General features: G+C 41.1%; 1 protein-coding gene across 1 annotated transcript; it reads right to left on the bottom strand.

Annotated features, from left to right (window-relative positions):
• Positions 1-46,662: 46,662 nt before the first annotated feature.
• On the bottom strand, positions 46,663-65,980 carry LOC126108306 (protein roadkill-like). The gene is made up of 4 exons (XM_049913527.1): positions 65,962-65,980; positions 60,206-60,471; positions 59,365-59,521; positions 46,663-47,225 (listed from the first exon to the last, which is right to left on the bottom strand). Exons 1-4 carry the CDS (start codon positions 65,978-65,980, stop codon positions 46,663-46,665), a joined length of 1,005 nt encoding a protein of 334 aa, XP_049769484.1.
• Positions 65,981-72,089: the final 6,109 nt, after the last annotated feature.

The raw sequence follows: 72,089 nt of genomic DNA, 5'->3' as shown, positions 1-72,089 counted from the left end.
TAATTTTGATAATCCTGACAAAACAATAGGAAGGGTTGCAGAATCCGATATTATTATTGAAGAAGGAGAGTGTTGGGAGAAGTGTTTCGATTTGTCAGTAGTGGACAGTTTAATTAAAGCTGGAACAGTTAATGAGGAAGAAGACTCCGTGAATATGTGCGTAATTTCCACAGAAGGTGTAGGATTGAATAGGCGTGATGTAGTGCCAGATTTGTTAGCCGAACCTGATTCTGAAGTCAGAGAGGAAACTTCAGGACAGTCTATGGTAGATGTTACTATTTTTAATGATAAGGTTCGTTGTTTATTGGATAGTAGTTCCGACTTATGTGCAGTGTCACAGGGTTTTGTGAATGCTCTCTCTGCTAGTAATGATATAGTTATAATGACAGTTAATGGCCTAAATATTATTGTAGCCCCGGGGAAAAGTAAGAAAGCAGTTATACATGACGTAATGCTGCCTGTCAGGATTTGTGATGTACAGTTGCACCAGAGTTTTCTGATAATAAATGGCTTAAACGTGGATATACTGGTGGGAGCAGATTTCTTACAAAAGTAGAAAGGAAAAGTGGGTTTTGGACGTAATGAATTGGTCATTGTGGCGCGGGGAAGACCTGTAGCTATCCCTCTTATTGATAAAAAGCGATATGAATCCGACGAGCAAAGTGACATGACTATATGTTACTGCAGATAGAAAGAGGATATTGTGGGGAATAATGAGTATGGCGAAAGGAAGAAAGCAGATCCTTCTGAGGCAGAAAACATTCGAATAAGAATTAACGAAAAAGTACAGGGATTATCAGATTTGACAGAAACACCAAAGGATGAGCTAAAACAAATTTTGAGCAGACATCAGGAAGTGTTTTCTGACCATCCAGGACTAGTTCAAGATTACGAATATCAGCTAACTGTAAAAGAAGACGCACATTTCTTCCGAAAGCCATTCGCTGTTGGGGAAGTACGTAAAGAAGATGCGAGAAATATGATTCAAAAAATGCTTAAATTTGATATTATAGAAAGGGGAATTAGTGTGTATAACAACTCGTTGATTGTGGTGCCTAAGAAAGATAGTCCAATTAGGCTCGTTTTGGACGCTAGAGCTTTGAACAAAATAATATTGCAAGAGAGTGAGAGGCCTGAATATATTCAAAAATTATTGCAAAGAGTTAAAGGTGGAAAATTCTTCACATCTATGGATGTAACTTGTGGTTATTGGAACCTAACCTTAGCGAAAGAATCTAGGAAATACACAGCTTTCCTGTTCGAGGGAAGGTGCCATTAGTACAAGGTTGTGACCTTTGGGTTAAACGTCAGCGTTTGTGTATTTGCTAGAGCAATGTTCCGAGTGCTAGGTGACCAGTTATTAAGAAGAATTACAGTTTATGTGGACGGTATGTTGATTTTAACTCCCAATTGGGAAGAACACTATATGTTGTTGGATAAGGCTTAAAAGTAATCGAAAGGGATGAAATGAAATTCAAATTAGACGAGACGGAGGTTAGTGGAAAGAAATACAATTCTTAGTGGAAAAGGAATTATACTTGATCCTGAAAAAATTAAAGCCATTAGGGATTATTTACTACTCGAAAGAAATTAAAAGGTATGTTTCGCATTTTTTTATTCTATCGAAAATTTGTGCCTCGACAATTATTCAGTTCCCTTTTTCCGAGAAAAGAATATTTTGAATAGGTGATTAACCACCTGAAACATTCTCAAAAATGTTCAAATGTGTGTGAAATCTTATGGCACTTAACTGCTAAGGTCATCAGTCCCTAAGCTTACACACTACTTAACCTAAATTATCCTAAAGACAAACACACACACCCATGCCCGAGGAAGGACAGGAACCTCCGCCGGGACCAGCCGCACAGTCCATGACTACAGCACCTTAGACCGCTCGGCTAAACCCTCGCGGCACCTGAAACATGAAGCAACTTGTTTAGCACCTGTAGAGTTAATGTGTGGAATCAGACCAAATAACTTATTATTTGACTTAGTTGAATATCCTACTGTTACTGAAATGGCCATGGAGTGGAAAAAGAGGATAGTACGGCAAATATTAAAAACAAGGTTCTGTAAAGAAAACGAAGACACGATGCACGAGAGTGTTTTACAAGTCTTCAAGTAGGCGGTTTAGTGCTGGTGAAAACCAAGGAAACATCCAAAAAGCTCACTGCAGAAACCGAAGACTTTACAGATGAGTATGTGGTCCTTTCAATTCGATGAACATTTGCATCATCAGATGTCTTCATCATGCCATTCCTTACACTTTTTCTCACTGTTATGTCGCACTATGCCGTTGTGCACTTATTTATATTTTTTATGTGTCATAAACACGTCCATTTCACATGGTTTCAAATAAAACAAACACAACACCTATACATTCCATAAATACGTGGACAAGGGAGATCTCTATATTCACGTGTTTTACCACAACATACACACGCAATCAACAACAGCCACCCATATTTATGATTTGTTGTTCATGATGTGGTGCTGCATTGGGAAATTCCAGAGATGCACAACTGAAGTTGAGTTCAACAACTGTCAGTCCATTCTCCCATCACGAATGTCAGCATACAGCTCCAGTACAGTTCCCTGTAAAAATACGAAATGTCTTAAATTAGTTTCCAAGTAAGTTTAAGCAAATTTTAAATAAACATGTTTTCATAAGCTCCTACAATATAAGTACAAATTATGTAACGTTTTGTTTTAATTTTGACTATTTATAACAATGCCTCTGTTTATACCGTACCAAAAGAGTGTTTTATCATTATTTTAGTTTTGATCAAAGCTGTACCCACTGTTTACACGCAGAAGGGTCATTGCCCTTCGCATTCTTAAGAGCTTGGTGCTTGCCACACCTTCTGTTATCACTGACCCTCTTTGGATCCCACTCACACCACTACCAGCGTCTCTTGTATGCTTTTCAAATCATGGAGATTTACATTTGGGATTCACAGAAACATTGAGATAACCTTTAAAATCTTTTAATTAAGTTTTAATAACTGGGATTCACAGTCATGTGAAATTTTTTGAAAGGCATGATGTTTACGCCAGTGACTGTTAAACTTTTTATTTCCACTTTTGCAATTTCGGTCTAAGGCCATTATCAAGTGCAGATGATTTGGCTTTAAGCCTGCATAAAGTTGGCATGGCATAAAGCCAAAACATCTGCACTTGATAATGGCCTCAGGCCGAAATTGCAATAGTGGAAATAAAAAGTTTAACAGTAACTCGCGTAAACAGGATGTCTTCAAAATCTTGCTTCAAGCATAGTGCACAGACACTCATTAACTTAATCGTTGCTTCATTCCACGATATGCTGTATCATTCTTTCTACACTCCTGGAAATTGAAATAAGAACACCGTGAATTCATTGTCCCAGGAAGGGGAAACTTTATTGACACATTCCTGGGGTCAGATACATCACATGATCACACTGACAGAACCACAGGCACATAGACACAGGTAACAGAGCATGCACAATGTCGGCACTAGTACAGTGTATATCCACCTTTCGCAGCAATGCAGGCTGCTATTCTCCCATGGAGACGATCGTAGAGATGCTGGATGTAGTCCTGTGGAACGGCTTGCCATGCCATTTCCACCTGGCGCCTCAGTTGGACCAGCGTTCGTGCTGGACGTGCAGACCGCGTGAGACGACGCTTCATCCAGTCCCAAACATGCTCAATGGGGGACAGATTCGGAGATCTTGCTGGCCAGGGTAGTGGACTTACACCTTCTAGAGCACGTTGGGTGGCACGGGATACATGCGGACGTGCATTGTCCTGTTGGAACAGCAAGTTCCCTTGCCGGTCTAGGAATGGTAGAACGATGGGTTCGATGACGGTTTGGATGTACCGTGCACTATTCAGTGTCCCCTCGACGATCACCAGTGGTGTACGGCCAGTGTAGGAGATCGCTCCCCACACCATGATGCCGGGTGTTGGCCCTGTGTGCCTCGGTCGCATGCAGTCCTGATTGTGGCGCTCACCTGCACGGCGCCAAACACGCATACGACCATCATTGGCACCAAGGCAGAAGCGACTCTCATCGCTGAAGACGACACGTCTCCATTCGTCCCTCCATTCACGCCTGTTGCGACACCACTGCAGGCGGGCTGCACGATGTTGGGGCGTGAGCGGAAGACGGCCTAACGGTGTGCGGGACCGTAGCCCAGCTTCATGGAGACGGTTGCGAATGGTCCTCGCCGATACCCCAGGAGCAACAGTGTCCCTAATTTGCTGGGAAGTGGCGGTGCGGTCCCCTACGGCACAGCGTAGGATCCTACGGTCTTGGCGTGCATCCGTGCGTCGCTGCGGTCCGGTCCCAGGTCGACGGGCACGTGCACCTTCCGCCGACCACTGGCGACAACATCGATGTACTGTGGAGACCTCACGCCCCACGTGTTGAGCAATTCGGCGGTACGTCCACCCGGCCTCCCGCATGTCCACTATACGCCCTCGCTCAAGGTCCGTCAACTGCACATACGGTTCACGTCCACGCTGTCGCGGCATGCTACCAGTGTTAAAGACTGAGATGGAGCTCCGTATGCCACGGCAAACTGGCTGACACTGACGGTGGCGGTGCACAAATGCTGCGCAGCTAGCGCCATTCGACGGCCAACACCGCGGTTCCTGGTGTGTCCGCTGTGCCGTGCGTGTGATCATTGCTTGTACAGCCCTCTCGCAGTGTCCGGAGCAAGTATGGTGGGTCTGACACACCGGTGTCAATGTGTTCTTTTTTCCATTTCCAGGAGTGTATATTTGAGTGTCATTGTTGCTGCAAACCGTACTAGTGGAACTGTATTCATATAATGACCGTATATTTTCTACTGATTCTCATATAGAAGCAGTATGTAATTTTGTAATGTCTAAGGTTAGTTATCTTTTTATTAGCTCTACCTTTATCCCATATTCCTTTCGTATTCAAAACCAGTGTGTCACTACTGTCCATGCTTCATACTGCATGGCCTTCTACACTGAAGAGCCGAAGAAACTGGTACTCGTGCCTAGTATCGTGTGCCCCCTCCGCCCCCCCCCCCCCTTCCTCCGAGCGCGGAGTAGTGCTGGACGGAATTGACATCATGAATCCTGCAGGGCTGTCCATAAATATATAAGAGTGCGAGGGGGTGGAGATCTCTTCTGAACAGCACGTTGCAAGGCATCCCAGATACGCTCAATAATGTTCATGTCTGGGGAGACTGGTGGCCAGGGGATGTGTTTAGACTCAGAAGAGTGTTCCTGGAGCTGATCTGTAGCAATTCTGGACGTGTGGGGTGTCGCATTGTCCTGCTGGAATTAGCCAAGTGCATCGCAGTGCACAATAGATACCATTCGATGCAGGTGATCAGACCGGATGCTTACGCATGTGCCACCTGTCAGAGTCGTATCTAGATGTATCAGATGGCTCTGAGCACTATGGGACGTAACATCTAAGGTCATCAGTCCCCTAGAACTTAGAACTACTTAAACATAACTAACCTAAGGACACCACACACATCCATGCCCGAGGCAGGATTCGAACCTGCGACCGTAGCGGTCGCGCGGTTCCAGACTGTAACGCCTAGAACCACTCAGCCACCCCGGCCGGCTCTAGATGTGTCAGGAGTGCCATATCACTCCAACTGCACAATTCCCATACCACTACATAGCCTCCACCAACTTCAACAGTCCCCTGCCGACATGCAGGATCCACGGACTCAAGATGTTGTCTCCATACACTCACGCCCATCCGCTCGATACAATAAGTTACAAACTATTTAAATATCTTGAAGCGTAAATCAGAGCGCCCAAAATTACCCAGTCAGTATTCGAAAATGAGTGCTCTTAGTGACTTCCGATAAAAATTACAGACATTTTCAAACCTGTGCGAAATTTCACCACTGGGCAACACCTTCAATCCGCACACGCGTGAGCGCGCACTCATGCACACTGACGCACACACACACACACACACGCACACACACACACACACATACACGTACAAAAATGAAAGGACAAGAATTTAATGCTGAGCCTACTAAGTTTTCCTTGTTCCCACCGCAAAGCTTCAACAGCGTGGATGACATATTAGCTTCTTACTGCTTTGGTACTGAAACGATTCGCAGCGTATAATGCGGGCAGTATCGGCATTCAGAACCGAAAGTACCTGCAGAAATAAATCATCGCAGGAGGTACAGTTCGGGAGACATGACTTCATACACACTCTTCCGCTTGGAAAGCTAGCTATTTTTAAAATGGAGGGCAAATTACCCAGACAGTTCCGGTCCTGTGGCTGAAGCTGTTTTAGACACATGGGAGTGTGAGTCTCTAAAGAATCAGGCTGACAGTATTTATAGGCTAGAACAGAATTCTTTGACATAACCGAGATATCAGTTCAGAAATTATTTAGCTCAATTACGATACTAGTTTCTCTTCCTCACAAGGCTCACACATGTACAGCGGTTACTCCATGGCAGATAGGGTAACGCTTACAGACATCGCGTACAAATCAGTTACATGTTCCTGGTCATGAAAAAGAGACAGAAACGACAAAATTAGAGACCGGTGCCGTTCATTGGGCCGTGGGCAACAAAATTACCTAGTTGTAGTGCAACGAAAATTTTTAGTGAACCACAGATGCGGATTTCGTATTAGAATGTTTTGGAAAATAGATTAGGCAGATTGTGACGACAGACTTCTCGGCTTCACAGCATCCTCCACAGGTTATTCACAGTTTAATGGTGTTTTCAGCTGATCGTAAGCGCGAATGAATTGTGGCGAACAGTGTCCAGACGTCTTTACTTGCAACTTCCGGGCTGATAGGCCGTGGTCGGTGTATAAAACTCACCCCTCACGTTTCGGCGTCGTCTGCGGGAGACATCCTCCGAGGTAAACACGCGAAATGGAAAGTGAACTCGAGGAAGCGCAGATTATATAGGCAGTGAAGAAGGCACCACTGTCCATCAACCTCCTCCGGCGATAAGAAGCTGCTTTGTATAACAGAAGCGTACCCACCGAGACTCTATGGCTCACCCAAAGTGCATAAAGCTCAGGTTCTTTTGAGGCCACTTGTCAGCGCTGTAGGCGGTCCCACCGACGGGCTAGCTAGACGGCTTGCCTCTTTGCTGCAACTTTATGTTGGTAGGAATGACTCTCATATTAAAATTCAACTCATTTAATTGACAAGTTAAACAAATGACCGTAGGCCCACATGATATGATCGTTAGATTTGATATTGTGTCATTATGTAGGTCTTACTGTGATTCCGGTAAACGAAGCTATCTCATTCGTACCAGATATTTTTCCTATCGATATTGTGACATTATTCCGACACTGCCTCACCACAACCAGCTTTGAATACAATGGTGACTTCTATGAACAGATTGACGGGGTGGTTATGGGCAGTCCTCTTAGTCCTCCTGTTGCTAACTTGTTTATGAAGACTTTTGAACAACGGGCGTTGCAGACTGCCGATAAGAGACCAGTCAGATGCTATCCCTATGTAGATAACACTTTCTTAGTGTGGACACATGGAGCAGAGGAGTTGGATACCTTCCTGACACATCTAAACAGCATTAATCCGAAAGTCCCATTTACTACGGAGATGAAGAGTAATGGGCAACTGAATTTTCTGGATGTGTCTGCGATTAAACGACGGGCCGGAACGTTGGGTCCTAAGGAGTATAGAAAGGCCACCTGTACGGATCGTTATCGTCATAGAGATTCTAACCACCACCATAGACAAAAAAGAAGTGCAATAAAAAGCTTGGTAGACAGGGCATACAAAATTTGTGAACCTGTTTATTTAGAAGATGAGATTGGACATGTACTCAAGACATTGGTAAAGAATGGCTATTCTAGCAACGAGATAGATCGAGCACTTCGCTCTAGGTAGAGAATCAGGAGCAACGACGAACAACAGCCGTCCAACGGCAAAGTTTGGCAAAAGATGCACGACACCCTTCGGCTACACTGGGGCTATATAAAATTCCTTGTAGTTGTGGACAGGTTTATATCGGTACCACAGAAGTGTTAACACCCGTCTTGTTGAATATAAGACGAATTGCCACCTTGGTCACATGGATAAATCGGCCATAGCAGAACATGTTTACCAGGAAGGTAATCATGAAAGAACAATTCAGCGAGACGAGCGTCATATCTAACACCTCGCATTAGTATGTGCGCATGTATAGGGAGGCTATCGAGATTGATAAACAACGCAATAATTTCAACAGTAAAGACGAAGTTGTTAAAGTGGATAAAGTTTGGAGGTCAGCGTTGCTCCGACGATAGATTACTTTCAATCGAGAATGTTGGCATTACCAGAGACAGCCTCACAGTGATGGACAGTGGCGCCCTCTGTGGTTCGCCGCTTTACCTCGGAGGATGTCTCCCGCAGTCGGAGACGAAACGTCAGGGGAGAGTTTCGTACAGCGACGGCGCCTTGTCTGCCCAGAAGTTTTAAGTGAAGGCAATACCGGCTGTGAGAGCCTACACTGTATGAACAAAGTGAGCTGGGTTTCACGCGACCTTTGTATTCGGAACCCACATTAATTCCGATAGAGGAGGTTCGGAGCGTAAGGCAGAGGTCAAAATTCTATAACAGACCGACGCCAGGGATGTAGACCTGCTGTTTCGTGCATCTGTTCGTCGACTCTGCTTGGAAGCGTTAGGTAAGCTTTGCTCCTCTAGAGACCACAGGGGCGAGCTCTCTCGCACGCTCTGTGTGATTCCAGTCGGTCTCCTGTGAGGTCCACTGGCCTTTCCTCGTTTGAGCTATTTCAGTTGATTCTCTTTCCCTAAGTAAATTGTTTCGATATCTGTTATTACGTCGTTCGTGCGACGATTTAAGGAAGGAACTACAGTGCGATGTTCCTCTGTGAAAGAATTTTGGGAAAGAGGCACAGACCTCAGCCTTTCTGAGTCATCCTCTGTTTTCAGGCCATTCTGTGGACAGGGTGTCAGGACAGCTGGCTTCGGTCTGTCTATTAATCTAACGTAATGCCGGTTCTTCTTAGGATTTTCTGCAAAGTCGGTGGATAAAATTTTACTTTCGAATTTATTGGACGGCTCGCGCACATCCCTCACACCGATATTCGCTTCTCTTAGTTTTCGTTTGTTTGTCAGTCTTCGACTACGTTTCGATTTACAGTGAAGCTCACCTTGTTTCTGTAACACATTTCTAAAATGGTTGTCACACCACGGTAGACCTTTTCTATAACTCACAATTTTGGTTACAAATATCTGCCGAAGCCTTATTGTACAATGCTCTTGAACTTTATCCATCGATGCTCTATATTGTCATAGCTTAACCTCTTAGAAAATCTGAAATCTGTCTCTGGCCAATCTTGCTAAACAGGAAGGTCTTCTCATTGATTGGTCGTATAACTACATTTATATTGGATTCAGGGGCTAATTTTCAATTTAATTTAAAAAGATCATTGCTCTTTCAACTTTAAATTGACTTTGTTTAATGATAAGAATTTTAGCAATAGGTCCTGCAAAGTGTGCTTTTTTCATTAGTTAGTTCATGCATTATTTAAGGCATTATTATTTATGTGCAGAGGTTCAATAATTCATAATTAAAGGATTCTCAGGATATTTATTTTATAGTATCCAATATAAATTTTATACCTTTAACTTCTGTTTGTTCTGATGTTTCTAGTTTGTCTTTGTATGGTACATCTCTCGTAGCTAGATTTTATTCAAAGGATTTAATTCTTGAGATGGCCTGTATAAGATGCATTAACTGTTTAGAGTGCCTCGAGAATTTCGACCCAAATTCTAGAGACCCTCCAGTTTCCACCATCTCGTACACGCGATGTCTTACGTACGAGCGTGAGAGATCGGAAGAAAGTCTACCTCGCTCTGGTTTTCAGTGTGCGCAGGGTGGACGTGTGTCAAGAGAATGCCACAAGGTAAACGGTTGATCGACGCGGGCAAGTGGTTGCCTCGCTCGTCACAGAAGTTACGTGCCCAGCACTAGCAGCAAGCGCGCCTTACTCCGGGACGGTGCTGCGTCAGTCACTATTGTGAACATTTGAATTGTGTAAAAGAAAAGGTAAGACACTTACTTTTATGTACTTATTTACTGACTCTCTAGAGTTGTGGATGATGGACTTGTGAGAACCTTGAGAAATTTTTGGAACTGTATTTATTGTTATGTAATCACTAGTTTGTGCCGGACCGGGAGTCATCGGATTTACGAAATATGATTCACTGATGTGAAACTGTTGTGTGGTGTTCTGTTTGTGGAAGTGAAATATAGTAGGGTTGATTTAAAAGTGTCCTGAGTGTACGAAACCATTTTAAGATAACAGAAAATAACTCCAAACAGCGTCATATCTTGGGACAAGAAATTGGGCAGTTCGTCGCACCCGGCTATCCTGAGAAGAAGATCTGCAAAGCACCTCCAAGTAAGTCCAGCGATGAAGGGGACGTGTGAGTCTCGAGCACCAGCATAACGTTGCTTATTGGAGTCGCCGGAAACAGCCAGAACGTGGCGACCGACGTGGTCAGGACTCGAAAAGGAGGAATTTTACGACAGAAATCGAAATAAGAAGATATTGAGTTGGCATAGCATCTGAAAGTAAGCAAACAAAGAAACTGTTACGCAGAATTGGAGTCTACCTAAAAGAAAAAAGGGAGAAAAATTTAATAAGCACCGAACAAAGCAAGACGCGGAGAATAGTTCGAGTGAGAAGATTTGGTGTGGGGAAGTAGGCAGTCCTCACACATACGCCGGCCCATTCGACGTATACCCAACAACCAGCCGACGCCGACGCCGCAACCGCAGTTCGACGCTGCCGGCGCCCCCGCTGTTCACCGGTGCCGATTCTACACCTGCGCACCGACACAGCCCGGACCTCTACGACGGGTGAGCAAAAACCAATAACTGTTTGGTAAACTTGAAAGAACTGCTGGACACTAAACTGTGGGTGTCGTTATTGTACACAATATTCTATTTTAGGTCAGATGATTAGTAGGGCGAAGGAAAATAGACAGATGGATAATATTCAGAAAGTTGGAGAAACTTCTGAGCCAGCCATGGAAATGACTGTAACAAAGGAAATTCCAGACTGGACTGGGGTAGCAAATTTAATTAAAGCACTGAGACTTAAAGTAGAGAACCAGAGAGAAGAACAGAGAGAAGAATAACTAGATTAGATGGTAAGTTAGAAGCACAGAGTGTAACTTCAGCTGCTCAAATTGCCTCTTTGACTAATGAGATAAGTGCTACTTTATGTGAAAAGTAAGAAGCAAAAGGTGAAGCCTTATATTCTAAGTTTGACGTATCAAATGATAATGTGGAGAAATTTCGATTACATTTGAAGGATTATTTAATTCCTTAACTATCCAGATGAATTAAACATTTAATGAATTTAACCAGAGACAGAATGTGCAACCTCAAAATTTAAAGAAAAAATTAGAATTTGACATTGAGGAGAAATGTAATAATGTAGAAAAGGAACTTGAAAAATTAGGATCACTTCAAAGCGTATGCAATGTTACCTCCGATGTGGTAAATCAGAGGATGCACGCCCTGAAGGATAGTATTGAGAAACAAGATAACATAATTCATTTGGTACAATCGCAAATTGTAGGTGTCAACACTCGAACCGATGACGTGGAGAGAAATTTTGAAGAAAAACTAGCCACTTGAGACACTAAATATAAGCGGTCTGGAGGGACAGGTAGAGGAGATAATCGATAGAAAAGTTGCCGCGAAAATAAACTCTGAGGACGTGTCTACAAAGCTAAGCCATGAACTTGATGACACTAAGAGAAATGTTGATGAGTTATGGAAAGAATCCAAGCTTATGCAGGACCGAGTGGGGAACAGAGGGACTTCTACTAACGTAGTGTTAACCAGTGAGGCAATAACTGACCTACAATGGGGAACAAATTCAGGACTACCCAGGCAATTTCCAAAATTTAAGCGAGACGGCGACGCGCACCCAACTCATTTCCTGAAGCTATTTAATCAGGCGTTACCCAGTGTTGGGAAGACACAAATAACATTGAATTTGTGGTGGCGTAACTTTTGGGAGAAGCCTCAGAGTGGGCAGACTTTCAGAAGAAGTTCAAAGAAAAGTATTCGTCACCGAGGGCCCAGAAGAAACTACTATCTCATTAGTGGGACCCAAAATACTGTGTTACAATAGTTCCTGGGTTGCAATCATAAGATATTCTGATTGGCATTTAAAGAGGGCGAAATACTTAGATAAGCTCATTCAAGAAAAAGGGTTGGCTACTTTAAGAGACACGAGGCAAATTTAGCGAGCGTACATCATCATAGGCGGAATCATGGTAATAAAAATTGTCAAAAGAAGAACCCACCTTCAACTATAGGCCCAGCAACGTCGCAGGAATTTGTACCGAGTAATAATAGAGTTTAAAGTAGTAACGTCATAACTCGATTTGGTAACCAGCCTGTGCTTACAAATAGTGAGGAAAACGCAGTGCGATCTGGACCCAGGGCCGGGGCCCAGGTCGTAGAAATGCGCTAGGAGGCCTAAATTATAAGAAATACGTTAGGTTTACGCATAAAGTACGCACCAAAGAGTGGCTGTTACTGGAAGAACATACCGATAACAACATTAATTGTCAACCAATTGTAATTGGAAGAATAGAAGGTCTTGGAGTTGACATCTGTATAGATTTAAGTAGTGAAGTGTGACTTATTTTTCGGGGTTTCTTTAACACATTAAGAGCTAATCATGACTTACCTATACTACCAGTAACAGGAGTATATATAGTAGGTATAACCGGAAATAAAAGGAAGGTTGTCTAATATGAAACCAAAGTAAGTTGTCCATCGGCGATATTTCGTTCCATCAAACACTTCTCGTAGTAGAAAATATTAACCGGGGTGTGTTATTTGGCATAGAGTTGCTATCTGAATTTAACCCAGTGTTAAATTTTGAAGAAAATTTGCTTCGTTGTTGAAAAGGAGACGGTAAGTGCTGTGTACCGTTTCTGATAAACAATAATGAGGGTAAGCTAACAACAGAAGTTCAATGTTTGATATCAACCACGACCGCACAATTTTCATACATTGCACTGCGCGGACATACGAAACAAAGTAAATGAATCCCCAATATGAACCAATCAGATTAAATCAAAAGTCTATTGGAATATGAAGTGGTATTTTCGGATAGTCCAGGTAGTATTACTGACTACATACATAAATTTAAGATCAGAGATGATACTCCATTCTTTTGTAACCCTTGTCCGATGCTCGCAAGATAAAAGGATGGGGTTGAGGAGGAGATAGATAAAATGATAGACAGTATGATAATAGAACGTAGTAGGAGTGTAATAAATAATCCCTTAGTAGTCATGAGAAAGGCTACAGGAGGTGTGTCGTTGGTACTGGACGCGCGTACCCTAAATAAGTGTATGGAAACTGGATGAGATAGACCTATTAATATCGACGAGCTATTGACCAAATTGGAGAAAGCACAGTATTTTAGCTCGACGGACCTGACTAATGGCTATTGGCAAATCCGGTTACATCCAGATTCAAAGAAATGTACCACAATTTTATTTGATGGGAAATCCTATCATTTTAATGTATTACCATTTGGACTAAAACTCTCAGCATCAGTATTTATACACGCATTGCACGGAGCTTTAGGAAGAAGGAGGGTAATGCCATGGACTTGGGAACAAGAGGCACACAATGCATTTCAATGTGTAAAGCGGGTACTATCCGAATCACCGATATTGCACTATCCGGTGATGGGTGAACCATTCAAGATTGCAGCCCATGCATCAGACTATGGTATAGACACAGAACTTTTCCAAGGCGAATGGGGTTTAGAAATTATAGACCACAGGTCAATAGCTTTTGCTAGCAGGAGTCTCAACAAACATAAATTGAACTATACAGCCACAGAAAAAGAATTATTGGCCATAGTATGGAGTGTACAAAAATTCCAAACTCTGATATTGAGGTCCAAAATAGATGTCTATACAGGTCACCAAGCTCGATTACTACACAGTATGTTGATGTGGTGGATGTCGTTTCTTCAAGAATATGACATTAAAATCCAGTATATAAAAGGTTCGGAGGATATTGTACCCTACGCCTTGACTCAGCTACCAGTAGGCATGAGAGAACTAAATCGTACAGAAGGACCTGGCGTAGTTTTTGCGATTAATTTTTTATCACTAGAATATCCACTAAACAAGGCGCCAGAAATGGCTCAGAAAGTAACAGATAACATCCAAAATTATCCTTATTTTACAGACATATTTTCTATGTTTGTTAGGAAGTCGTTGCCGTCTAATCAAGATGGGTGGTAGAACATTATAGGATATTATATTTTCTGGAGAGACAGTAAGACAACGCAACATTCGCGTTTATGTATTCCGAATTTAGTAGAAGACGAGTAAGTGTGGTACATTCATAATGGGTATGGGCATTTCGGTATAAACAAATGTATTGCACATATGAATAAGTTGTACTACTTTAAAGAGCTAGGACATAAAATAGCATCGGTCATTAAAACTTGTGAAATTTTTCAGAAGGTAAAAGAGGGTAACACTCAAATTAAATACAAAATGTATCCAATTATTCCTAAAGCATTACACGATCTAACAGCTGCAGATTTCATTGGACCAATTTCAAAAGAAAAAGGAGGAGTGGCCTGTATTCTTCTCCTCATAGTGTGTTGGTCTAAGTATGTTAAGTTATACCCCATTAAGAAAGCAAACACACCAACAGTAATACACTGCAACAGTACTTTCTCGAGGTAGGAAAACTGAAACGGTTCCTTTTCGACAATGGAAAACAGTTGGCTAGTAACGAGTTTATGAAATTTATAACGTGCGAAAATATTCGTCAAGTATTAATCTCCAACTATAATCCATCTTCTAACCCATGTGAAAGGGTTATGAAAGAAGTGATTACGTAAGCTTTCCCGGCGTAATAAGTCTTGAAAATCTTTTCGGGTTTGCTGCCGGATCCTAAAATCAACTTGACTCAGTTGATTTTAGGATCCGGCAGCAAACCCGAAAAGATTTTCAAGGGTTATGAAAGAAATTGGGAAGTTATGCCGCCCATACTGCCATGAAAAACATACGTCTTGGGCAACGAAAATAACTATGAGATTATTTTCAATGAGATACCGCATTTATCAACGGGATTCACACTTTTGGTGGTAATAGGTAAACCCTTTGTCTGATAACCCCTTATTAAATGTTTCTGTGGCCTGAGCAACCTATAGACGATTCCAACTTGAACAAAGAAATAGTCTGTAAGAACATACTTAACAAAGCACAACAACGAGTGAGCAAATATAACGAGAAGCCTATCGAACCACAACATAAAGTTGATGATGTAGTTCTTGTAAAGCACCATCTTCAGATCTCGGCTCTGAAGAAAGAGAGACATAATTTTTATGCTGGACCTTTCTGGGTACAAACAGTAATCCATCCCAAGACACTACTTTCAGTATATCCTATAACTGGATCGGAAAAGAGAAAATACAAAGTAAAGGATCTAAAATTGTATATTCCCCAGGGACGTTAACATTCTGTGTTAAGGGGAGGAGTGATGGCTGTCAGTGCCTGAGTTGTTTTCGGTTTTACTTCCACGTTAGTTATCCTACACCAAATTTCCTTCAAATGTTCAATTATTCTGTAATCCATTAATAACCTCTTAAACTATCCTATCATATTAGTAATAAAATGACCGAATGTGACTACAAGATTGTGATTAATTTAAGAGAATCAAGGAATAAACAGTGATCTGTAAGCATAAAATGGAACGATCGAAATAATATTGTGGTAGTACATATAATATGATGGTACTATGGAAACAGAGTGATTTTAAGATGGAAAGAACAAAATAGAGTATTATATTTAAGAATAATATAATATGAAGTGACTGACGAATTAACTATGTGATTATAGTGTGTAACTTTCTATTTAGTATAGAATATTTAATTCCTTTAATGAGATGTGAGGTAGATGGTGAGAGTTTATATCGACTTTGAAAGGGGGGGGGGTAGTGCAAGTACAAACATAACTAACACTACACACACACACCACACCCTTCAGACGAGCCTCTCACACAAGTGTAACTCATTCTTCACCATTTGGCGTTCCATAGGAGTTGCTAAGATCTTTCTTCGGGGACTTCAAAGGTGAAGACAAGAAAGTCCGTTCTGCAGGAGACGTTTAACATCATACCTCCTCCAGCTTCTGACGCAAGTACCGGTAAAGTAGGGATCATGGGGAGGGGGGTTAGAAGGGGTTTCCTTTGGGGCTATCTTCTTTCACTTCTTCGATCTTAGCAAACATTCCAATTTATTCCTTTCTTACTTCTCTATTGAGTACTGGTCTAGCTTTCCCTCTTTCCATATGCATACACTTCTATCGCTGAAGTCCTTCCTACGCTGCGTGGTTTCCTTTTACCTTCAACTTATTTCAGATAAGTCAGCCAAAGAATCAGGCTGCCTGAACACATATCGACATACACACAAAATTACACTTAGACACAAACATGAAAACTATGGACTGGAAACCGAATGTGATGTCAGAACCGCCAAGGAATCTAGGGGAGTATAGATATATGTTCATGTGAATCGATGCATATATTACATTGTTGATATGTGACGGTTCCGCATCGTTACTTTGGCGCTCTAAAATATATATTTACGTGTGCCTTGCTAGTCCTTGGAGAAAAGTTGATAAATACAGGTAGACATAGCATCTTCTATCTGCATGTATGATATCTGCTAATATAGTAAAAGTGAGATGTGAAAGAGCACTCTAGGGCATAAGATGATGTATTGGAAAGTGGAATATGAGGGTAAAGTAGATTTGTAATTTTACCAGAGAGTATTTAAGAATGGTATTCATAAAGATGTATGAATGGGCAATGACCCGCAGGCCTACTGAGGAACGATGAGGAGGGCGCATCTAGCATTTATTGGATGAAAAGGGCAGATAGGCAGACCCAAGAGAGGCTGACTTATACTATGCAGACAGTGGCACCAAGAAAGGCATCGACCCGTACTATAGATTAGAAAGTTAGAAGGGGCGTACCTACCAAAACGGAAGGAGAAAGGGTACACCTAGGATCAACCCATGTAAGATTAGGAACTGTTCGTAAGGGGGGAAAAGGGCAGTATCGTCACACAAGTCACACGTTTAAAGGAATGAGTGGGAAGTTTAATTCTATGCATAAACAGCCTCATTTAGTTCAGGTTTGCAAATGTCCAAGAAGAGAACACTTTTATTCTACCCAGAGTTCCTCCAGATTACAATAAGTAATGATTAAGTACATAATTAGGAAAGGTAGTACGGCAAGTAAGAACAAAGCACCAGAATAATTATGAGTTATGTGCATCTGGAATATACAATGGGAACTGAAAATGGGAGCTTATCCTGTGAAGTTCAAGAATTTATGAAAAATACATCTATAGCTATGGAGTAACTGAATATCTGAGAGAAGTGGATTGTTATTAAGTATGATGTCACTGTACATATTGAATATCTATAAAATATCGAGTGTTCAAGCTAAGGTGAAGGATGTACAGTGCCTCGACAATTTCGACGCAAATTCTAGAGACCTTCCAGTTTCCACCGTCTCGAACACCCGATTATTTTACGTACGAGCATGAGAGACGGGAGAGTGTCTACCTCGCTCCGGTTTTCTGTGTGCGCACGGTGGATGTGTGTCAAGAGAATGCCACAAGGTGAACGGTTGATCGGCTCGGGCAAGTGGTTGCCTCGCTCGTCACAGAAGTTATATCAATAGCACTAGGAGCAAGCGCGCTTTGCTCCATGACGGTGCTACGTCAGTCCTTATTGTGAACAGTTGAATTGTGTAAAAGAAAAGAAAACACACTTTCATTTACTTATGTACTTCTCTAGGGTTGTGGATGGTGGACTTGTGAGAACCTTGAGAGATTTTTGGATTGTATTTATTGTTAAAGTAATCTATAGTTTCTGCCGGACAGGAAGTCATCGGATTTACGAAATATGATTCACTGATGTGAAACTGTTGTGTGGTGTTCTGTTTGTGGAAGTGAAATATAGTAGGGCTCATTTAAAAGTATCCTGAGTGTACGAAATCATTTTAAAAGAACAGAAAATTCCTCCAAACAGCGTGATATCTTCGGACAAGAAGTTGGGCAGATCGTCACAGCCGGCTGTTCTGAGAAGAAGATCGGCAAAGCACCTCCAAGTAGGTCCAATCATGAAGGGGATGTGTGAGTCTTGCGCGCCAGCACCACATTGCTACCTCTAGTCGCTGGAAACCGCCAGACCGGTTTCAAGCATCTTAAACTTATTATTCAATATTTCGTGATAGTAATTTTTATTCAAGATTATGTTTTGATTATAGCGGTTATCATATTTATTTTGGAGTAACAGGTTTATTATTCGTTGCTGTTTCTGGTGCTGGACATCGTCGTTAATTTTTCCTCTCCATCATATGATTTGAAGTTTTTAACAGTTACTGTTGATGGTTAAGGTTCCCATTTGGGCTATCTTAGTGCGATGAGAGTCTATTATATCAATCTTTTATACAAGCAGTTAAACAAATAAATGATCAACATAAATGAAGACGGTCTAATAACTCCCCTCAACCATTCTCAAAAGATTGATGAATATGTTTCTATTCTTCCTTGTTATGGGTGAGGAGGCTTCCATGCCTCAGTGATACAGATAGCTGTACTGTAGGTGCTACCACAATGGAGGGGTATCTGTTGAGAGGCCAGACAAACGTGCAGTTCCTGAAGAGGTTCATCGGCCTTTTTAGTAGTTGCAGGGGCAACAGCCTGGATGACTTACTGATCAGACCTTGTAACATTAACCATTACGTCCTTGCTCTGCTGGTACTGTGAATGACTAAAAGCAAGTTTTTCCTGAGGGCTTGCAGCTGTACTGTATGGTTAAATGATGATGGCGTCCTCTTGGATAAAATATACCGGATCTCCAGGAAGGGCCTACTCATGAGACATCGTTAGCATGAGAAAGAAAATCGACATTTTACTGATTAGAGAGTGGAATGTCAGATCCACCAACTGGGCAGGTAGGTTAGAAAAATAAAGAGGAAAAGAAATCAATATCCAAAAGTTCGACATAGTGGGAATTAGTGAAGTTCGGTGGCAGGAGGAAGAAGACTTCCACTCAAGTAAATACAGGGTTATAAGTACTAAATCAAATAGGGGTAATGCAGGAGTAGGTTTAATAATGAATAATAATAGGAGAGTGGGTAAACAACTACGACCAGCTTATTGAATGCATTATTGTAGACACAATGCCCATGCCTTCGACATTAGAACAAGCCAACCACCTCTGCAGATGATGAGATTTAAGAAATGTCTGATGCGATAAAAGAAATTGTTCAGATACTCAAGGGAGACGAAAATTTAACTGTCATACGGGACTGGAGTTCTGTAGAAGGGACAGCAAGAGAAGTAAAAGTAGTAGGCGAATATGGAATTGGGGTAAGAAAGGAAAGAGGAAGGCATGTGGTAGAATTTTGCACAGAACATAACTTAATCGTAGGTAACACTTGTGTTAATAAACATGAAATAAAGTTATGTATGTGGAAGGAGCCTGGAGACATTGGAAGGTTTCAAGTTGATTATATTAAAGTACAACAGAGAATTAGGAACCAGGTTTTAAATTTTGAGAAATTTCCAGGAGCAGATGTGGATTCTGATCACACTACATTGGTTAAGATCTGTAGACTAAAACTAAAGAAACTGTAAAAAGGTGAGAATTTAAGGATGTGGGACCTGGATAAACTGAATATGCCAGAGGTTGTAGAGAGTTTCAGAGAGAGCATTAGGGAACGATTGACAAGAACAGAGGAAAGAAATACAGTAGAAGAATAATGGCTAGCTTTCAGATGTGAAGTAGTGAAGGCAGCAGAGGACCATACAGGCAAAGGCAAGAGGGCTAGTAGAAATTCTTTGGTACCAGAACAGATATTGAATTTCATTGATGAAAGGAGAAGATATGAAAATGCAGAAAATGAAAAGCCGATAAGGAATACAAATATCTCGAAAATGAGGTCGACGTTAACCGAAAACTGGCTAAGCAGGGATAGCTAGAGGACAAATGTAAGGATGTAGTGGTATATGGCACTGGGGGTTATACAGATACTGCCAACAGGAAAATTAAATATAGAAAAGAGAACCATCTGTTCGAATATGAAGTGTTCAGGGGTACATGGGCTCTAAGCAAAGAAGGGAAAACAGAAAGGTGGAAGGAGTACATAAAGGGGTCTATACAAGGGCGATGTAGTTGATACTAACATTTTGGAAATAGAACACGGAATATTTGAAGATGAAATAGGAGATATGATACTGCGTGAAGAATTTGACACAGCACTTAAAGACTAAGTCGAAATAAGACCCCTGGAGTTGATAACATTTCATTAGAAGTACGTATAGCATGGGGAGAGCCAGTCATGACAAAACTCTACAACTGGTGAGCAAGATGTATGAAACTGACGAAATACCCTCAGACTTCAAGAATAATATAATAATTCGAATCCCAAAAAAAGCAGGTGTTAACAGGTTTGAAAATTAGCGAACTATCAGTTTAATAAGTCATAGCTCTAAACACTAACACGAATTCTGAACAGACAAATGGAAAAACTGGTGGAAGCAAACATCAGGGAAGATCAGCCTCGATTATGTAGAATTGTGAGAACGTGTGAGGCAATACTGACCCTATGCCTTGTCTTAGAAGACAGAATAAGGAAAGGCAAACCTTACATATCTAGCATCTGTAGACCTAGAGACAGCTTTTGACATTGTTGACTGGAATACTCTCTTTCAAATTCTGAAGATAGCAGGGATTAAGTACAGGGAGCCAAAAGCTATTTACAATTTCTACTGAAACCAGATGGCAGTTATGAGTCAAATGGCTCGAAAGGAAATCAGTAGTTGAGAAGGAAGTGAGACAGTATTGCACCTTACAGCCAATGTTATTCATTCTGTATACTGAGCAAGCAGTAAAGGAAAGAAAGGATAAACTTTGACCACGAATGAAAATCCATGGAAAACAAGTAACAAATTTGAGGTTTGCTGCTGATGATGTTATTCTGTCAGGGACAGCAAAGGACGTCGAATAGCAATTGAATGTAATGGACAATGGCTTGAAAGTTGGTTATAAGATAAACATCAACAAAAGCAAAATGAGGATAATGCAATCCAGTCAATTAAACCAGTTGATGCTGAGGGAATTAGATTAATAGCAGTAGGTGAGTATTGTTATTTAGGTAGAAAAATAACTGTTGATGGTTGAAGTCCAGATATAAAATGTAGACTGCCAATGGCAGGGAAAGTATTTCTGAAGAACAGAAATTTGTTAACTTCGAGCATAGATTTATGTGTTAGGAAGTCTTTTCTTGGAAGTAGTTGAGTGGTGTGTAGCCATGTATGGAAGTGAAATGTAGATGATAACTAGTTTAGACAGGAAGAGAATAGAAGCTTTTGAAACGTATTGCTACAGAGGAATGCTGAAAATTAGATGGGTAGATCACGTAACTAATAAGGAGATATTGAATAGAATCAGGGAGAAGCGAAATCTTTGGCACAACCTGACTAGAAGAAGGGATCTGTTGGTAGGACATATTCTGAGGCATCAAGGCATCACCAATTTAGTATTGGATGGCAATAGGGACGGTAAAATGATAGAGGGAGACCAAGAGATGAATACACTAGGCAAATTCAGAAGGATGGAGGTTGCAGTAGGTACTTGGAGATGAAGAAGCTCGCACAGGAAAGAGTAGTATGGCGAGCTGCCAGTCTCTGGATTGAAGACCACAAAAATAACAACAACATGAAGCTATTGTTATGTATATCTTTAAAATACGGCTTTTTGTATTTTTATATTATGTATTTTATTTATTGTACATAAATAGCTTATAATTAGAATTAAACACTGAAAATGTGAAGGCAATACTTTTATTTTTAGGTAAATTTTATAAAGTTAAATGCACTACTTTTGCAATGGATAGGTTATTTTTTATTTTCGCTATATAAATGTTAGAAATGTTAATGGCATTTGACTGCTAACTAGCAGTTCTCATATTGACTTTACATTTTCTTCATTGGAACTCAATAGTTCAGTTACATAATTGAGAACAGTCCACTTCTCTTTATCCTCAATAAATATAGAATTAAGCTAAATATTTACCAACCTTCCAGGTCGAAACTGACAGCAATAACTCGCTTCTTATTCAGTATGAAGTTCACTGATTATATATATATACACATTCTATATACAACCCAAATATAAGGTTTAACCATAACCCTTTATTCTGCTCCTTCCTTTTATTTGTCATATAATCCTCCTAGATGGACTGTAATGTAGAATATTTTTGATACTGTACAGATTATAATATCTGCTACTTTCATAATGCTTACAATTGCTAAAATGAATGCAATTTCTACATCTAAGATCAGAAAGATTATGGTAATTAAGAAATATAGAAGGGAGAAACAAATCTGTGCTAATACTTTTTTGATCAAACCCATATTCAAATGGTGATTTTTCAATAATCAATTAACTTTCTTGTTAGAATTGTGCAATAATTATAACAATTACTGGAGTGATAAAACTGCTAGAAATTTTTGTAGGTAATACTAGAATTGTTTTACTTGACTGATAATCAAGCTTTTTGATTGGACGTGAAATGTACTATTTGTAGAAGGAAAACTATTACCTACACCATCAATAAATTGGTATATATATATATATGTATATATATATATATATATATATATATATATAATTGCCAATCTACTTATACAAACAGCCATTATCATGTAGTGGCTTCCAATTTAAAGCACTGTGTTGGTGGGAACCATTTTATTGAATGTCCAAGTATGCATGTCATTAGGAAAATTGTTCCAATAACTATACAAACCACATCAAATCCTGTGGCAACAAAAATGTTTACCCATGAACTATATCAGCAACAGTGAAAGATGCTTACCAATATTTGTATGATTCAACTGTAGTGATAGATAATAACAATAGTAATATAAATAATAATCCTTGTAACACCTGAGTTTGACTGGATTCTTTAAGTCAGTGGTGTTCTCATGTTACTCTTTCTCCTGATGCAAGAAAAAATTTTATACAGTTAAAAAGCTAACCTGCTATTTGTCCTCATAATATTTCCGATTCAATAGTTAGTACTCATCTTGTACTAAAAAAGTGCCAAACAATGTTACAAAGAACATATCTTATGATGCAAGTAAAATTATCCCTTGCTATAATTCGATTGAGAGAAATTCAGTATGTAGTCCTTGGTATGTGCATTCTCAGTCTACATCTCATCATCAATGAATTATTGTAAGCAATGTAATTCCAATTCCAGTGATAAACAGGATATTGTTAAATAAGTGGAAATACTTTGCTAAACCTGATACTAGAACAACTGCTCCAATTCCCCCATCAACATACTGGGTCTATAATCTAATAGGTGACATGGATTGTTCAAGTGAGTTGTTATCATAAGTTTAATATACTCCTCTAAAATATATAGTTCTTAAAACTGAGAAGACATAAGCTTCAAATATAGCTACTGCTGATCCCATAACCAGCATTGGTATTGGTCCAACAATTACCAATGAGATTAAATTTATTGCTATTGAAGATCCAGTTTCTCCTAATAATGTTAATAGTATGTGTCCAGTTATTATACTCATGGTTAATCATATCGCTAATGTTCCAGGTTGTAAGGAATTCCTAGCTCTTTCAGATAGAACTACTCATATAAATGATGTTAGTGAAGGTGGTGCACCTTGGGGTACCACAAGTGTAAATATATGACTGATATGATTTATTCACCCGAAAAGTAGAAATATTAATCTTATAGGTAAGGCAGCTGCGAATGTTAATGCTAAATGTCTCACAGTGCTGAAAATAGAAGGCATGAAACTGTTGAACAGTATAATAACAAAAACTGAGATGAAGATAAATGTTGTTTCATTAAGCAATTTTGGTCCTAATGAGTTTTATATTCCTTCTGTAAGATTATGTTGTCCACAGCTCGTGCTCTCATGGTAGCATTCTCGCTCCTGAGCACAGGGTCCCAGGTTCGATGTTCGGTGGGGTCAGGGATTTTCGCCTGCCTTGAGATGTTTTTGTTCCGTCTTCATCATCGTAATTCGTTCATCCCCATTACGGTCAGAGGAAGGACCTTGCCTAGTACAGTAGTGCATCCCCTATACTCTGTCAAGGCGTATGGGACTATCATCAAGGTTATGTTACTTCAGGGAATGTTGGTTTGCGATAGTGTAGGCCAAAGAGTGAAGGGATTAATAGTAATACTAGGATTGTTCTAGTTCAATTTCATGATAAATTGGAGATGTGGCAAATGGATGAATTGAGGAGAATAAATTTGTTATCTTTTTCAGATTAGTTTCTTCCTTTCAGTTACCCCTTGTTCTCTTTAAATAAGATTTGGCTCAAAAAATAAAAAGTTTATTTCGTTAAATAATGCATCTGAGACTATAATAAACAGAGAGAATCGTATGATTGGCAATATTTGAAGGATTCAGATTAAAAATTGCCCTTCTGAAGTAGCTATTAATTTGCCGGTCTTTTTATTCAAAGGCCATTACCTATTTTCAGCCATCTCATGTTCCTAAGTGTACTAAATGTTCACTTACTCTACAGTGACTTTTTAACAAACTCCTTATATTATCTTATATAATAATTTGATAAGTAAATTTACTGAAGCTCTTGCAGTTACAATTGATATTCATGTATAGTTTGCCCAAGAAATTTGTAAGCAAAGAATAACACAGGCTGATTTATTGTTAATGTTCCTTGATTTAGCTGACATGTGCAGTGTGAATATTAATTCCTAATGCTGGTATTGCTCATGAGTGTAGGACATCTGAAGCTGTTGTTAATACTGATACTTCAACATTTATAGGTAACAATATTCGATTGTTCACATCTAGTAATCGAAATCCATCTCTTCTGGATGTTCTTCTGAAGTTGTATAAGCATCAAGTTCTAAATCTACAAAATATGAATATTCATAACTCCAGTATCTTTGTAGATCGAGTTGTTTTGACTGTAGTTATTGTACCTACTGAGTAATCAATTAGGTATAAGTCATAATGAAGGTAATGGAATAAAGAGTACTGCTGGTAATGCTGTTCAAATGGTTTCAATTACTTGCACATGAAGTGTATTTCAGCTTTTATAGGCAATAGCTAGTATGTAACTAAAAGCATAGCATACAATTACTGTAATTAATAATAGTACAAATATAGTATGGTGATGGAACAATGGTATTTGTTCCATAATTGGCGATGATCTGTCTAAAAGCTATAAATTTAGTCACTTTGCAGCTAATTATTTCCAGCAAACGGCAGACCTTCTGTTGCATAGCTAAAATCTTCTGCACTAATCTGCCATATTAAACTCTAGAAATTACTGGTAGTTCTGAAAAACTGTGTTCCAAGGTTGCTTTTTAATCAGTCGATTGATCTACTTATATTATGATTGCTGGATTTGTAACCATGCTGTTTTATATAATTATAACGAATACATTGATTACAACAATTGTGAGTGTTGATCCAATGCTTGATACTACATTTCATGATGTACATACATCTGGGTAAGCATTGTATTACGGTGGTATCCTTGCTAATGATAGGGAGTGCTCAGGAAAGAAAGTAGGGTTTAGTTGAATAAGTACAGTTGTGAAGTGGATATTTAATCATCTATTATTAATACACTCCTGGAAATGGAAAAAAGAACACATTGACACCGGTGTGTCAGACCCACCATACTTGCTCCGGACACTGCGAGAGGGCTGTACAAGCAATGATCACACGCACGGCACAGCGGACACACCAGGAACCGCGGTGTTGGCCGTCGAATGGCGCTAGCTGCGCAGGATTTGTGCACCGCCGCCGTCAGTGTCAGCCAGTTTGCCGTGGCATACGGAGCTCCATCGCAGTCTTTAACACTGGTAGCATGCCGCGACAGCGTGGACGTGAACCGTATGTGCAGTTGACGGACTTTGAGCGAGGGCGTATAGTGGGCATGCGGGAGGCCGGGTGGACGTACCGCCGAATTGCTCAACACGTGGGGCGTGAGGTCTCCACAGTACATCGATGTTGTCGCCAGTGGTCGGCGGAAGGTGCACGTGCCCGTCGACCTGGGACCGGACCGCAGCGACGCACGGATGCACGCCAAGACCGTAGGATCCTACGCAGTGCCGTAAGGGACCGCACCGCCACTTCCCAGCTAATTAGGGACACTGTTGCTCCTGGGGTATCGGCGAGGACCATTCGCAACCGTCTCCATGGAGCTGGGCTATGGTCCCGCACACCGTTAGGCCGTCTTCCGCTCATGCCCCAACATCGTGCAGCCCGCCTCCAGTGGTGTCGCGACAGGCGTGAATGGAGGGACGAATGGAGACGTGTCGTCTTCAGCGATGAGAGTCGCTTCTGCCTTGGTGCCAATGATGGTCGTATGCGTGTTTGGCGCCGTGCAGGTGAGCGCCACAATCAGGACTGCATACGACCAAGGCACACAGGGCCAACACCCGGCATCATGGTGTGGGGAGCGATCTCCTACACTGGCCGTACACCACTGGTGATCGTCGAGGGGACACTGAATAGTGCACGGTACATCCAAACCGTCATCGAACCCATCGTTCTACCATTCCTAGACCGGCAAGGGAACTTGCTGTTCCAACGGGACAATGCACGTCCGCATGTATCCCGTGCCACCCAACGTGCTCTAGAAGGTGTAAGTCAACTACCCTGGCCAGCAAGATCTCCGGATCTGTCCCCCATTGAGCATGTTTGGGACTGGATGAAGCGTCGTCTCACGCGGTCTGCACGTCCAGCACGAACGCTGGTCCAACTGAGGCGCCAGGTGGAAATGACATGGCAAGCCGTTCCACAGGACTACATCCAGCATCTCTACGATCGTCTCCATGGGAGAATAGCAGCCTGTATTGCTGCGAAAGGTGGATATACGCTGTACTAGTGCCGACATTGTGCATGCTCTGTTGCCCGTGTCTATGTGCCTGTGGTTCTGTCAGTGTGATCATGTGATGTATCTGACCCCAGGAATGTGTCAATAAAGTTTCCCCTTCCTGGGACAATGAATTCATGGTGTTCTTATTTCAATTTCCAGCAGTGTAGTTAACACTGTAAATAAAGGGGGTCATTTAAGTGACACCTCCTATAATTGCAAATAGTGTTCTTATAGTTAATACATAGTGGAAGTGTGGAACTACAAAATAAGTATTTTGTAGTTCTATATTAAGGGAGGAATTTGCTAATACTGAACCTGTTATACCTCTAGTTGTAAATAAGAAAATGAACCATAGGACTCACAATATTTTCTAGTTCAATATTAACGGAGGAATTTGCTAATACTGAACCTGTTAATCCTCCAGTTGTAAATAATAAAATGAAGCATAGGACTCACAGTAATGGTGGGATAAATTTGAACATTTATCTGTATAGTGTTCTAATCATCAGAATTCCTTCGTTCCTGTTGATATGGCAATAATTATTGTTGCTGTCGTAGAATATGCTAATGCATCTATATCCACTCCAACTGTGAATACCTGGTGTGATCACATAATAAATCATATTAGTCCAATTGATAACATAGCATAAACTATCTCCAAAGTTCCAAATGATTCAGTTTTTACACTACCTTGACATATAATTTGTAAAATAACACCAAATTGTGGTAAAATTAAAATGTAATCGACTGGTTGTCCAAAGAATCAGAATACATGTTGATATAGAATGGGATCACTTCTACCTTCCGAGTCAAGAAATAATGCATTCAATTTTGGTAATTTAGTTTGTATGGTAATAGCACCTGCTAGAACAGGAAGTGAAAGATGAGGGAGAAGGACTGTAATAGCAATGGATCAAACAAATAATGGTGTCTCATCTAACGTTGTTCTCTCTGATCTTATACTGACTCCAGTTGTAATAAAACTTACTGCTTCTAGAGTAGGTTAAACAACATAATGGGTTTGTGTTTCTATTTAAAGCTGCATTCACTGATAATGTAACTGCCTTATGAACACTGATTTCCTGTTCTATGCTAAATAAGTCGAAAAGTTTGGGCTGTTTGTCACCAGTAGGTGTAAAGTATTATCTTCACAAGATGATTCTTTGATTAGTGGGTCAAGGTGATTTTTCGATAAAGCACATATAACGATTTCATATGATTCTGTATCTCTCCTGTCGTCAGTCCAAATTACTTGGGTTCTCATTCTCTTACGGGCAGAGTTAAAGGCTTGACCTAAACTGTAACATGGCCACATCTTTAGGTGACACTTATAAAAGACTCACCAATTCATCCAAAAACACCTGAATTTGGTTACATGCTTGCGATTCCCATTCCCATAAGTTGTGCACATTATAAGTGGCTGTGGAATACAGCAACACCTTTAAGTGTTTACATGGTTAGAAATATAAGCACCTTGGATTGCATGACTGGGAACATCCTTCTTTGTTTGTGTTACATACTGTTGTAGTAGGCATAGAAACGTGCAGAGCAATTTCACAGGGTATGTACATCACATCTACCGATTACTGTCCTATTTTGATAATTCCTTTTCCTCTCTTGTCTTGGAGTTTAGTTTAAAGAATGCGTGCAGAGTGAGAGCACTTTGAGAAATAAAGTTTTAGGCAGAATGAACAGTTATATAGGCTATAAACTTTTCTTGATGGAAGTCACATGTAAACAAAAAAATTGGTGTTGTTGATAATGTTGTCTTCCGTAGTCCACTGGCACATAAGGATAACTCTTTACTTTATGATGACCTGTGCTGCACTATATTAGTGAAGCCTGGACAATTAATGCAGAAGATGCGCTAGCACTAACAGCTTGTGAAATGAATTTATAGAGACGCAATGGACACCAAATAGGAATGAGAATAAAGATGTCTTGAAGGAAAATAAGACTGAACCTATAAAACACTGTACCATTATGCTTACCTAAAAACCAAAATTCACTACCTTTCAAGGTTGCCATAACAGACAAAAAGGTTCATGTGATCTACTCATACCATAACTTAAAATCCTTTTACCGCTTTTTCTGTATGTATTTGAAGGCTAATCTCAGGAGCTACTGTAAGGATTTTGATATGGTTTTCAATAATAGTGAGAAAGTTTGTCTAATTGTATACATATTATAAAGTCGAGTATTGTATTTTACTGTCTGTGTGCAATGGCTGATTTCATGGCCTACTTTAGGGATACAGTTATCAGTAATACATAGACTGATGCATCAGGAAGTTTTAGGGGTTGTCATAGGATACTATTGTGGTGTCTCAACATACAGGGTTTCACAAAAAGGTACGGCCAAACTTTCAGGAAACATTCCTCACACACAAAGAAAGAAAATATGTTATGTGGACATGTGTCCTGAAATGCTTACTTTCCATGTTAGAGCTCATTTTATTACTTCTCTTCAAATCTCATTAATCATGGAATGGCAACACACAGCAACAGAACATACCACCGTGACTTCAAACACTTTGTTACAGGAAATGTTCAAAATGTCCTCCATTAGCGAGGATACGTGCATCCACCCTCCATCGCATGGAATCCCTGATGCACTGATGCAGCCCTGGAGAATGGCGTATCGTATCACAGCCGTCCACAACAAGAGCACAAGGAGTCTCTACATTTGGTACCGGCGTTGCGTAGACAAGAGCTTTCAAATGCCCCCATAAATGAGGGTTGAGGTCAGGAGAGCCTGGAGGCCATGGAATTGGTCTGCCTCTACCAATCCATCGGTCACCGAATCTGTTGTTGAGAAGGGTACGAACTCTTCGACTGAAATGTGCAGGAACTCCATTGTGCATGAACCACATCTTGTGTCGTACTTGTAAAGGCACATGTTCTAGCAGCACAGGTAGAGTATCCTGTACGAAATCGTGATAACGTGCTCCACTGAGCGTAGGTGGAAGAACATGGGGCCCAAGCAAGACATCACCAACAATGCCTGCCCAAACGTTCACAGAAAATCTGTGTTCTTGACGTGATTGCACAATTGCGTGCGGAATCTCGTCAGCCCACACATGTTGATTGTGAAAATTTACAATTTGATCACGTTGGAATGAAGCCTCATCCGTAAAGAGATCATTTGGACTGAAATGAGGATTGACACATTGTTGGATGAACCATTCGCAGAAGTGCACCCATAGAGGCCAATCAGCTGCTGATAGTGCCTGCACACGCTGTACATGCTATGGAAACAACTGGTTCTCCCGCAGCACTCTCCATACAGTGACGTGGTCAACGTCACCTTGTACTGCAGCAACTTCTCTGACGCTGACATTAGGGTTATCGTCAACTGCACGAAGAATCGCCTCGTCCATAGCACGTGTCCTCGTCGTTCTGGGTCTTCCCCAGTCGCGAGTCATAGGCTGGAATGTTCCATGCTCCCTAAGACGCCGATCATTTGCTTCGAACGTCTTCCTGTCGGGACACCCTCGATCTGGAAATCTGTCTCGATACAAACGTACCGCGCCACGGCTACTGCCCTGTGCTAATCCACACATCAAATGAGCATCTGACAAATCCGCACTGACTGCAAAACCACGTTCGTGATGAACACTAACCTGGTGACGCTACGTACTGATGTGCTTGATGCTAGTACTGTAGAGCAATGTGTCGCATGTCAACACAAGCACCGAAGTCAACATTACCTTCCTTCAATTGGGCCAACTGGCGATGAATCGAGGAAATACAGTACATACTGACAAAACTAAAATGAGTTCGAACATGGAAATTAAGCGTTTCCAGACACACGTCCACATAACATCTTTTCTGTATTTGTGTGTGAGGAATGTTTCCTGAAAGTTTCGCCATACCTTCTTGTAACACATTGTAGATATACATTGCTGTTCGCCACTTGTGAATAATTTTCACAGTGTCAACAGAATTTAGTATCTGTGTATAATAGTAAATCCTGCATGTTAATAATTAGATTATCTAGATGGTTAGTTTCATATTTCATGGATCATTTTGCATGATTAATCTTTATGATGTGGAATGAAGCATTTCTCATTCAGAGCTCACATTAATTTGTATATTTGCTTACATATTGAACATTTCTAAGATGGTATTATCATAATTATTTAAATATGCAGATCTATTTTCTACCCACCACCTGCTACACATTCCAATAACAGAAATTCCTACCCACCACCTATTACACACTGCAATAACAGAAATTCTTCTATGGAGCAGAAGGAATTGTAAATGATAATCTTTCTCAGTTTGTTAAGTTATCAAAAATTTTAGTTGCTATACTGTTCACTTGCCTTTGTGCTAGAGATAATCTTAATGTAGAGTAATGAATGTTTTCTTCCTACTGATATTATAATCATGTACATTTTTGTTACTCCTGAATTGCAGTAGATTATTTACAACAGGTTTCATGTGGGAATTAATAATATTGAAGCAGTGGTCAGAATGGCCAAGTCCTGAAATAAATGTCTACAAAATGATTGTGGGTGAGCACCAAATATTTTTCTTAGAGCCTGTTTCTGAACAATGAAGATTTTGTTTCATAAATGTAAGTTTCCCATGGAACATTATTCAATAACACATTACTTAATGGAAATATGCAAAATATATCAACTTACTGATTTGTTTGTGTCAAAGATTTGCAATTATTCAAAGTATGAATGTGGCTGACCTGTGTTGTTTTAGCAGTTCCAAAATGTACTTTATCCATTTCAAATTCTCCACAATATAGACACTTAAGAATTTTGGGGTTTCAACTCTATTTATCATTTATTTACCATGCAATACAGTTATCACTGGTTTAGTACCACTGGGTCTACAGAGTTAAATAGGTTTTTCTTTCTTTAAAGTTTAAAGTGAGAACATTTGCAGAAAACTTGTCAATGATACTTTTAAGAATATTGTAAACCATCTCTTCTGTTTCTGTATGCATGATTTGATTAACTGCTGTGCTAGTTACTTCCGCAAAAGGAATAATCCTGCTTGTTGTGTGTTAGACTGGACATAGTTTACCTATAAGAAGGACAGTAGTGGACCCAAGTCTGAGGCTTGGGATGCCCCTTCGTGATTTTCCCCAATCAGAACAATGTTCCTAGACGGCACTGATTGAATTACTAAGTACAATATTTGCAGTTTTCGGTTAGATATGGCAATATACTTTGTTGGCTGTAACATCTGTACTATAAAACTTCAATTTGTTTAGGGGAATACTGTGATTCGCATTTCAGATTCCTTAGATTAGGATGCAAAAAAAACCAACCGACATTATTTTTTTTTTTTTTTTGCTTGTAGAAATTGATGCATGAATATGTAAAAGGCATGTAAAAGGAAAATACTTCTGAAATCAAGACTATGATTTTCTGAGGATATTATTGTTACTCAGGTAAGTTACTATCCTAGACTACGTCATCATCTCAAATATGTTACTCTTATTTTACTTTTGTTGAGGGGTACTTTTTATAACTATGATTAATATGTGTGACGCAAAGTTCCACCCTACAGAAATTCAAGATTTTCCAGGTCCTCTGCCAAAGATATCTTTTCTTATCACCAGTTCCATAGCTGAATAATTTGTTGTCATGTGTGAGCTATATTATGTTCTGATGGCATCTTCTGAGCCAACATAGCTTCTCAAAAATATCTGCAGTACTACATATAAATGCAGTAGTTATTAACATCTCCTACTGTCTTCCTTATACTGGGGCTTCACAACAGAATGTCTCAGATGAGTAATATCACATTATTTAACTTGTGAAAAAGAATAAAGTGATCATGTGCTAGAAAATTTTATGTAGTGCATGGAAGTAACTGTTGCCTCACCATATGTATACTGCAGATGTGATATGTATTGACTTGTGTATACAGGTGTATCGATGAGCTACGCTGTAGACTACACCACATTTACATAATTTGAGTATAGCCCGTTATTCTTGTGTGGCCCTCAATCTAAGGACTGTTTTAATGCAGCTCTCCGTGTTACCTTATTTCATGTGAGTATCTTCATCTCTGAATAGCCATTGCAATTTACATACGACAGAGCATACCTACTTACTGAGTTCGAAGCCTGGTCTCCCTCGACAACTTTTGCACAAAAGTTCTTGCTCCATTCGAAAACTGGTGATTACTTGAAGCGTCGTGATATGTATTATCAATAGAGCCTTCCTTTTAGTTTCGCTGTGTCGAAAAATTATTCTTTCCAGTCAGATTACTGGCTCGTCAATAGTTATTCAATGTACTGTTAAACTTTTAGTTAACTTCCATAACACTAAATTAAAAAAAAATCTCTTTTCTCTGAATATCGTCTACATTTATTTTTCTGTGCTAGACAACAGCCCTGAGAAAGTCCTTAAGAAAAGAGTTATTACGAAAATTTAGGTTTGAAGTTAAAGATTTTTTCGTTTTTGGAAGTGATTCTTTTACAATAGTGAACCTGAATTGATACCCTCTTTGTTTCGCCCATCATCCATTAAATGGCTACCAAATAGTACATTTCAGTTTGTTTGTATGTTTCTTTGAGTATGTAAAAAATTAGCAATTGCCCAGATACAAACAAATCCACAATTATTTCACGTTAATTTTAAATACTGCTGCAACCAAAATATATTTCATACACTACATCACAATTACTTCACTTTATAACAGCTTGTGTTTTGCATTTGTGGGATGCACAAAGATGAGAAACACTTTTAGAAAGATATGTCGACATCAGAAGGTAAAATCATCATCGAAAATGTGATATACATTGTTTCTTCAACTATGACATAAGTGATGGGAACTATTTTAAATCCATGTTACAGCAGGTGTACAAAGTAAGGACTGTATGAAACATGACATACACAACATGAATCGATTTGCATTTGTGAGAACAATCAGTGTAGAAGTCCAAATTTCAATGTATTCACTGACTGGTCATACAGAAATGTCACTTTATCAAATAAATTTGAGAAGAAGAAACGATAGAGTTTAAAGGAACCACAGAAAGCAATAAGACTGTCAAGTCTGCAGAAAGAGAAAAGAAAAGGAAAATGAAGAAATGTCGCTGACATGAAGACAACAAATCATTAAGACCGTATCACAGCTTGTAATAGACCAGCCATATTTGTCTGGACAACTGAGTCTTTGCGATCAAACCACATTACACATGATGGAAATGTAGAAGTGTGTTCACCAGAAAACGCATATGGAGCAAATAAATGAAATTAGCGACACAAAAGCACACATTTCTATATTACAGTCTCACTGTTGCCTGTATGACCCGTATTATTCATGTAAACTGAAGTGTGTGCACAGGTTTACTGCAGAAAGATATGATGAAGTTAAAAATAATGTGTCAATGAGTTTTTTGATAGCATTCACAGTAGTCCATGGCAGTGATAAATTAGAAAAATAATAGTCTGGAGTTGAAGCGAGTATTGTATGCAGATTAAAAACTGGAACTTGAAGAAAATACACAATAATTTTCAAAATAAACACCATTACACAAAAGTACTAAATGCCTGAAGAATGTAAAGTTATCATGGATATGGTATTGTGGTTCTCTCGAAATGAGTGAGCCATAGCTATGGTACTATAAGCTGCTGAGTATCTTGAATTATCAAGATGTTCACTGGAACTCGTTTTCAGATGTATTGTGTTGATAAGACCACTGGAATTATGACAGATGCAGCTGACATTAAATGAATTCTCAAAACGAATTTGTGTAATTGCCCTTCCCTGTTCATCACCTGTTCTTCGTTCACCACACTTGTTTTTTAACAATTCTTTAAAGCGTCTTGGCGTGGTAGAGAAAAAGCTTGCATCGCTATAATGTGTTTACTGAAGCTGTGATTAACTATAAACTGGAGGATTACGCGAATCACAGGTTTTTCCATCGTATGTTAAGCTGAACTTGCAGGAAAATCTGTAGAGTCATATGTATGTCGCTGGTTTTGGTGTATCAAGGTACAGAGAGGTCATGAAGCCGCTCACATATCATAACAATATCAAATATGTGTATGGGTGCGTAACAACTGATACATCTAAAGTATGTAGATGATACACAACAAAAATAACCTGTTGACTGAGCTAACTACTACAGTGTAAAATGGTTTTACCGATAAACCAATGTAGTTTTGCGGACCCATATTTCTTTTTCCACTCCAGACCAGTGTGGTGGAGCAATCAGTAGGAACAACATTAGAGATCAAACGGCAAGTATAGGTAGGCCATAACAGACTGAAGAGAATGAAAGTGTATGAAATGATTCTGTTACATAATTAGTTCTCTAGGTTCCCTCAGGCTTGTCTTATTCGTTTGTGCCACACCAGTATATAGTTTCATACATTTCGATTGTTTACAACCTTATTTACTCTTGTTTATTATGACCCATTTGTATAAATATTTTACCTCCAATTTTAACCAAATTCTCTTATATGGCTCTACTAATTCTCATGTTTCTCTTTGTGAAAACACTATCGCCAACCATCACCCTCTTGCGCCATATGCTGTGGGCTGCATGTACTAGCCATATACTTTTTGTGTGTTTCAATGCCGATACTGTGTAAGCAGCTGGAAGCATGAGCAGCTGCGCCTCCTGTACTGTGCGATGCATCCATGCAGGCTTCATCCCGTTTTAGTGGATGTAGATGGCGCCGCATATCTCAAAAGGCGACCTGCTGCCTCTATACACAGATATACATACTTCTTGCAGATGAAGTCAGTTATTTGCTTTCGAATACATCTTGACAATTTTCGAGCTGACAAGTTTCATTTGGACGCCATGTGAACTACTTTAAATATCTGACTAGAGGAACTACCTCCTCGGGCTTTCATGTGGTTTAGATGTGGTCCTCTACATTTTAAATTTCTATATCAGTAAGCTCCTTTACATATTTTTTAAAATTTTGAGTGTGCTTTGGTCTCTTAGCGCAATAGACTGTGTTCTGAACATTTTATTAGCCATATTCGGGTATAACTATGAAGACTTTTGTAATGGAATCCTTGCATAAAATGTCCTTGGTTTACTTACCATGTCAAAATTGGATAAAATCCCGAGCTTTCGATGACTACCTCCGTCATCTTCGTCGGGGGTAAAACTGTCAGGACCCCTGACAAAAATGATGGAGGTAGTCATCGAAAGCTCGTGATTTTATCCAAATTTGACGTGGCAAGTTAACTGAGAACTGGTATAGTTTGCTCTTAACTTATAGAACACTGCACAACGTTCTTAAAATCCTGGCCACAGTAGTTTCCTGTTGGGACATTTGTATGCATGGCATCATATGTGCTTAACACCATATTTTGACCGTAAGAACTTTTTTTCCCATTCCTAGTCGAATTTTGCTGAGTTGAGGCCTTGGCATTTATATGAAAAGTTGTGTTTTTTCTCGTAGGCCAGTCTGAAGATGCCTTGGTGAAATGCATCATTGGAGGAGAAATAAAATAAAAACTCCAGTCTTGGTATCAATATGTTTGGTTCTTTCAACAGTTTTTCTGGTTGCCTGAAGCACCTTTATCAGTCTTATATAAATTAATACAGTATGTTACATTATATGCAAATATAATATGGTAAGTAAGAATTGTTAACACTTTTTAGGAAGACAGTAGGAGCCAGTTGTAAATGATTAATGTACACAATTGACAAATAGCAATATTCATAGATAACGAGAAAATCGTTAGAAGGAACACATCATTTTCGTTTCCATTTTCCAGCTTTGATGACATCTGTCATTCCCACTCAACACAAAAAAGAATTGTTTTACAACTGAGAAACTACACGAAATTCAAAACTACAAACTCATGTTTTAAAGTGTAGCAATATTTCCAAATACTATGAAAGGCATCCAGCGCAAATTTATGCCTACTTTTGTTTATATACAAAGGGTATAGTTATTTATGCTTCTTACCACCATGCTTAAAAGAACAGTAGCTCAATGGTTTAAAGTAAATTGACAACAACATTGGATCCCCCATACTAATGCTAACAGCGATCCCTCAAATTGTTGCAACAATAATTCCACGAGGCTCATTGTCAAAGCAGCTTTTACGAACAAACTGGTGAAACTATAAATACAAATTTATGGAAATCAAAAGATAAAAGTTGAAAAAAAATCCATAAAACATTAACACTAACACGTATAAGGTTAGATCACTGATCTCAAAATGTCATAATCATATCTTAAAAATTCAAAAACTAAAGTTTTATACATTATCCAAATGTGCCACAAGAATGTGGCTCTTTTATTCTATCAGGTCTCCTTTTATATCGCTGTCGATCTTCTTCACATTGTTCCACTACAGCTTTGGTAAATATGGAAGGCATGTGAATAATGAATAACTTTCGTTCTTTAATAGAGTATATTAAACAGCTATAATTATCAGACATTGAAAACTTTGTGCATATAGATAAATTGGAGAGTTTGTATACATTATGCCAAATTCACATGTAATTTAATTAGTTAACCAGTAGAGAAGCTCACACAAGTGGAAAAGTATATAATTTACCACACTTAAAATTATACAAATACAGTAATGTGAACATTGTTCAGTACATACAAATCTGTCAGTTTTAGAACACAGTCAATAAAATCTGTTTCAAGACAACCAGATACCTGAATGTTCTGCACTGTACACAATCGCATTGCCACAAAAATTACAAGTATCGATATAAGGTTTACATAGAAAATTAAGTTAATTTCTCTAAAAGGAATACTGATCTATGGGCTATGGTTGTCAACTAACACTTATTTATAAAATCTCTCTCTGCCAATTTCTACTGACCTAATTAAGCTCACTGGCAGGTTCATGTGAGGTCTGTCTCCATTTGAACTATGTCACTTTCGTATCCTGTTTCCATGATTTTGGATGCTTTCCTGCTGGTATGTATAAGGATACCCTACTTCAAATCAATAGATTTAATTAAGGATGTCCCACAAATGACACTTGTATATGATCTCTCGTGCATATGTACTAGGGCATGAGTCCTGAGACTGCTAGCCATGGTAAATGATATCCCACAACACCACATTTGGATGGCTTCTTGATGTTATGTATTTACGTGTGCTTCTTGAGGGCATCATACACAGCAAAGGGTTTCCCACTAATAGGACATCTGTGTGGTTTTCAGCCAGAATGAACTAATGCCTGCTTTTTGAGATAAGTAAGCTTAGTAAATGATATCTTCCAGATTTCACATTTGTGTGCTCTGTCTCTGCTATGTATTAAAGTTCCCTTTTAAAACATCTGACCGAGCAAAAGACTTCCCACAAACATCACAGAGATACAGTTTCTGGAAAGCATGAATTACAATGTGCGATTGGAGATGAGATAACTGAGTAAAAGGTTTCCCACAAACATCACATTTGTTGGGTTTCTTACCTATATGGATTAAGGATTGCATGTTGAGATAACTAGAGAGAGTAAATGATTTTCCACAAACTTCACATTTGTCTTTTCGCCGTACGGTATGTGCCAATAATTGTTTTTTTGAGATTTTCAAACGTAGGAAAGCATTTTCCCACAAACACGACATTTGTGAGTTTTTTTCGACAGTGTGCACTAATGATACTTTTTGACATTAATAGGCCTAATAAATGATTTTTCACAGAAATCACATTTATGTGGTCACTCTTTACTATGTATTAATAAATGTGTCTTGAAAACATCAGGCCGAGCATAAGATTTCCCACAAACATCACATAGGTACAGTCTCTGGCCAGTATGACTTAATGTGTGCAATTGGAGATGGGCTGATTGAGTGAAACATTTTCCACAAACATCACATTGATAAGGTTTCTTTCCTATATGGATTAAGCTATGCTTTTTAAGACTACAAGAGCGAGTAAATGATTTTCCACAAACTTTACATTTGTGTGGTCTGTATCCTGTATGTGTTCGTAAATGGACTTTCAGAGTATGAGACCTAGTAAAGCATTTTCCACAAACATCACATTTGTGAAGATTCTGGGCAGAATGACTTATTGTATGCGTTTTGAGATGGGATGACTTACTAAAAGATTTTCCACAGACATAACATTTGTGTGATGTCGCGTCACTGTGAGTTAATTTGCGTGTTTTCGGATTACAAGACTGATTAGTTGATTTCCCATGAAGTTCACATTTTTTGATTTCCTCACTATCATATACTGAAGCTGCTTTTTTGAGAAGATTTGATTGAGTTACAGATTTATCGTTAACGACAGATCTTTGTGGACTGAAATTATCAGTTGTAGTGAAGGATTTCGTAGAAGAATCGAATTTGTGTGGTCTCTCATCAGTGCAAATTATTTCATGGGACTGGCTTCTACGAAGTTTAGCAGTGATTTTGCCACATTGATCTTCCTTTTTACTAATCCCTGGCATCGTCTGACAATGAGTGCTGAAGCTGCTGTGGCTGGGAGATACTTCATCAGACAATGTACAGTTATGTGCTGTTGACTGAACACCATCAGTGTTAAGCTTCTTGTCTGACGAAAAGCTCTGCTTGCGTGAACTGCAGCCAAAGTCTTGAAACTCCTTTTCCTCTACGTTGCAGCTACTTATAGCGTATGATCTGTTATCCTGGGTACCAAATACTTGTGTTTCAACACCATTTCCGACAAAATGCGCTGATTTGTCTGCAATGATCTTCACATTATCAGCAGTCAGTTCTTGCAGCCATGTTTCTTCTAATAACTTGTTACCAAGCTCAAGGATATTTTTTCTTAGCCTGAAACATAAAGATGAGTGTAATATGTAGCCATTCCACTGTACGCTGAGAAATAAAATTTTAATAATTGATTGATTCTGTACTACAATTGAAAGTATTTCAAATATACACAAAACAAAATTTATATTCAATTACATATTGTCCTGAGTTTCAACTCCTTGTAGCTTAGCATATCAAAATACAGATTGTATAAACAAAGCACAAATGAAAGATAGATATTGTACCTAGAGTGATACAAAAATTGTTGGAGAGCAAGCTCTACGTACATAATAACAAAAGTCATGCACAAATCAGAATGCCAATAACAATCAGATGTATTTCGTGTGGCACTATGACCATCAAATACTGTTAGCAGCTCATTTGTTGGGGAATGTACCATAAGAAGCACAATTGGTAATAGGACAGTGGTGGCTTTTGAACTGAGTTGGGTACGAAAATTAGAAGCAAGGGGTACAGTATTTGTGACAGGAGAAAGCTGGTTCATTAGTATTAAAATATTATTACAGATGTTTACAAATTCCTCAGTCAATAGATTTCGTTCACATGGGAACTGAGTGATCTCACTGAATAGATGAATACTAAATAGCGTCTGTCTGCAAAGATAAAATCGTGTGAGAAAGAAGAGCACAGTAAACAGACACAGTGCATGAGGGTAAACCAGAACGCCACTGATAAACTTTGAGAGGGTGTTTTGGTATATCTTCTGACTCTTCTGGGATAAGGTACATTTGCTCTACAGCACCTCTACAGAGTTATTGCACTTCGTTCGGTTTCTTGTCCCAGTTACATTTGTTTCTGAATTCCACTGACTATAGTTCACAACACTGAAAGTGTCGAAATGATGCAGAGTATGTCCTGTTCCCATTCGCTCATGATACCTGCTGTGGACAGTGGTTATGACTTCCTTAGCTCATTATCACTAAGTTTGTATTCAGTACTGCTCGGTTGTGAGTAGGGTTTGGTTTTCCGGCAGTGTCAAAAATGGTTCAAATGGCACTGAGCACCAGGGGACTTAACTTCTGAGATCATCAGTCCCCTAGAACTTATAACTACTTAAACCTAACTAACCTAAGGACATCACACACATCCATGCCCGAGGCAGGATTCGAACCTGCGGCCGTAGCGGTCACGTGGTTCCAGACTGAAGCACCTAGAACCGTTCGGCCAATCTGGACGGCTCCAGCAGTGCCAGTTGTGCTTTACCTGTGATATGCACCAGTACTATGGATACGTTTGCTGATGAAGATTTTTTCTGAGTTTGAGTTCACTGAATGTGATGCGAGAGTGATAGGGCGCCACTATACTGATCTGCTGCCACACAGACAGCAACTGCATCGCAACACTTTTACTTCTCTCCATAGGGACATATGAGAGACACGATTCTTCTATGTTAGATTGGAAGGTAATGACTTTGTGGCGTAAGATAGAAAGCTAAATAGGGAAGAAAATGCGTTACATTTGTTTTGTGACATTGGTGTACTCAGCGCATTGCGAAAGCTCTGAGCAAAAGTCAGTTAGTCAGTGCATCGATAAAATGTGGATTTCTTGCAACCAGCAGACTTCCCAGTTCGATTTGCATTTACAGATTGTTTGCTGCAGCAGTGTGCAAAAGAACCACTTTCTCTGGTTTAGTTTTGTTCATAGTATGCATAAAAGTGTAGGCATGTTGAGCAGTAACAATAGCCATGTATAAGATGACGAAAATCGATAAACACTCGTGTATCCTATGAACAGACACCTACTGTGAATGTATGGGCTCATATGGTCAAAAACTTTGTTACTCGACTGTTCGTACTAAATGATGCAATGAACAGATTCATGTATAAAATTGTCACTTAGCCTGTTCGTCCGCAGTCCTTAGAAGTTTTTCTGCTTAGAATTCGTCTTCTGACGTGGTTTAAATGTGACAGGGTGCCGAAATACTGTTATGAACCGCACTGGAGCACTGTCTGGGCGGCAATGTGTTGGTGGCGGTGGCCCTCCTCCATGGCCAGCTCAGTTACTGGCTATGACAGCAGGCTCATTTCTTATCTCTGGGAATGTAAAGAATCTAGTTAAAGTGAGTTTGGCTGGTACTGACGCGGACCAGTTTGCTGGAATTGTCGCTGTAGTAGAACAAGTGGGGAAACTCCTGGAAATTTCTGGCATGTAAAACAGTCGATGAACCGTTGGCTGACACACTGTCGTGAACACAGTGGCCTGAGCTATGAATAACCCTTATAGGGCAACTGTTATGTGTTAACTGCTATACTACATACTAACAGAATAGATTGAACACACTATATAAATACTATATGTGGGTTCTCTGAGGGATGTTGCATTACTATGTGTTTCGTGTTGTACATCTTGTTATCGTATATTACAGGCTTGTTCACTGTCATCTATGTATTTTCACAGAAAAATAGGTGATTTTGGTAACAAACTCAATAAACCATAATGACATTTTCACTCAGTAATCTGTGCCTGAGACCAGAGTCCCTTGTACCGAAATCTTCAGATAACACCCCTGTCATTTGAACTTTGGTTCACACTCTACATCCACATATTGTTGACAACTGACTAACAATTGGCACTCCAGTGGGATTAAAAATTACTTTCATTATTTTATTTATTGTATTCACGTTAGATCAGATTGTGATTTCCTGGGATATCAAGGAGCCAGTATTATGAAAACGATGAGAAAGAGGCCATAAGGCATCAAGCGTAATTCTGTAAAGTATCATGAAATCATTATAGCACATAAGAGTGGTTGCCTCCCCAAGAACCATAGACCTTGCCGTTGGTGGGGAGGCTTGCGTGCCTCAACGATACAGATAGCCATACCATAAGTGCAACCACAATAGAGGGGTATCTGTTGAGAGGCCAGACAAACGTGTGGTTCCTGAAGAGGGGCAGCAGCCTTTCAGTAGTTGCAGGAGCAACAGTCTGGATGATTGACTGATCTGGCATTGTAACACTAACCAAAATGGCCTTGCTGTGGTGGTACTGTGAAGGGCTGAAAGCAATGGGAAACTACAACCATAATTTTTCCCGAGGGCATGCAGCTTTACTGTATGGTTAATTGATGATGGCGTCCTCTTGGGTAAAATATTCTGGAGGTAAAATAGCCCCCATTCAGATCTACGGGTGGGGACTACTCAGGGGAGCGTTGTTATCAGGAGAAAGAACACAATCTATTGGTTTCGAACTGTAGATTAAAACTAGAGAAACTGCAAAAAGGTGGGAATTTAAGGAGATGGGTCCTGGATAAACTGACAGAACCAGAGGTTGTAGAGAGCTTCAGGGAGAGATTAGGGAACGATTGGCAAGAATGGGGGTAAGAAATACAGTAGAAGAAGAGTGGGTAGCTTTGAGTTATGAAACAGTGTAGGCAGCAGAGGATCAGTAGGGAAAAAAAGGAGCGCTAATAGAAATCCTTGGGTAACAGAACAGATACTGAATTTAATTGATGAATGTAGAAAATACAAAAAAGCATTAAATGAAGCAGGCAAAAAGGAATATAAACGTCTCAAAAATGGGATCAACAGGAAGTGCAAAATGGCTAAGCAGGGATGGCTAGAGGACAAATATAAGGATGTAGAGGTGTATATCACTTGGGGTAAGATAGATACATGCCCTCAGGAAAATTAAAGAGGCATTTGGAGAAAGGAGAGCTACTTGCATGAGTATCAAGAGCTCAGATGGAAACCCAGTTCTGAGCAAAGAAGGAAAAGCAGAAAGGTGGAAGGAATAAATAGAGGGTCTATACAAGGGTGATGTCCTTGAGGACACTATTTTTGAAATGGAAGAGGATGTAGATGAAATGGGAGATATGATACTGCGTGAAGAGTGTGACAGAGCACTGAAAGACCTAAGTTGAAACAAGGCCCTGGGAGTAGACAACATTCCATTAAACTACTGATATCCTTGGGAGAGCCAGTCTTGACAAAACTCTATCATCTGGTGAGCAAGATGTGTGAGACAGGCGAAATACCCTCAGACTTTTAGAAGAATATAATAATTCCAATCCCAAAGAAAGGAGGGGTTGACAGATGTAAAAATTACCGAACTATCAGTTTAATAAGCCACAGCTGCAAAATACTAACACGAATTCTTTACAAACGAATGGAAAAACTGGTAGAAGCTGACCTTGGGGAAGATCGGTTTGGATTCCGTAGAAATGTTGGAACACGTTAGGCAATACTGACCCTATGACTTGTCTTAGAAAATAGAGTAAGGAACGACAAACACACGTTTGTAGCATTTGTAGACTTAGAGAAAGCTTTTGACAATGTTGACTGGAATACTCTCTTTCAAATTTTGGAGGTGGCAGGCGTAAAGTACAGGGATTGAAAGTCTATTTGTACAATTTGTACAGAAACCAGATGTCAATTATAAGAGTTGAGGGGGATGAAAGGGAAACAGGGGTTGGGAAGGGAGTGAGACGGGGTAGTAGCCTATCCATGATGTTATTCAATCTTTATATTGAGCAAGCAGTAAAGGAAACAAAAGAAAAATTCGGAGTAGGTATTAAAACCCATGGAGAAGAAATTAAAACTTTTAGTTTCGTTGATGACATTGTAATTCTGTCATAGACAGACCTGGAAGAGCAGCTAAACGGCATGGACAGTGTCTTGAAACGAAGATGTAAGGGGACCATCAAAATAAGCAAAACAAGGACAATAGAATGTAGTCGAATTAAATCGGGAGTTAGATTAGGAATTGAGACACTTAAAGTTGTAAATGAGTTTTGCTATTTGGGTAGCAAACTAACTGACGATGGTCGAAGTAGAGAGGATATAAAATTTAGACTGCCAATTTGTTAACATCGAGTATAGATTTAAGTGTCAGGAGGTCTTTTGTGAAAGTATTTGTATGGAAGTGAAACGTGGACGATAAATATTTTAGACAAAAAGAGAATAGAAGCTTTCGAAATGTGGTGCTACAGAAGGATGCTGAAGATTAAATGGGTAGATCACATTACTAATGAGTAGGTATTGAATAGAATTGGGGAGAAGAGAATTTTGTGGCACAACTTGACTAGAAGAAGGGATCAGTTGGTAGGACATATTCTGAGGCATCAAGGGATCACCAATTTAGTATTGGAGGACAGCGCAGATGGTAAAAATGGTAAATGGAGACAACGAGATGAATCCACTAAACAGATTCAGAAGGATGTTGGTTGCAGTAGGTACTGGTAGATGAAGAAGTTTGCACAGGATGTAGTAGCATGGAGAGCTGCATCAGAACAGTCTCTGGACTGAAGACCACAACAACAACAACAACAACAACAAGCGCGGTTGAAGTCAGCTGCGACTTCAGCCAGTGAGGAAAAGATACAGGCTGAACACTGAATCCTGAAAGATGGTCACTGATGTATACATCTGTCTGTGTTTGCAAATTGTTTATGTATTGTATCAGTGGCTATAGTGTAACATTACCATTGTGTCTGGAGTAAAACGATATGAATGTATGACTCTCATTTATTTTCTTAGTGCAGTCCAGACATATTGCAGTGACTTTGGATGAAAAGGCTTACGTTGACTACAGAATTTTGTACTCATTGTGTTGAGAGAAGGAAATAACTGTGCAAAGAATTGATATTGTAATTAGAGATTGAATTTATATCTGCAGATTCCAGTATCCATGAGCAGGTTTGGCTAAGGGTGGTAAGGTCACCTGGAGAGCATTGTTTTGAAGGCAGGTCCAGAGTGGTGACAAAACACTGTTTGCTGAGAGCCAGGGAGCAGCATGGTGACGCGAGGACTTGGGAATAAGTGGCTGTATTAGCTGGTGCAGCTGCAAGTGGGGGTGATGTGGTTGTGCTCCGTCCATTCCCAAGGTATCTGGACTTGGTGGCTGAGATGCTTTGGAATCACAATCTATATTACTGTCCACTTCTGTTTGAAATTGGAATTAATCGCGATCCCATGAGAAGTTATACGTGCCAGAAAGGGAGTTCCTATCTTATTTAGCCACGTCAGTGCAAGAATTATTAAATACTAGCGGTAGTTACTTCCCTGTTATAAAGTTTTTGGTTTATCTAAACTGTATGCTAAAATATCTAGTCCTTTGCATCCGCATTAGTAAAAAATCAGGAAATACGTCATGCAATCAAATGGATGATGCAATCTGATCCTTATACGTTTAAACTGACCTACAAGACCAATCAATAGTAATGGGAATGACAGACCCTCGCCTACTGCCAGTGTTGTGGTTGAAATACGAGGAACTGTATCAGAATTGTCTCAAAAGTACAGGCAAGGAATTGATGATCTCCTGTCAAAGGTTTGCAGTACTATGTTAGCATCTAGAACATTGCAAGAGTGATTGTGTACTTGGTATGATTGGCATCAAAATTATGAATCGGTAGATATGTGAACAGAATGAGAAAAACGGCAAGAATGGTATATCTACTACATACTGAGACAAATATAATACAGTATATACCATAGGGCCTAAAACAAGCTCCCTCCATTCCATGGTTGAATTTGTACTTCAAAACTGTTAGCATGTAAGACAAAAAATACTTCTTGAACTGTAGCTGCATGAGTAGGAGTAATGGATTCATTACTCTCAGCACTAGTCATGTATACACATCCTGTAAGCTAACTCGTTCAAGTGATTTCAATAAAAAATCGTTGAATGTATCCATTTAACTAACAAACCTACTTTACATCCTCCTGTACTTACGCAAATAACAGAAAAATTGAGTGGCAGTAATTTAAAACTAATTTTTGAAGTTACAGAACATTAGGATCTCCCAAGGCCTGTGTTAGCTAAGTTATCTGCTAATCAACATAGTTCATCGTAGACTTTCGATTAACCTGTTACGAGAATTCAATGAAGGCTGCATAAAGTACCAGAGAAAGGCCATTGCTAACGATACATTTAACATCATAGACACAGGTAAGCAATCTTTTTAGGAAAGATTTAAGACTCGTATATACACATACATACAGATGAGTGGCTTGTCTTGTGCTCACCTGCCTTCCACTGGTGGATCAGATACCAGCCGACACACATCGATCAAATCTTCAGGCTGGCTATGCATTGCATCTGCCCAGGCCTGCGTGGCCATCACACTCACCAAGTGGGCCTTAATGTAGGCGACGGCAGCCTGCTTCAGGCTGTCAGCAGAGTGCCTAATCGCGAGGACAGCGGTGGCCGCCGCAGTCTCGATGGACAGCTGTGCGGCCATCTGCTGCTCACACTCTGCCTTCAGGACGGACACTCCGTATCTGTCAGCGGCGGCCAGCAGCTGGTGGGCCATGCCGGGCAGCTGGGGCGCCTGCAGGGTGTAGAGGCAGCCCAGCAGCTCTTGCAGTACCGGGCCCTCCACGTCAGGGACTTCGAGCTGGCCGCTGCTGGCCTCCGGCGTGCCGTGGCGGAACATGGCGGCCATCACGGGGCTCCTGGCGGCCAGGACGGCCCTGTGCGCCACCAGCCGCGTGTCGCCGGCCACCAGAGTCACCACGGCGCCGTCCCCAGCGTCCAGCAGGGCGCCCAAGCTGACCTCTTGCACTGCTTCCATTGTGGACGATTCTGAAACACAGAGTAACTTAGAAGAGCTTTGGTCTTACACAGCACTCTCTACATGGAACAGGTTAATGAAATTGGCAAACTACTGGGACGGTTTCTGACTAGAAATGGAAGAAAAATGTCCCCATGAATAGGGGTCTGCAAATGTGTCGTTGTCATGATAGCTGTCGCTGATGACTGGCACTTCGTCTGACCATGTGCCGTGTGTTCCTTGTGTTGGGGCCGTGAAATTCTCTCAGCGTACCATAAGCAGCAGAAGGGTCAGATATTCATGTCAGGAACCAGCCAACATGGTGTTTGTGCATCGCCAAGCAAATGTAGGCGGCCGAGAAGGCACACAGTTACACCAGAACGAGTACCCTCATAGACACCCAACACATCACTCAACGTTTGAAGCCCATTTTGGGCGTTTGTGTGATCACGAGTCCTTTTAGACTGACAAACGTGCAGGGAGATAGCGGACTGTGCATACAACAGATCTGGAGGGCCTAAGACATACTGTCCCTCGACCATTTTCATCTGCTTGCCTGTATACAAACACCATATCGGCTTCCTCTCGGCATGAATACCTTATTATTTTGTTCCCTGCAGAAGGCTCTGTAATGTTGTGGGTTGTGTGAAGTTGGAGCCATATGGGACCCCTGATACATCTTCTTACGACTCTGACCGGTGACACATACGTAAATATCTGTCTGACTACCTGCATCAATTCATGTCCACTTTGCCTTCTGACAGACTTGGGCAATTACAGCTGGCCAGTGCTGTACCACACATCCCCAATTGCTACACAGTAGCTCCAGGAACACTCTTGTGAATTTAAACACTTGTGCTGGCCACCGCACTCCCCAGACAAGAACATTATTGAGCATATGTGGGATGCATTGCAATGTGCTGTTCAGAAGAGATCTCCAGTCCCTCGCACTCTTACGGATTTATGGACAGCCTTGCAGGATTCATGGCGACATTTCCCTCCAGCAGTACTTTAGAGATTAGTCGAGTCCATGCCACCTCATATTGTGGAGCAGAACATGGTCATGGGGGCCATTTACGATATTAGGCAGGAGTACCAGTTTGTTTGCCTTTCCTGAAGTCTTTTAGCTTGAATAATGTTCACCCTACATATTCTGTGAGATTCAGGTGAATTGTATCAAGCAATATTTGGTAAATGATGTTCATTGTATGTCGGTTGCAACAATATGATATGAATGCTGTGTCTGACTGAAGCCAAAGGTGGACAGCAGTCGCATAGCTATTAAAGGTCTAAGCTGACCAGTGCCCTGGATCCCCCAAGCTGAAGGGTCCCTCGGCATCCATGACCGATGTTCGAAAAAGCTATGTAATATCTGAGCTGAGTCAAGTGTTTTCGACTCCCAACATTATGGACCCTGATTAAGAAACCTCGAAAGTCACGAGTTGAAAACACAACAATATCTCCCACCTACATAACATAAACATAAGAGGACGTATTGCTTGTCCGCTAAGACTGGACCCTGGCGTCGATCGGGTGTTCGTTTGAATTCGAAGTTGCCGTGGGTGCCAGTCTTTGTGAACTAACAGTGTGTGATGCAGAATAACGAGGAATGTGTTTCGGAATACAGTGTATGATCACGTTGGGATATGAAGTCCTTACTGTGTATATTTAAGGAACATTGTTGCTGCCGTGCTTCATTTCCAAAGGCGAGATCGATAAATACTGCATGCGAAATTGCAGGCCCTGCAAAGCAACGACCTTTTCATCCCACATCTGCGCAGCTCTTGATCCACATGGTGCCAGAATCCTCCGCAGCATCGAGGGGCCACGTCGTAGCTGGTAAGTAATAATAGGGCATTGAGCACGGCAACTCAACAGTTTGTGTAGGGAATTCCACTAAGCGAATGATCCGTAATCACAGATCCCAATAAAGTATTGTAAACAGATGCACTCTGAATTTGATAAAAGAAGAACAGGAAACGTTGAATTTGGTCTTGGATGGTTTTGCGGATTGTGGTAGTGATCGGCTCGTCATTAGTATAGTAACAGCTCCAGTGGCGACCTGTAGGGCTGTTTCGATCAGATGCAGATATCGAGGGCGTTGAAAGATAATTGGATGAGTTAATGACGGTAAGTACTGCCCTCAGTGGCTTCATTTTCTTTATCTGCTCTTTCTCTCAACTGACATATGCTTCCAACTGGCAGTTAAACGGTGGGTTTGCGAAGTTTTAAAGTATTTTAATTCATTGTCTTAAAATCAGTTAGCAGTTACTGCTTTGTTGTTTCTCTGTCGGTCGTCGTTTCTATAAATTATCTTCAGCTGTTCACATAACTATCAGTTAGCTGGTGCGGCTGGCCAGTCAGCGCAAATGTGCCGGCAATATCTGTGCTGTTGTGAGATTGTTTCCGGTTTTATGGGCGACGTAGGAGCACGTATTATCTCATCATAATGTTACATAAGCGTACTTGAGTGTACTATAATTCTGATAAATCAGAAGTAGTAGGAAGGCGATTTAGAAGGAAAATATTAGGAACACAAAAGTCAGTAGAAAGTTGGAAATATGAAGTAATGCTGAAATATATCTAAATGCTGCCAATATTTAACGCATTTCTTTTGGAAATTTGTAATATAACATTAACACTAAGTGTTGTGAACCCATTCTGGTCAAAACATTAAATTAAAGGGAAAGAGTAGGGACGTGAAGAAATTTATGTTGTAATGTCTCGTACACTACAAGCCAAAACTACTGCCGTCTGGTTCCTGGCTAACGTAAAAAGTCGCTGACCAATGAGTGTGCGCTAACCCTGTGTGGCATATCTTTCGCATTCTACGTTCCTTGACCAAAATTGACAAATCCTTTACTCATCCTTCTACCAGTAGTTCCGCCCCAATAATTTTTGTAGATTGTGACTTAATGTGGTGTGTGTCCACAAGTCAATTGAAGACGATCCGATAGTAATTGCATTTAATAATACCGCCAGCCACGAAGACGTCACCGATCATGTCGATGGAATCTGCACAGCATACAAAACAGCGAAAGAACTGTCGACCTATACACTCTTCGAAAAGCTAAATAAAGCTTCCTATGATTTGGGAAATTCACGAACAAAACGTCTAATTCCTGACATGGGACCGTTACAGTTTTCAGGACCATTTCCTAAAGATCCCCATCAGAACAATAGGTGTTATTCATATCGCACTACGTTTCAATTTCTAAGTATGAACCTATTAGTCGGTTTTGGCTGTTTATTCCCTAATTCTAGATTATGCTTACTGTCAACATTGCTGGTTGCTACCCTGGCAAAGGAATAATGTATGGTTTACAGGTAAACAGGACAAACGTTACTGGAAGTACTCACCAGAGAGAATTAAAGAACACAGTTTCTCAAGTGGCCAATGGAAGCAGGTGCTGTGTATAAATTTTGGAACATAATAATATTAACGAGAAGGAAGCTGGAAATGAAATTCGTAAGGAAGCATCATTTTGGAAAATAGTTCTCACAAGGTTATTAAAAATCAAACTGACTCTAACAAGGAATTCATTCGCTTTGAGAGAACATCGAGAGAACTTATGTCAGGAGGAAGAATACAACAGCAACACAAAACGAAGTGATCGATGCTTAGGGAACGAACCTCAAAATAAGTTGCTACAACAAATTAGAGCGTCAGCGGTTTCGCCATCGTAATGGACACTACACTGGATGCACCGAACATAGATCAGCTACGCATTGTACTCAGATATGCAGTACCAACCAGATCGGAAAATGGATAAACAGTGGATACAGAAGTAAAAGAATTATTTCTAGGTATTTATGCAGTCATCAAAAATGACGCGGCAGATATAGAAAAGCAGGTGACAAAATTAGTTTTTGTTGACAAAAATATTGATGTTAAAAAGTGTGTGGGACGAGGTTACGATGGGAGCAGTGTGACGAGTGGTATTTATAATGGTTTACAAAAGCAGATTAAAAATACTCAGCCAAATGCTGAGTATGTACATTGCGCTAATCATAATCCGAATTTAGTGATAAATGTTGCCGTTAACAGTTGTGGGGAAATCCATCTTTCGCAACAGTGCAAAACTTACGTACATTTTTTGGGGATAACACTGAGCGTTGGGATCTACTGTCTAAATTCACTGGCACATCAGAAAACACTCTGAAAAAAATTAAATCTGACCGAATTGTCTAGTGGAGTTAATACGCTATCTCCAATAAAATTTCTTTTTCTAATATAATGAAGGAATTGTCAGAAACAGTTCCGGTAAAGACGACCGTAGCGAAGCACGATAGTATTAAAACAAAAATGCTAAGTTTCGAGTCCGTATTTCTCTGTGAATTCATTCACAAAATATTGAATGACATAAATTAAGCCTCCAAAATTTTACAAAAAAGTGATATCGATTTGGGTGAGGCAAGTAGAGCTTTAGCAGACGTTACAACACAATTAATATTTTTTTAGAAATGATTTTGAATGATTCAAGTGCAAAGACAGTGAAACTGCAAAAGATTTGAAACAGATCCGAATTTTCACGAAAAACTGCAAAAGTTGCAAACCATTTCAATGAACGAGCTATTGAGCACTGATTTCGAAACAGGGATGAAATATTTAAAGTTATTATTTTCATAAATGCAGGGGACACAATAGCATCTCAGTTAAATACACGTTTTACTTGTATGAGTGCAGTCTGTTAAATATTTAATTTCCTGACACCATCATTTTCCCTCACTGTAGATGAAACAACTTCTTTACAAAAATGTGACCTGTACATATTTTAATATAATAGGTCTCCTATTTATCTTCTGTTTATTAACACATATCGCTTTGTTCTACCTAAATTAACTCCGACTTGGACTGTTAACCAATTATATAAGAAAATTATAACTGATATGGAATGCGAGAAAGCGTCATTACGAAAGTGATTACCACAGTTTTATTATTTTGCTCAATACCTGTCTCCTGTGCAACAGTCAAAAGATCATCCAGAAAACTGAAAATAATCGAAGCTCATTTAAGGAATTGTGTGGGTCTAGCTGGACTCCGACCTTTTGGACTCATATTAATCGGAAACAAGGCCGCATCAACTATGAATTTAACGGTGCTTCTTTGTCATTTTGCAACAACTAAAGCCTGAAAAAGACTGTAAAATAAATTGTTAAAATAGAATTGACTATTTCGTTTTATTGTCTACCTACATCATCAGCTTTAATCTACTACAGCCACGAAAACATGGCCCCTACCTCCGACGCTTCCGCCGCCAAGTTTTCGCGAACTGGGGTACTGAATGGCTCACCTCGAGTACGCCAAATAAAACGAATGTGCGGAGGTCATCCATGCGAGCCACCCGCAGTGACTCTGTCCCCCTTGGCCGGCTCTGCATTGGCCACAGGTGTCTACCACACGGTCACCTCCTTCGCTGCGAGCACCCACCACAGCGTCGCTGTGGCTCCCACATGACTGTCGTCAACATCTTGTTGGAGTGCCCTTCCCAGCTCCCTACCTACGGTGTTGGGCGACAATGCCTCAAGGCTGATTTAGTTGTACGTTTTATTCGTGAGGGGCTTTTATCATGCAGTCTAAGGGTGGGTGTCTGGCCTTCTCTCCCATGCCTCCATCCTCCCTCCACTTTATCCCTTCGTAACTCTTTCCTTGCATTTTGTTTGCCTTGGTGTTCGTCTTCTCCCTGTGTGTGTTTATCTCACCTTATCTTCTAGGCTGGCGATTTTAGTGTGTTGCAGAGTGGCAGGCTCATCCTTTGCCATTCTTGTGATCATCCAGCCCAGGCCATCTGCTATATGATTTTATTTGCTTCGTCTACATTTTTTTTGTGTACGTTTTCCCCTTGGTTCGCTTCTTTCGTTTGCTCTTTCTGTATGGTTCCCCATTACTTGTATGTCCTTTCACTTTCCCAAAAGTTCATTTTTTTTAAATGTATTATCTTGGGACTTGTTTGCTTGAGGAAAAAGAGACTGATGACCATGTAGTTTGGTCAATTTATATCCCAAATCAACCAACCGACCATGTTTGGTGCCCTGAACATATGTTGTACACATTTCCAGAGCACTATCTCTTCCGTTTTTTAACGTCACGTTTTCTGTCATTTCCCATTTTTACCATGTGAGCAGCTCCTTGTGCAATCATCCCTAGCTCCCCAGTTTTGGTAACTGGATAAAATGATATTTCTTCTTTTAATAGTACATATTATGCTGTTATTGCAATGCTACATAGCTAAGTAGAGGCTTTCTGTTAGGAAAAAAAGAGAGGGAAACGTCAGATCTGTTCCACATTTCCTTCCAGTCATCCAGATGTTACTGATCCTTGTAGGCGAGAACGTTGTCTGAGGTTGCAGCTGATGGTCTCTGCTAAACCAGTTAATACGCTGAGAAAAATAGCATCATCTTATACCTCTTTGTGAAGCACATTAGATTTTATTTTCTACTGAGATTTCGGTGTGCATATAATGTACAGGGGTCAATGGCAACGCCTTTGCTGTAGTGGTAACACAGGTTCCCGTTGGGTTACCGAAGTTAAGCGCTGTCGGGCTTGTCTAACACTTGGATGGGTGACCACCCAGGTCTGGCAAATGTTGCTGGTATTCGGGAAGCACTCAGCCCTTTTGAGGGCAACTGAGGAGCTGCTTGACGGAGAACTACCGGCACCGGTCACGGAAACTGACAACGGCCAGGAGAGCGATGTGCTGACCACGTGCCGCTCTTTATCACTGTTTGCGACACTTGCATGGAGTGAAAGTTGTACGGAGAGGGAATGTGTTGGCATTTGCACGGATCCGAAGACACTGCAGGGTGTTCGGGAAGAAGGGGTACACCAGTCTGCCCTCCACTACCTCCGACGTCTTATGAGGAGGGCCAGAGCCCATTTATTGCATCGAGTTCCCTGTCCCTGCAACAGTTGGTGGTGTGTGTGGCTTCCTCCCAACGTTCAGTACTGCAGCTGACCTCTGACTGGGAAGTAGTGTTCCGTGTTTTAGTGCTTGCATAATGGAGCTCACTGAGACGAACGTATGGAAACTTTTGGTGATTTATAACAGGCATCGGCATACAGTGTACTATCCAAACCAACAAGAAGTGACTTACTGGCGTTGTATGAACATTAAAAACAATAAATGCAAAATAAGATTATCCACAAAGAATTACACAATATTAGGGAAAGGTAGTCATGATTGTATTCCAGGTGAAACAGCAAATAATGTGTTATAAATTTTTGTCAGCGAAAAGAAGAGGGCAAAACAAACAGACGTTGCTCTTTCGTCAGTTTACCTAGAATTGTGGCACCAGTTCAGGAGCAGAGATACAGGAAGAGTAGTCTTCCAAGAAAGAAATTTACTGATGAATGATAGTAACAATCTGTGTGGGCGGTCAACGAATACAAAATCTATTCTCGGAAAACGCAGGCAAATGACAGACAATGAAGTCCATACTTTCTCTCTCCGTTGCAAGATGAGTAAACCAGCTTGAAACTCGTAAAGACAAAATAAATTACCATAAAAAAGTGACCGGTCGCAGTTTTGCAACCCTTCAACATACGTTAAAACTAATTTCTAGTAAGACTTGACCACAACAGGCCTGTTGAGAATGCGGCTAGGCGAGGAAGGTCGTTCACGCTTGCTGGCCGCGTGGACTGTGAGCGCTCGCCATGGAGTGGGACTGCGAGACGCCGTTACGTGCCGCAGCACGGCCCACTGGCAGCGCAGGAGGAGAGCGAATACTGTGCCCCCACCAGAGGAGTACAGAGTACAGTGATGTACGGTGTAGCCTTAGACATGAACACACAGTTAATAAGGCACGGCGCTTACGCGCTCACTCCACTCAAAACTTTAATTTCTCCTCCACTTTCCCATTGTTGTTGTTATGGTCTTCAGTCCTGAGACTGGTTTGATGCAGCTCTCCATGCTACTCTATCCTGTGCAAGCTTCTTCATCTCCCAGTACCTACTGCAACCTACATCCTTCTGAATCTGCTTAGTGTATTCATCTGTTGGTCTCCCCCTACGATTTTTACCCTCCACACTGCCCTCCAATACTAAATTGGTGATCCCTTGATGCCTCAGAACATGTCCTACCAACCGATCCCTTCTTCTGGTCAAGTTGTGCCACAAAATTCTCTTCTCCCCAATCCTATTCAATACTTCCTCATTAGTTATGTGATCTACCCATCTAATCTTCAGCATTCTTCTGTAGCACCACATTTCGAAAGCTTCTATTCTCTTCTTATCCAAACTATTTACCGCCCATGTTTCACTTCCATACATGGCTACACTCCATACAAATACTTTCAGAAATGACTTCCTGACACTTAAATCTATACTCGATGTTAACAAATTTCTCTCCTTCAGAAACGCTTTCCTTGCCATTGGAAGTCTACATTTTATATCCTCTCTACTTCGACCATCATCAGTTATTTTGCTCCACAAATAGCAAAACTCCTTTACTACTTTAAGTGTCTCATTTCCTAATCTAATACCCTCAACATCACCCGACTTAATTCGATTACATTCCATTATCCTCGTTTTGCTTTTGTTGATGTTCATCTTATATCCTCCTTTCAAGACACCATCCATTCCGTTCAACTGCTCTTCCAAGTCCTTTGCTGTCTCTGACAGAATTACAATGTCATCGGCGAACCACAAAGTTTTTATTTCTTCTCCATGGATTTTAATACCACTCCGAATTTTTCTTTTGTTTCCTTTACTGCTTGCTCAATATACAGATTGAATAACATCGGGGAGAGGCTACAACCCTGTCTTACTCCCTTCCCAACCACTGCTTCTCTTTCATGTCCCTCGACTCTTATAACTGCCATCTGGTTTCTGTACAAATTGTAAATAGCCTTTCGCTCCCTGTATTTTACCCCTGCCACCTTTAGAATTTGAAAGAGAGTATTCCAGTCAACATTGCCAAAAGATTTCTCTAAGTCTACAAATGCTAGAAACGTAGGTTTGCCTTTCCTTAATCTTTCTTCTAAGATAAGTCGTAAGGTCAGTATTGCCTCACGTGTTCCAGTATTTCTACGGAATCCAAACTGATCTTCGCCGAGGTCGGCTTCTACTAGTTTTTCCATTCGTCTGTAAAGAATTCGCGTTAGTATTTTGCAGCTGTGGCTTATTAAACTGATCGTTCGGTAATTTTCACATCTGTCAACACCTGCTTTCTTTGGGATTGGAATTATTATATTCTTCTTGAAGTCTGAGGGTATTTCGCCTGTTTCATACATCTTGCTCACCAGATGGTAGAGTTTTGTCAGGACTGGCTCTCCCAAGGCCGTCAGTAGTTCCAATGGAATGTTGTCTACTCCGGGGGCCTTGTTTGGACTCAGGTCTTTCAGTGCTCTGTCAAACTCTTCACGCAGTATCGTATCTCCCATTTCATCTTCATTTACATCCTCTTCCATTTCCATAATATTGTCCTCAAGTGCATCGCCCCTGTATAGACCCTCTATATACTCCTTCCACCTTTCTGCTTTCCCTTCTTTGCTTAGAACTGGGTTTCCATCTGAGCTTTTCATGTTCATACAAGTGGTTCTCTTATCTCCAAAGGTCTCTCTAATTTTCCTGTTGGCAGTATCTATCTTTCCCATTAGCAACCGAATTTTAAAACGGTGTGTAGTATGTATAGATATAGTGACACGTATGTTCTGAAGTACACAGTTCCATTGGTATTTGAGTCCTGAACTTTCATATTATTTTAATGGTGTTCTTGAAAAACAACTTTTGTTACTAACATCACAATTTTGACACGCTGGGTTTTGAAGGTACATTCACGAGACATAGTCCTACGGTTCTGTGCATTCATGAGAAATATTAATAATTTGGTTTCAGCGTTTATTTCAGATTTCAGTTTTAAATTTTCTTTAATTATCGACCCATAAGTATGATGATGGAATAGGCAAATTACATTTTCTATAGTATAAATACACAGAAGTATGCAAACACGTCAAGACTACTTACCGGAAAAAATTTCGTTCAGGGTGGTGAATATTAAAAATAAAAAAGTTGGCACTCAGCTTACAAAAAACAAAAAAATCTGTTTTACAATTTTATCAATAAATAATGGTTTGTACATGACTCATACCCACATAAAATTCACCGGCCGCATAACGGTTTCCCTTTTTGGTGGTATGAGACTTCTTGTCGTAATTTCAACATCAGGGTAAACTTTGCCTGGAATTTTCTGAATAAAAATTTACTCACAGTCTTCTCGAGAAGATGCAGTGCTAGCGATATATGGTTGTAAGCTAATGCCAATTTCTTTCAAGCTTGCTGACTCTACTGATCAGGACTTCAATGTATTCCCTAAATTTATATTTACTCAGTCAATAGGCAAAGTAACTGATTTACAATGACTGGCTGGCAATTGTTTCACTTCAGATTTCCTGGAAATCTTGCAACTTATTTTTTCGAGTCTGAGTTATGCGAAGGCCGAAGTAAAAATCGTTCTGTTGGATGGTGATACAATTCAGAAATTATTTTTGGCATCTTTAGGTGTGCCGCAGCCCTTTACACAATGAATATTTCAAACAATTGCCATACGTCCTTGAAATTCGGATACAGCAAAACAGTTTTGGGATTTAAGAGTAAATTCTTCAGTGGTGTGAGTGGTAATTAAATTCTTCTAAATCAAATTGAAGTTGTAAGCTGAATTCTTCCTTAAAACGGAGAGCAGCTGTTTTTAAAGGAAGGAAAGCTAGAATGATGGTTGGGTTAGGAACTTCAAAGTGGTCAAAGACATCAGTATCTACGAATCAATGTAGGATGCCTAATCTACATGTTTATGACATGCGATAGTGTCATGAAAAGTTAATCTTTTATTAAGACGCTTCAAAACTCTGAACACGTCGGAGAAATTTAGCATACAAGCACATTAAAATAGATTTCAGTGCAAAACAGTATGGACACTTGGAAGACAAACAGAGAGAAGCAGAAATGCAGGAACCAGGAAGAAAGAACCGGTTCTAAGCAGTATGATTGAAGAACGTGCATATGGGAGCAGAGAAAGAACGTCTCAATCATTTGCCCTACACTTTTACTATGAAAATACATTTTTGTTTACAGGAGGAACACTCAGCGAGTGAATCTGCAGTTACATCAAGTCACCATGCTCCATTTAGAGTTGCAAAGGATAGCGCAGTTTCTCTGACTTTGAGGTTGTGTTATGACTGGGTGTTGTGTGATGTCCTTAGGTTAGTTATGTTTAAGTAGTTCTCAGTTCTAGGGGACTGATTTCCATAGATGTTAAGTACCATAGTGCTCAAAGCCATTTTAACCGTTTTTGAGGTTGTGTTGGGAGTGTGGTAACTCTGCATGACGTTAGGGTGAGTAATTTAAAAGCGAAAGTGGTCCCCTTGAGTTCTGTTTACCCATAGTGATTGTTTACAACATTACCAATCCGTAGTTATGATTATGTCGCTGTGTAGGCTTACATGTACGTGCTGCTTGTTTACACGATAAAGAGAACGAAATGCAGTCACAGGAGCTCACGCTCAGACTTCAGCTGACGAGCTTGTCTCCGATTTGCATTACTAGAAAAGTCGTAAGAGACATTGGATCCTTTAGTGAACAGCAAAATAAGTAATAGCTATTGACTTTGTGTGTTTACCTTTAACGTGGCAATAAAATTGTAACGAAATATGAATTTGTCAACTGAAATTCCGTCCTAATTCGGCAGTCACCGTAAAGCTACAATAGTCGTAGGAAATATTATTTACTAGCTTAGCTGTACCTGTTCTTTACATCATCAAGATATATATATGCGGTAAGCGATTGCTGACTGGCGTTGTGTGAGCGCGAGCCAGATAGCACGAGCAGCCGTACTGAACTGCTGGACTTGTTGAGAGCGCCTTAATTTACCCGTGAGAAGCCGATTAGATCGGCAAGAGTCCCAGGCACTGTGCAAGTGTAGCTCCGTGCAAGTGTTCCAACCCCACCGTCCCGTATCGAGGTCAGGCGATGCCTAAGGGCTGAGGAAGACAGGGCGGCTGGTCGGTACCGTTGGGCCTACAAGGCCTCTTCCGACGGTGTTTGTTTGTTTGTGTAATGTACTTGGCTGCATAATTCGCTAATTCTATCATGTATGCACATGTCTGAGAAGATTTTCTGTGAGTAACCAATGTAAGAAGAGGTGCAGCACCACACATACGTTCATAATGGGAGAGTACCTGTGTCTGCTGTTTGCCGGATATCGCGTGTGGCGGAGAGTACGGTGGGCGGCCGCCACTCGTGCAGGCGCTGACCTCTCGGCCGCTCCGTCTCCCTCAGCTCGACACTCACTGCTACAGGAGGACGTAGAGCGCCGCAGTGCTGGGCTGCTATCACCTGTGTGGCGAATTCCGATAACGGGGACTCGTGTATCAGCTTATCTCTTATTGGGAGTGCTGATTGCCAGCTGCGCCATTTGTAGATAAATCTCGCTGAACTTGAAGGCAGACCCGCAACAGATTAAGTAGTCCGTCTTTCTCCTTTTGCGTAAGAACATGTAATTTTTGTATCGCAGTACGTTCAGTGTCTTCAACGTTTTCAAATAATGTTACTGCTGATCCATCTGTCAAAGTCGTAGGGCAGGTCTTGTTATTAGGACCGTCTGAAGGCTGTCAGTGTACCTTTCTCTGCGAGAATCGAACTGTCTTTCAATACAAGAATAATGTTTGAAGCACATGTGACGTCACTGCGATCCTGACGTAAAGGTGAATTCCACTTCGCGTCTCACAACAGCCGGGTATCAGACGAAGAGGAGAGGTCACATTTCGCCAGATATTACATACTTTACTTTAAAATCAAATACTATTATTAGAAAAATTGTATCACCTGAGCGATATGGTGCGAGAGTTTTACGAGGAAACGGATATACTGTAGTTACACTTCGAACAATTTAAAATTTGCCGCTCGAAATATTCTAAGAGGAAAATTGAGAATGCCAGCTGTGGCACCCCATGTTTGTCAGTTCCGTTAGAAAACCAGAGACGCAGGTTGTGGCGTAGAAATATGAACGGGACGTGTCACGGAGCTCGACCTCTGGAACGTCGCAACTCGCCACTGGGACTGCACGCTGCACTGCGCCTCTGGCTGCGGTGGTCGTGAGGCGGAGTCTTCCTCCTCTGCAGGGCAGTTGGGGGTCCAGAGTGTGTGGGGCTGACTGGGGGAGCAGGCGGAGCACGGGCAGAGCCACTCAGCCGGCGCTGCCTCAGCCCACCACAGGGGGCGCCGCTGGTCCCGGCTGCGTCCAGTGTGGGGGGCAGCCAGGGACACCCAGGCCTCCCGAGAACCACCTGTTGCGGAGAAGAGAGGGCGGGACGAGGAAACTGGAAACTGTCCTGTGGCCGAGATTTTGTGTCGTGGGCCGTGCCTGAGCACGAGTGCCGAAGCCCTCAGCTTCGCTTCACATTACCCCCACCACCACGCCATGCCGTCTGAGCGTCAGGATAGGAAAGAGACGAAAGCAGCGAAAGCGCCGCACTTAGAAAGTAGTGCAGTACTTGGTTTTATACTTCATAATTCTCAAAACCGCAGGCGTCAACCAAAACAAATTTTTAGAATTATTTCATTATTTTTAGCGAGGTGAATACATAAAATTTTTATCTGGAACAAAATGTTGGAATTTAGAATTTAGCATTCAAGTCGTCACATAATCCTGACTTATGTAGGTTCATAATCGAAAAAAGTTCTCTTACATAAATATCTCGATCGAAATATTGTCGTGCCTTTACAGTCTCATTACGAACGCTGTACCTGAAGAAAGCAATGTATATGTCTTGGGCAGTTTTACCCTAAAAAGATTTGTAATTAAAACTGGAATTATCGTGCAGATCAATGAGCCACATCTCCACGTGGACTGTGGCACTTTCTACTGAAATAGCTCGGAAACAGATGTTACATTGAAACTATCCTCAAAATATCTTTGAAACTATCCTTCTAATTCGATCAAGGCCACAATGAGTCCTTCACGCATCGAGTTTACTTTAACGCCAGTGACTGTAGTGCCCTGGACTGCCTCTGTCAGAATTTTTCCCTTCTATATCGCGATCTTTTTTTTTTTAATGACACCCCATCAAATGCCTTGTAGTGTATTATTGTGGACAGTCTGCAGTCAAGTCCACTTAAAATATGGAATCTGCAAACAACTGCAGAGGATCCAATTTTTGGTCGAGCTTTCTTTTTTCCTTCATAAATTCAACGATAGCGGGTTTTACCTACAAAAATCGTTCGAGCCATGCGTCTTGACTTGGTAAACGTACTTTCCAGTGATATACAGTGTCCATATTTTTCATTCAGGCCCACTGACAACTGTTTCAACTCACAATGCGTGTAGCTTCAGAAATGTTACCATTCTTCAAGTGCTCCAGGCCTGAAAATTTAATGTAAATTTCTCTTTTGTGTACAGGACAATGAATTCCATTTGTGGATCGTTTTCATTTTTCGCTCTTTCATTGACAACTAAATCCTAAAATTCTTTCCGCATGGTTGTTTCATAACATATATGTAGCACCTGATGTGATTCTTGAAGTTTTCCAGGTGCATTGAATGTTCAATGAGATTTCGGGATTGCCGCCGGATCATGTTGACTTCTTGCCACGATATTTTGGCTGGCAATTGTCCAGCCATCTCTAGGTGAGGGTCCGTCACTTTAGACTGCAAGTTCCCGGAGTCAACTTTATAGCAAAAAGCAGGCGCGAAAACGCATGCCCATTGGCCTCCGTCACAGGAGCGTCCTGTTGTGTTGGCTTACGGTAGACAGAATGCCCTAAGGTTCCTCTTATGGATTCTTTGTCGCTCGTCAGCAATAAGTTCACGGCCAACATAACAGCGCCTTTCCATCGCGTCCTATCCTCAACCTACTTTTTATTTAACAACGAATATTTTGAGCAGACTGACGGCGTTGCCATGGGCAGTCCTCTCTCGGCTTTGGGAGACTTTGAGGAAAGGGCACTAGACTTGGCAGAACTTAAACCGAAAGTTTTCAGGCGATATGTGGGTGAGACTTTTGTAGTGTGGCCCCATGGTGAAGAGGAATTGTCACGGTTCTTGCAACATCTGAATGCAATCCACAAAAACATCCAGTTTACGATGGAAATAGAGAAGGATGTTTGCTTGCCCTTTCTGGACGTCTTAGTTACTAAGAGAGTGGGTGGGTCATTAGAGCATTCTGTCTACCGTAATCCAACACATACGGACCTTTACCTGCAAGCGTTGGTGCACCGGTATCTTATTGTTTCTGATGGAGACAGCCTTACAAAGGAGCTGGAACATTTAGAGACGGTGTTCAGAGGTAATGGTTACTCTCCACATCACATTAGAGCAGCGCTAAGAAGGAAGAAACGTGACCACCTACAAAATCAAGAAGATAAGGAGCTGTTCAAGTCCAGGGCGTTCCTTCCATACGTAGGCAACCTTTCATCTAAATTAGGCACGATTCTAAGTAAACATCAAGTTAAGGTAATCTTCCGGCCACCGGCGAAGATTAGTGCCCTTCTCGGTTCAGTAAAGGACGATCTAGGTCTGCGGAAGGCCGGGATCTATAAAATTCCTTACCAGTGTGGCAAATCTTACAATGGTCAGACGACACGCACAGAACACGAAACGTACGTTCAACACGAACGCCACACTCGCCTATCACAGCCCAGTAAGTCGGCCATAGCTGAGCACTGTATTACCACAGGACACGCTATGGATTTTTTCTGCCACGAAAATCTTGGTCCCAGCGACAACTTTCTGGAATTCATTAATTAAAGAATATGTGGAGGTACGCCTAGAGCAAAATCTTATAAATCGTGATGGCGGTTTTTAACTGGACAAGGCTTGGGACCCGGTGATTCCTCTAATTTCCTCTGAGAGAAGACACGTCTGGCGACATCAGACGTCTGTTTTTAGTGACTCGGGCGGGCATCCCGACAAGGGCGGACATGTAGTTTCCACCTTCACGCATGCGCCTGCGCGCCACAAATAGAACAGTTGCTCCAGAGGGCGCGGATTTCGATAGGGGACGCTCCTGTGACGGACGCTAATGTGCATGCGTTTTCACGCCTGCGTTTTGCTATAAAGTTGACTCCGGGAACCTGCAGTCTCCAGCGACGGATCCTCACCTGAAGGCTGGACGATTGGCAGCCGAAATATCGTGGCAAGAAGTCAACATGATCCAGCTGCAATCCCGAAATCTCATCGAACATATGTAGCACCTGTCACTTATGTAAATTCAGACTTCTCATCTCTCATTTTTCTTGCAAACAGCCACTGTATATCTGAACACCCTTCATGCAACGGAAAAGCAGAGATGGTTAAACAGCGCTTACAGCATGATTCTGCCGAACTGAAGAGACTTGTGCCGACCGATAAATGCCGCCTAGCAGTGCAGAATGAAACGTCGCGCTGTCCTGGGTATTTGGAGAAGTACCGAGCAAATCCGTGTGACAGGCCGAACCTTGGCTCACACGTGGCCCACATACACTGCACACGTGAGGTTTGGCACGCCGCGGCCAGCCATGGCCTTGATAAAGGCTTCCAGGTGAGGGATTGTAGATGTCAGCACACATCATACTCAGCTGTTTAATGAAGTGTACCGCGTGCTGCTCGGTTACTCTGTGTGGCAGCGAGTCTGCGGTTTATCGACTGCTTTGGACACTGAAAACTTACCATAATGAAGTTCCAAATAAACATGGTTAAGAGATACTTCAGTGAAGACGACGTAAATATTGAAACAGTGTAAGATTTTCAAAACTAATATATTCAGTTACAAGTCATATATTTGCAACTTTAAGAGGACATTGAAAATCTCTAAGCATTGCGAAGTGTGAAGAATTGAGACTACTCGGACTTGAAAGAATTGTTATGTCAACATCTCCCACTTCAATGGAAACTAAGACACTACTGACTTAGGTAAAATTTTCGCTGAGAAATCAAAATATAGAACATTGAAATTAAAGAAATAATGGATTTTGGAAATTTGTATTCATAATTTAGTGAAGGATCACGACTCTGACTACTGGATAGAAGTTGTGATGCGATACTGGCAGTTTAAATGAAACCTTCCACTTTTATTTTCCACTGAACATCGTAGACATTAATTATATAAGAGGTCCACGACAAAACTAAGTAAATAGCTTGACCATCTCAAGTACTGTTGCTGTAATTTAGAAATGTTAATCATGTACATTCCTCTCTAGAAGAAGGAATGACTAGTCTGCGATTGTGATATTGGTTCGAATTAACCACCTGCTTCACATCCCCGTAATGATCTACTGTCTGCCGATGATAAAACTGGTAAATAGGCAGTGTTTGAGATATACGCGGTGTCCAGAAAGTAAGTTCTGATGCTCGAAAAAAAAATCATCACTAAGCAATATATATTTATATAAGAATACTTTCAATTTCATTAGTTAATTGTCAACGTAGTCATCACCATTAATTAGACGTTTTCATAAGGGTGCACCACCAGTTGAAAACTCAGGTCATAGGATTCAGCTGCAAACATCCGGAGCCACGGAGTCACTCCAGTCTGCACCTCAACTTCGTTGTGTTGGAGGAGATAAAAGTCGTTAGTTGTGTGATCGGAACTGTAGGGTGGATGGTCGAAGATCTGCCATCCAAAGTCATACAACACATTTCATGCAACGTCGGCACATCCTTAGTTCCTCTTGTCAACATCGCATGTCTCTTGTTCTGCATCACCCTCCTCAGATTTTTCAATGCCTGACAATTTCGATCAAGATTTAAGGTTTCCCTCGCGGTAAAAACTCGCACAGAAGGACACCACACCGATCCCAGAAGACAGTGCACAGGGTTTTTTAAGAGACTGTTTCTGGTAATTTGGTCTTCTCAGGTGAATCACTATGCTGTCAATGCATGTATTCTTGTATTGTTTCTGGTGTGGCATGGGATACGCACATTTCATTTGTAGCTAGTCCGCCTCCTTAGCTGCGTGGTAAAATGTTTGCCTCCACTGCACTGTGCCCACGTTTCGATTCCCGGTGGGGTTGGAAATTTTCTCCACTCTGCGACTTGGTGTTGTGTTCCCCTCATCAATATTCCATCCTCATCACCGGCCGCAAGTCGCCCAATGGGGCGCCGACTTGCATTTGGCGTTCGAACTTCTCCGCATAGAGGCTTCCTGTCCAACGATGCCATACCATCATTTCATTTCTATCTCCAGTGACAACGTGGTTGAGACAAGTCATCCTTATCTGCGTACCGCTGAGGCAATATCAACGGTACTGCCAGACGTTTGGTTTTGTGTTTGTGTGTCAGTTGCATTGACAGCGTCATCCACACTACGAAAACCAAGCCAGTGGGTGAGAATTTCGTGCAACAGGGAGCGAGACGTTCGGGGAATTGACGAGAGTGTTCAGAAAAACTGAAGCGCCGGTTCTGCAAGATTCCTTGCCGCACACATTTCCAGCAGGACGTGGCCAGCCACCGACCACTGAGGTCTTCTTCGTGAATACTGGTTCGTCCTTAAGCGAATTGTGTGGATCATCTTCTGAGCATACTCTCGCTCATAATGTCGTGTCTGCACACTTGACAGAACTAGCGATGAATCTCTGTAGGACTGTGCTTCCCAGTTGGCGAAAATCGGATAACTGCACGAACCTCGAAGTTGGTGGGAGTCAGTGTTACGGCAACCATTTTATCCTAGCACTGTGCTGTATCCACTTCCGTCACAAGACCACGACTGCACTGCATTATTCCCACACACCTCCTTTCTACTCCCGCGACTGCGCATCCCTATCACACGAATCAAGCCAACCCTGGACGTGATAGGAACTTACCTCCTGCATCTTGTACCATTGCTTATAGTGGAGGGAGTCCCAGGTTGAATCCCACTATGTCCACATCTTCTCTTCTTGTTATTTTTCCCGCTTCTTCCCGTTTTGTGTGTGAGACATATCAACTTAAAACGACTAACAGTGACACATTCATTACTACACTAATTTTACGATTTCTTGAGCTTCACAATTCTTAGTTTTCATTTGATTTTAATTTGTTTATTGTGCTCTTCCAGCCTCGTTTACTAAAAACAGGAACTAAAGACCATAGCAGATTTCAAAAACATAGGAATTAAATCTCTACAGGGTGTGGCTAATATGAACTCGAAGTCATATCATTGTGACGTGATGGATCTACTTAGACGTATTTCAGATACTTGATAGATGGCACCGCTCGACTTGATTACTACTGTCAGCTCACGCGAATCTAAAAATGACACTGTGCAACGATTTCCTTTGTTGATAAAGAATCTCAGTTACAGATAAGTTGGTGGTTTCTGAGGTTCTCTTACTTTTCAGAACTTTCTCCATTGTTATATTGGTAACTGACGTTGCATCTTCTTTCTCTACAGACAGCAAATATGCACCGTGGTACTTTAAGAGATGTTAAGGAATTACAGACCTTGGCTGTGAACGTGTATTGATTCAAATTAATCAGAATTTAAAAGGTGTTTTTATGAAACTAAGGTAAGTATTTCAAGTAACAGCGTGGTAGTATCAATTCAGTAAGATGAGTCGCAATATTTCCCTCAGTACTAGGTCTGAAATGCCTGATAAGGCTCCTTCTATTAAATGTGTTTGTGCTTTCCATGCGGACTCTTTGGTTTTTATCAAAGAATGCCCTGTCGTTCCTGTCCCGAGTGTCAATGCAATCAGCGCCTCCCTTTCCATATCCACATCTACAATCCGTGAGTCGCTTACGGTGTGGGGCGGAGGGTAATTCTGCTACCACTATGATTTCCTCCTTTGCCCTCAGTCCCCTCGCCTGCTCCATCCGCGAACGTTGTGTAGACAGAATGGCTTCCTTTAAGAGCTCTGATGTCCCTGATGTTATGGTCGTGCTGAGTTACATGTGGGAGGAAGTGATAGATTCCCCGTCTCTTCTTTGATCACGCGCTCTCGGACTTCCAACAGGAGCCCTCTCCATGGTCCCAAGCGCCTGTCTCGTAGCGACAGCCACTGCTGTTTGCTGAGAATGTCTGTAAGGTTCTCGGGGAGAGTAACCACTGCTAAACGCGCCACTCTTCATCGTATCTTCGCCGCCTCTCCCGCTCATCCTTCCACATGACTCTGGTACGCGGGGGTCGGTGTTCTGCTGTCAGGCAGAGGCTGCACAGCTCGTTACGATCCTTATAGCCGAGGATGGCGCTCTGTGTGTTCGCGTGAGCCGATACAAACACTAGTTTGTTGGCTATAAGCTTTCTTCGAGATTTCCGCTGATCAGCAGTTCATCCCACGAGCATTATCCAATTCTTGACTGAAAAGTGTTTATCTATACAATTTATTATTAAAGGCGAGATAAAAAGTATAACAGAGGGAATTCTGGCATTTAGTTTGGTAGTGGAAAGTAAGTACAGTGAAACAGCAAACTTTCAATGGACTTGCAGACCTAGAAAAACCGTCTGAGAGCGTACAGTCGATACCTAAGGAAATGTAGGTGCAGGGTGACTATCATTGGACTGTATGAAACAAAATCGTCATAACTTCTGGACGGTTTGCGATAGGACGTTCGAACTGCACGGTTGGCAGCGGGGCATGATGGGAATTAGCATGCGCATGCATAGTTAGGTTTAGCAACGAGCCCACCTCATTTGGTTGGGTTCGTGAATAACAAAAACTGACGCATTTGATGACTGAGAATCCATATTGTCTCACACATCGTTTACGTAAGTCGAGATAACTGGGGTTCCTTCTGTATTGTCTTGCGACACACACATATTGGGACTCACGTTTCTGTTGAGCTATCGCTCTTTGTTATTTTGTAGCCTACGAGGTCTGGTAAAAAGTTTCCAGTATATTTTTCATTTCGCGCCTTTGGGGTGTAGGTACGAATTGGGTTGGCATCCCTGCAGACGCCTGTGTTACATGTGTAGCTGCCAGAAGTTTCATTGCTGTATGCCCATTAGTTACGTTTTAGTGCTGTAGTGAGCAGAAAGTTTCATCACACAGTGTGTGAATTTCGCTGCTGAAACGCAAGGAAACCTTTACTGCGACACATCAAATGATGCAGCAAGAGCACGGTGATGAGTGGTTAAGCCGTATTCCGTGTTGCGAATGGTTCACACGCTTTAAAAACGGCCTGACTGGAGTTAATTTGACCCTCGTTCAGGACGCCCTTCGACAGCTACAGACGACCCTCATGTCAGGAAACGAACGAAATTGTTCGTGGAAATAGAAGACTGACTGAGAGATTGCTCAAGAATGTAACATTTCAGTAGGATCATTTCATGAAAGCCTGACGCACAGCATCTTGGAATGCCTCGTGTTGCCGCCAAGATTGTCCCACGGCTCATGAGTCAAGACAAGAAATATATTCACCTTGCAAGCTGTGAAGGGATTTTTCTATTGCACAAATGAGAACGAGATGTTCTTTAAGAGAATCATAGCTGTTGATGTCACGTGGGTTTACGTTTATGATCTTGAGACCAAAGATCGATCATCGGAATGGGTCGGGGCAAAGTTCTCCAAGACCAAAGAAAGCTCGTCAGGTGAGGTCAGATGTCAAAGCTAAGCTGACAGTTTTCTACCAGTTTAAAGGATTAGTTCCTCATGCATTCGTTCCACAGGGAGAACCTGTTAATCTATGGTACTATTGGGACGTGTTGCGACGCCTGTGAGAAAGCGTGATAAAGAAACGGCCTGGAATGTGACGAGACAGTTCATGGCGCTTGCACCATGACAACGCACCCACACGTTCTTCCCTGTTGGTGGGTGACTGTTGCACAAAAAACCAAATCACCGTGTTGCTTCATCTTTCATACTCTCCGGACCTGAACACTACGGACTTTTGTTTATTTCTGAAGCTGAAAATCCCATTGAAAGTAGGAAGATTTACAACGATAGGCGAGATAAAAGACAATTAGCATACTGTAAGGGGCGTACCAAGACTGCTTGTGGAAGCGAAAACGGCATTGGGAGCGATGTATCATTTGTGAAGGAAACTATTTCGAAGGAGACCATGCACAATGAGTAAAAAATAAGACTAAAAAATTTTTGTGGAAAATGTTCGCGAGTTTTCTGGATAGACCTCGTATAGCTTCAACGAAGTATTTTATTGAGATCGTACGAATCTTCAAAGATACTCCATACGATCGTGCTGTGGTTATTACTTAACGTAAAGCTATAATGTGGAATAACTGTAAGTAATCTGGGAATATGGAGTCCTCCTGTTCATCAGTTTCTATGATCTGTGTGTCTGGTCTGAGTGAAAAATTTTCTGGATTCCCCGCTATTGCTGTTTCACCGAACAAGAGCTCGCAGTGGTAAGATAGTGGAAGCTTATTCAGGAGGACGTCGGTTGAAATCACCGTTAGACGACCACAGTTAAGGTTCTCCTTAGTTTCCCAAAATCGGTTATGACTGACACTCTCTCGTTGGCTGTGAGGGAGCGAGAAGAGGAGACATCAATTTATAGGCACGTTGGAATTTATCCAAGGCGAATAACACCGCCGTTTCCTTTCCCCATTCCGGGTTTGTAGTCTGAATGTAATGAATGACCTCAACATCGATGGAACATTAGAACCTGAATCTTCCTGTTCCGAAGGTACGAGTGCAGCTCCCAGGAAATTTCAGAGACTCTGGCATCACAGCACAGTTCTCCAGAAGCGCACCCCCCCTCCCACCCCCCCCCCCCCTTTTAGGCTGCGGTCACAGTGGCTCCGATATCGGTGGATTCAACCAACGACCGACGTCGGCCAGAGACGGCCGATCTTTTCCAGTCAGCACGCCGCTACGTGCGTAGTCACACTATAGCCGATCATACCTTCCGAACGTACAGACATCGGCCGATAATCGTTGAAATTCAAATCTTTCGATTTTCTTCAGTTATATTGATCTACGTCCTCGCACCCGGAACTGATAAGTCTGGTCCAACAAAGAGTGACTTTGCGGCATCCTGAGAATGGAAAAATCGTAATTGGCATATAGTTAGGAATGTTTCGCAGGTTTATTCGAAACCAAAAATAACTAAATTCTGTATTGGAAATTTTAGACAGGGATCGTAACCTCAAAAATTAATTTGTTTAAGTGAAATAGGTGGTGTATTTTATATGCTAGGTACTAGGTCTCTTTTGTGGTAGGTTGTTATTAGTTGTCCAGAAATTATTATTACTGTTTGCTGGCTTTTCATGTAAGTGGGATAGTGATTCTCTTACTATGAAGTGGTTTGCAAATGTGGTATATAGTATGTACTTCCACTTATAAGTGCTTTAAAGGTTATGCTACACTTGGTGCTTGTCTTTCACTTGTGTGGAAATGACAGTCATTGAAGGTTAACTGACGTAAGTCTGTACAACTTTAAATAAATACAGCGAAACAGAGTGTTTACAGCTCGCTTTTTAAAGTCACCACGAACTATCTCGATTATGTAGCACAACGTTCCTCCCGTCGTGTCATATATTCGTAAAACCTGTCTCGTTATGCCGATAACTGAGGACAGAATGTGTAGTACTCGCCACGTTCCTCAAGAGACAGGAAAGCTGATTCACGTTGCTTCGGCGTCTGTTTAATAGGAAAAGCCGCTAGGTTGCATTCGTATCCAAACAAAGAGGCGTCGCGGTATTAATCCCACACTAAGAAGTTAAAATCTAGCCCTACCTCATACACACTTTTAGATTCTAACCTAACCTAACCTTCTCGACCCTATCCAAAACTGACGGAGATCGGACGCACAATGACCCCGCTGTCGGCCGATGTTATCGGGCGACCTCTGGCGACGGCGCCTGACGACCGTTGTCGGTTCCTCTGTGACCACAGCTCGTCTTTCTCGACGCCCGCACCCCCCCCCCCCCCTCTCCTAGCCCTCCAACCGCGCAGCTCGGAACTATGTAGAGAAACATTCGCTGCTTTCAAAGCACGCACGCGACGGGAAATATCTCGATGGATTTCGAAAGAGTGGAATTCCGATAAGGCCGGATCACATACCTGCTTACCGCTTATCTGAAAAGAGTTTACTGCGGTGGAGCAATGGCGTCCCGCTGACGTTTGCAGATGAAACGTTCATGACTTGACACTATGGACATATAAAAGGGAAGGGGGAAGGGGTGAAGCCTTTCAGGAGGTCCGACAACAACGATTATAACGCAACTCATATCTTATAACCTGGATATGGATATATTTATTGGGCAAGGCTTTGGTGGCGCTGCAGTGATGAGCGGCTTTTTGGGCTGGTATGAGACTATGATTTTTCTTTGTCAAAGTTGATTTCTCAAACATTTATGTCAAACTAATTTGATGGTTTAGTAGGGAACTTTGTCAAAACTCACCTGCCGTCAAATAAACACAATCGAACTTCTGACATTCGAAGCCCTGATACGTAGAACGTTATACTATCGTTGATTGTGCAAATTTTTCTCATGATCACTTTTCCCTTGGCAGTCCCTGGTCATTGTGAAACATTTCAGTATATTTTTCAGTGTTGTCGAATGCTCCTGAACACCTTCGAATGTTCTGGGAGGTTCTCGAATAGTCTCGAATATTCAGAAATGTTCTAGAAATTTCTAGAGGGCGTACTTCCCAGCCTTTAAATCTTCAAAAGTACGCCCTTCAGGTAAATATGGAAACCTTCTCCATTGATGGGGGATAAAGGGCTGCCACACCATGTAGCCCCCAGATCGTAACGGAACTCGTTCCTGTGCACTTACTTTTACAGTATGTAATATTGATTACTAATCTTTCCCTATAGCTTAAGACTATTTATCTCAGAATTTCGAACATCTTACACCATTTGAAATTGTCAAAAGCTTTTCCCACATCGACTGAACCTATGAATGTGTCTTGATTTTTCTTCTGTCTTGCTTTCATTATCAACCGCATAGTCAAATCGGCCGCACTGGTGCCTTTACCTTTTCTAAAGGCAAACTGATCGTCATTAAACACATTCCATTCTTCTGCATATAATACTTGTCAGCAAC

This window comes from Schistocerca cancellata, chromosome 11 (assembly GCF_023864275.1).
Source record: "Schistocerca cancellata isolate TAMUIC-IGC-003103 chromosome 11, iqSchCanc2.1, whole genome shotgun sequence".
Taxonomy (NCBI): Eukaryota; Metazoa; Arthropoda; class Insecta; order Orthoptera; family Acrididae; genus Schistocerca; species Schistocerca cancellata.
The sequence above is the reverse complement of the archived record's forward strand: the minus strand, read 5'-3'. Positions and strand labels throughout refer to the sequence as shown.

What these genes read in the sequence shown, in the direction of transcription:
- LOC126108306 (XM_049913527.1), bottom strand. An exon ending in CGTTCCAGAGGTCGAGCTCC is followed by an intron (nt 59,522 to 60,205) that starts GTGACACGTCCC and finishes TTCGCCACACAG; the next exon opens with GTGATAGCAGCCCAGCACTG. An exon ending in CCGGCAAACAGCAGACACAG is followed by an intron (nt 47,226 to 59,364) that starts GTACTCTCCCAT and finishes TCTGTGTTTCAG; the next exon opens with AATCGTCCACAATGGAAGCA.